General features: G+C 33.2%; 5 protein-coding genes and 1 pseudogene across 5 annotated transcripts; 2 read left to right on the top strand and 4 right to left on the bottom strand.

Annotated features, from left to right (window-relative positions):
- The first annotated feature begins 462 nt into the window (after nt 1-462).
- Nucleotides 463-4,345, top strand: LOC125499441 (uncharacterized; annotated as a pseudogene).
- A 1,523-nt stretch (nt 4,346-5,868) lies between these two features.
- On the bottom strand, nt 5,869-6,711 carry LOC125499440 (NAC domain-containing protein 76-like). Its single transcript, XM_048648258.2, has one exon. It carries the CDS (start codon nt 6,709-6,711, stop codon nt 5,869-5,871), a length of 843 nt encoding a protein of 280 aa, XP_048504215.2.
- A 743-nt stretch (nt 6,712-7,454) lies between these two features.
- LOC104901801 (uncharacterized) lies at nt 7,455-23,396 on the top strand. The gene is given in 9 exon segments (XM_057390886.1): nt 7,455-7,460; nt 20,355-20,493; nt 20,591-20,673; nt 20,675-20,794; nt 21,437-21,517; nt 22,035-22,265; nt 22,686-22,718; nt 22,721-22,771; nt 22,860-23,396. Coding segments are annotated over 9 exon segments (975 nt in total). The 3' UTR covers nt 23,091-23,396.
- Nucleotides 23,397-24,164: 768 nt separating this feature from the next.
- Nucleotides 24,165-25,271, bottom strand: LOC125499439 (uncharacterized). The gene has a single exon (XM_048648257.1). The coding sequence runs from the start codon at nt 25,269-25,271 to the stop codon at nt 24,165-24,167; it is 1,107 nt and encodes a 368-aa protein (XP_048504214.1).
- A 12,702-nt stretch (nt 25,272-37,973) lies between these two features.
- On the bottom strand, nt 37,974-50,670 carry LOC104899929 (clathrin heavy chain 1). Its single transcript, XM_010687220.4, has 30 exons — nt 50,397-50,670; nt 49,559-49,763; nt 48,962-49,050; nt 48,777-48,855; nt 48,530-48,657; nt 47,866-47,964; nt 47,630-47,738; nt 47,193-47,272; nt 46,878-47,105; nt 46,732-46,797; nt 45,762-45,878; nt 45,429-45,626; nt 45,191-45,307; nt 44,089-44,148; nt 43,913-43,999; nt 43,659-43,742; nt 43,426-43,560; nt 43,280-43,342; nt 43,098-43,202; nt 42,915-43,027; nt 42,104-42,356; nt 41,865-42,001; nt 41,504-41,782; nt 40,388-41,390; nt 39,788-40,273; nt 39,533-39,703; nt 39,257-39,442; nt 38,982-39,104; nt 38,771-38,881; nt 37,974-38,632 (listed from the first exon to the last, which is right to left on the bottom strand). The coding sequence occupies exons 1-30, from the start codon at nt 50,439-50,441 to the stop codon at nt 38,471-38,473; spliced, it is 5,118 nt and encodes a 1,705-aa protein (XP_010685522.2). The 5' UTR covers nt 50,442-50,670; the 3' UTR covers nt 37,974-38,470.
- Nucleotides 50,671-68,773: 18,103 nt separating this feature from the next.
- LOC104900433 (mitogen-activated protein kinase kinase kinase 18) lies at nt 68,774-70,529 on the bottom strand. Its single transcript, XM_019250655.3, has one exon. The coding sequence runs from the start codon at nt 70,394-70,396 to the stop codon at nt 68,789-68,791; it is 1,608 nt and encodes a 535-aa protein (XP_019106200.3). The 5' UTR covers nt 70,397-70,529; the 3' UTR covers nt 68,774-68,788.
- Nucleotides 70,530-72,089: the final 1,560 nt, after the last annotated feature.

Genomic DNA, 72,089 nt, shown 5'->3' on the forward strand with positions numbered 1-72,089 from the left:
ATCAAAAACACCTTGACTATCAAAGGTACCTTCAAGGTCAACACGTGCCTGTTCATGGTACAATGTAAAATAGCGGGATCTATTTCTCTTCATAGAAGCCCACAACATAGCAAGTCTTTGTAGTTAATAGTGCATTTCATGCAGAATACCCTAACTGTGTGTAATACCCCGAATTTTCAAACGATTATTTTATTATTTATTAAAGTTTAATATTATTTCCACTTATAATTTATTTTATAATAATGCGATTTTATTTGATAACTATGTTTATTAAAATAATATTTATTTATTTTGATTTATTTAACAAGTTTCAATTAAATCATTTTTATTCATTTATTATTTCTAATTTATCAAATTTCATAAATTGGTTTATGGATACTTTTGTCCATGTTGTCCATCCATTAGTAACCCAAACCCAAATATTAGCCCAAGTCCATGTGTCTTTTACCAAAAAGAAAAGCTAAAACAAAACAAATAAAAAAGAGAAAAAGAAAAAGAAAAAGAAAGAAGTAAGATGAAACGTTTCTCATCTTCTTCCCTCCTCTCTTCCTCCTTCGTCTGAATTACAGCTCAAAAGGAGCAATTTTTTTTGTCAACAATTCAACCTTGTCAGAAGGAAACTTGATATCAGTCCACAAAATCAGATATTGAGTAAATATTTTCAAAGTTCTAACTCTCTCTCCTCACTTCCTCCATTAATGGAGTATTGACCAAGCTCCACAAGTTCAGAAATTTTCCCCTATAAATACTGATTCATTCACATCAAAATTCCACAAAGGTTGCTTCAATTCCCCTCTTCTCTTCCTTGAATTTCTGAATTTAATTTTGAAAATTAAAATAAAATTTCAATACAAAATTTCTCTGTTTTTCTTATATCGCCGGAAACCACCTTTAACACCAACCCAGAACCGCCTTCACCACCACTCGAAAACCAACCGACCACCCAAAAACCGCAAACAACCACCGCGACAACCTGCAGCCTGTCGCAGCACCCTTCGCACCTCCGTCGACTTTCCTTCCCTCCCTCTTCGCAAAAATTAAAAGGTATATATTTTGTTTAAATTACATTTTTACCCTTACTTTAAGCTGTAATAACGAGTTTACCCCGGTTATGGGCAACTGATGCCCAATACCGGTTATGCAAGGATACTTCCTCTTGCTAGCAATACATAGGTATTTGGCGCCAAGAGAAACTTTAATAATTAGGGAAACAAAGAAAACGCCCTAAAATTAGGGCTTTTTTCCATCACATTTCACTTTCCCTTCACTCCATTTCACTCCTTGTCGCAAATTAGGGTTCAGGTAGCTTCGAATTCGCCTGAAAATGCCGGAATTGAACTGGAAATCCCACACTCTAATTCAGTCTCTACTTTCTCGCGGACCTCTTAAATCAGATGAATTTCACAAAATCTTCGAGGGCGTAACTGGAACTGGAAGAAAGCCAGGTTTTTTTTCTTCTTCTTTCCGTCAATTTTTGCAGTTGTAGTAAATTGCGAACACTAATTTCTCTGTAATTATTAGTAATTTCTTACAATTTTACAGGTGCTAACGATAAGTTGTTTAATGATTATCTATTGAAGATAAACAAAGAACTTTCCTTTGTTCAATTTGAGTTGCGAGCTTGTAGAAACTAGAAACCAGTACGATGGTGTTGTTTATTATGGTGTTGTTAACAATGTTGAGGATGAACAATCGAAACTCGCTCTAAATACTCTGTTCCTCAAATTGCCTTTTACAAGGGAATTGTAAGCTTCATTTCTTCATTTAATTTAGTTCTTTATGCTATTTTATGTATATGAGACTAGTTTAAATTTTGAATTTATATGTTTAACGGTTTTTATTTGGGGGGAGAATAGTTTTGAGGTGGAATTTCGGTGTTGAATTTCTTTCAAGGTAATGCTCAAGTTTTGAGAAAATGTTAGTTATGACATTGCATTGGCAATTTGGATGGAAAGATTGTAACACATTTTATCTTAAGTGAAATTATGGAATGACCTAAGTTAGTTGAGTGGTCACATCAATGGAGAGAATTGTGGAAGTAGGATCTCAAAAGAAATTTGGTGGTGAGTTTTTATGAATTTCATCAAAGTTATGTATCGAAAGCGTGGGGTGCCTTATATTTGGAAAAGAAGGGGTAGTGGGTATGTGTGAATTTTATGTTATAACGTGATTTTTTTTGATCGGTTTTCTTCTCGTTAAATGTGAAATGTATGCTTTTGAGCTAAAAGTTGTTTATTCCACAACATTATGTCGATGGTTTGGTTGGGAATTGGTTGTTAGGTGCCAGAGATGATTTGGGTTGCTTGGTTGTTTTGACTTGTGAGATTTATAATGGAAACTGAGAAATTACTCCAAATCATACGTTCATCGCTGGATATTTTTCTTTCAATGTCAAATGACAGATAGAAGCAATTGTACAAGATGCTGCTGGCCAGGGTTTCATCACTAATATTGATGCCCTCCATACAAGATTGGACAGTCAGGTTCCTCAACTACTCTGGAATGACTCTGGAATTTCGGAAAATTTAACTACTGATAACTATTAAAGCATCTTGTCATTAATCTTATTACATTTATTTTGTTTTTGTTGATGATTTACTATTGCTTTCTAGTCATTTGGTCCCACAATATTCTTTCTCTTTTCTTGGGAGGGAAAAGGTGTCTTAGGGCCTTACGGGGATGAAACTATGAAAGAGATAGAGACAGGTCAAAAGGGTACTGAGATGTTATCTATGGACATGTTATCAAGAGCATAATGTGATTGCAGAATGCAGAGGCTTAATTGCAAACTATGTTAGATACTTATGATAGCCTTGCAGTAATCATGCTCATGGGTCAAATCGTTATCTAGTGACTTTTATTTCTCCTTTTGCTTGATCAAATAGATAGGTTTTACAGTGGCTTCTTTCTTATGCTAGTCCACATTCTTAGGCACTTATTCTGGTGGTTGATAGTTGTTATGGCGAAAAAACAGGTTCCAAGTGGTTCACAATCAGAATCACAGTTCCAGGATGTGCCTGCTGCACTGAGGAATTTCTCAATGTCTCAGAAAGAAAAAGCTCTTGAGGAGCTTGTTCGTGATGGATGGTTCTCCAATCTAGATGGTAATATTGGATTTGGTATTAGATCGTTCCTTGATCTTCGAAGTTGGTTCCGCCTTAATGAGATCCCTTCATGTGATGTTTGCAATGAGGCTGGTGTGAAGGTGAGTTGATCTTTTTACTAAAGTTTATTTCATCTCCTCAATCTTCCCCTTTTTCTCTCTAGTTGGAGTAAATTTTCTCCCTTTTAAATTTCTTCTTATAGAACTGACTATATGTTCATGAGAAGCTGTATTAGAAAAATGGATAGTTTGCAATTCTGTATTGTGTCTTCTCGCCTTTGTGACTATACTTTTTTTTAACAGGTGAACTATTATATAGATCAATGGAAATGCAAATGAGTTTCTGCTTTCTCTTAATTTGGTGCTCTAGATTTCATTTGATATTACTGTCGCAATATAATTAAGCTATCATTGCGATTGACTATTTCTTTATGTCAGAACTGAAGAGCTTGCATTTCTTCTACTTCTAGTGGACTGTTTCCCCCTTCAATCTAACATACCTGGCTGCTTTGTTGCTAACAGGCAGATTCATGCCCGAATGAAGGTTGTTCCATCCGAAATTCCGAATTCACAAGTACCGTCTCATCAAGAAGTTTTCTCAAAGAAAGGTAACACATTAGACTTCACGAGGCCTTATTTTCCAGGCAGAGGCTATTTTTTTTGTTTAATAAGCTGTTCAAATGTATCATTTTCAGGTCGAAAAAGTTTGTCCTGGTTGTCACAAACCTTGGCCATATACCGTTGCCAAAGAAGAATTGGTCGATAACGAGGATGAGTTGACCGAGCAAACAGAGAGCCAACCTTCTAATAGATCTTCTCTGAGGAAGAGAACAAGGAACTGTCAGTCCCAGACTCAGGATCCAGATAATGTAGGATCTGGTTCCTCTCAGAGAACTAGGTTGAGGAGATCTGCCGGTATTGGCTGACGTGTTAATGTTAACTGTAAGGAGCTTTTGGATTTGATGTTTTTATGCATTGGTTTATGTTGTAAATATCTAGCTGTGACTTCCGAAGACATTGTCATTGTAAAAACTGAAATGGTGCTGCAAGGTAGCAAACTTAGCTGAAGGTTCTACTATGGGGAATTGATGGCTTCATCTTGGCAAGAATTTCTAGGATAGTAGTGTATTGTAGTTACTACTTCCATCTATCCAAGATTTTTATCCTTTTGTACAAATCACTCATTGTTGCGTTTCATGACTTGAAAAGATGTCATGCTTTATCATATTTATTTGCTGGGTATGTCTTCAATTCTTTTCTAAGCTACATCTTTACTTTTACTCTTTTTTCTTTGCTTTTATATACTTCCTCTGTTTTTTAGTTGCAACAAATAACTTTTTGGTGAGTGCATTAAAATAATCAAATGTTGCAACTAAGAGTGACTTTTCTAGCTTATAACGTATTTCAAACTAATAGTTCGAAGTTACTATTGCAAACTTGTACCAACTTATACAGAAATCATGCATGGTGGATGTGGAAAAAGAGGCCGGAGTAAAGCTACAAAGAGTTGAGAAAGATTAGGGCCGGGGAGAGTTTAAAGCTAAGAGTATGTTTCATCATATGTAATTACATGTAATGGTGCATCAGGCTAATTCATGGGAAAATTGCACTTGACTTAAAAATAATTACTGCTAATTAAACCAGCCATACATTTTGATATCACTATCATATTCTCTCATTATGTACATATACATCAAACACGATACCACTTCTTACGGGTGCTCTATTTTTGTACACGCACTCTACTTTATAATCTATATTAAGCTTGCATAATTGCACCTTCAAAATGCTTTAAAATGCTAATAATCTATCTACTTTTTCCAATATCTCGATCTTTTTGCAATAGATTAATAATTGAGAATGAATTGTATATTTTATTTTTAAAAACAACTAATTAACTTTTGATCATTTTAAAAACCAGCTGAACAAGACATAACATTTGTGGCTATCAAAGTCATTATAAAGTTGCTTACTGAAAACATACTAGGCACGAAACATAACACAAATACAGAATGTTATTGCTTTTAAAAATTTTGAATCAAAAAAAACATAAAAAATCTAACGTGCTAAATCAAAAGAATTACGTGAAACTATCAAAATGATATCATACCAAAATTCCCCTAAAAAAAAAATCACTACCAAATTTCATTCCCCTGCGTGCTGAGTTTGTTGGTATTCTCTGATCAAATCATCTTGCTCTTCCTCAGTGATCAATAATGAATGTACAAATATATCTCCTTCTTTACGTACTTTACGGCATTGAACTTCATAATTAAATAGTTGGTCTATCCTCACGTTACTACCTGACATCTTCCAAGTTTGTTAAGAATAATAATCTGATCACTTTGACTTTGTTGTTGGTTCTTCCATGATACTTCTTCATCCTCTTGTTCAGCAATAACAACATAATCCGTCATCATATTCAAGTTACAACCATTCACATTGCTGCTACCAACAATAGTACTATCATCCGTGTTATTAATAATAATCTGATCACTTGGTTGTTGTTTATTCCATGATGGTTCTTCATCTTGTTGATCAATAAAGACATAATCCATCATCATATTCATGTCACTACCATTGACGACATTATCTTCCAAGTTGTTAAGAAATAATCTCATCACTTCCTTGTTGGCTCATCCACGAAGACGACCGTGATGGTAGTTCCTCTTGTTCACCAGAATAACAATGACTAATCCGTCATCATTTCATGTCACTACCATTGACGACATTGCTAACCAACAATAGTATTATCTTCCAAGTTATTAACAATTATGATCACTTGATTGTTGGTTCTTCCACGATAGTTCTTCCTCTTGTTGATCAATAAAGACATAATTCGTCATCATATTCATGTCACTACCATTATTGACGACATTGCTACCAACAATAGTACTATCTTCCGAGTGATTAACAATAATCTGATCACTTGGTTGTTGTTGTTGTTGTTGTTGTTGTTGTTGTTGTTGTTCCGCATAATTCGCTATCATAATCACGTCATTATTATTATTACTACTACCATGACAAGAACAAGGTTGTGCTTGTGCACATCTCAAAAGAATCAACACTCTATTTCTGTTTTTGACTATGCGATTAGCCTTCACTATCTTGACAATCTTACATACCACTAAATTCTTCTTCTTTTCATCAATATACTCTGGTATAAGCTCTTGTTTTAAAGAATACTCATGCATATTCCATTCCTCCGTCTTGTTATCATCTTTTGTTTCTGATACAAACTTGAAATATTTATCATACCCTATAACTTCACCATGATCATCAAGAATTGTCTTGGTATACTCACCATGCCACTTTCCAATTTTTTCAATATTTCTTACGTAGTTTCTTCCATTCTTACTATCATTGTCACTAACTTTCTTCAATGTAGTGTAAAAATAACGTTCGATTTTATATTCGTCATCGTTGTGTTGCAAGTCTTGATATAACTCAGATGGATGACAACTATAGATATCAGCTTCACGTATATTATTATTGCTTGCAAGTAGATTTTCTAAATCACCAAAAACTATAGGTTTAAGATGTGTGATAAGAATTATTTGACTTGTGGGTCGGAACTTGTAGCCGGGCGGAACAGTAAAAGTGTTCATCGTTATGTTGTCGGCGCGATGCGGTCGTGGTTAGATTAGTGGTGGTAGTCTTGGTGGTGGTGTTAATGGTGCGTGGTTCTTGAGGTTGTGTGTAGGCGGTGATGCTAGATGAAAGAGAGAGATTAGAGAGTCAAAAACTTTTGGACAATAAGCTAATAAAATGTTTAAGGTGTAGCTGGTACTTTATATAGTGCAACAAAATTAATCCTACAACAAATCCGAATAGGAATACTCCCAGTTGGGAATAACGGCCAATAGGATTAGATATGTTAAAAGATATTAACATTTAACATGATAATTCCATAATTTTGTCTAAATAGCAAGTCTGAATCTTCTAGAGTTATAAGAGAATTCTACCTGTAGAGTTAGGGCCTATTCTCTTCGACATAAAACAGCTGAACTGAATTGAATTGAATTGAATTGAATTGAATTGAATTGAATTAAACTGAATTGAATTAAATTGAATGAAATCAATATATAAATAATATTTAAATAATAATAATATGAATATTAAATAATAATTACTCCATCCGTTTCCTAAAGATCTTCCCTCTTTCCGTTTAAGGGTGTTTCCAAAAGATCTTCCCTATTTTGCTTTATTCCTTATTTGGCAAAACAAATTTCCCTATTTACCCTCTCATGTCACTATCATATGGTCCACCATTACATTATTAATTCAATTTTACTCTTTCTCTTTTCCCTATAACTCTAGAGAATCCGGACTTCCTGCTGCTGGTGGAATAATGGAGGTACTTGTTTCATCCGAGTTGACAAGTATTGTCTCATTAAGAAGTTGTCTCAAAGAATGGTACTCCCTCTGTTTTTTTTTTTTTTTATCATTCTCACTTTCTTTTGCAGATCTTCCAATGCACGTATTAAAACTTAAATATCTTTCATTATATATTAGTAAAAATTATAACGATTGAATATTAATAAAGTACTAATTGAGACGAATCAAACAAGACCCACATGACTATGTTTTTTCTTATAAATTGAGAACATTTGAGAAGATTCTCTCTATACATGAATAGTGTCAAGATTCTAAGTGAGAAAGATAAAATAAAAAACAGAGGGAGTAACACATTAGACTTCACGAGGCTTTATTTCCCAAGCAGAGGCTTGTATTTCTTTTGTTCAATAAGCAGTTCATATGTATCTTCTATACACTAATTAATTTGCTACTCCTCCTTTTCATTTTAATTGTTACACTTTGATATTTTACAGTATTGACAAATTTCACTTTGACCATCATTTGTGATTTTATACGCGGATGAAAATATAGTCATGTGAGATCTTGTTAGATTCATCATAATATGTATTTTATTAATATGTATTTTTTATAATTTTTACAAATACAAAAATAAAGATATATGTTCTTAAAGTTTTGTATTGACATGCATGAAAATGTAAGTGTGTAGATTAAAATGAAATGAAGAGAGTACTTCTTAACGGAAAATGCATAGTTTTTTTTTTTTTTTTTCTAATGAACAATGATAGAAAATTGTACATTTGAAACTTGGAGTCTTTAAACAAGACTCAAAACGACATTAATTTGTCTTTGTCTTTGCGTACATGGTATAAATTTAAAACTAGTTATTATGCCCCGGATAAGAAAAAAAATCATTTATTAATATAATACTTTATGATAATAACAATAAATATAACTTAGCCTAGTGGTTAAGACTGTAGTAGATGTAGCGGTCAACACTGCTCTTCAAATGGTATCATGCATACATAATTACTAGTGAACATGCAAATTTATTTATTTTTAAGGATGTAAGGGATATGTTTAATAACATTAACTAATTACAACACATATTTTTAATTTTGTGGAAACATGGATCATTAAGAAATGTTAGATGAGATGGTGATTCTTTGAAAACCCTTACGTAAGGTCAGAGGTTCGAGCCCAGGCTTCAGCATATTTATTTTTAAATAATGACCACTTGACTTTGTTGGTTAACAGGCACATGGCAAAATTCTAGTAGCAGGAGGAGAGTGCAACGTGGCGCATCGACGTTGTTACGCACGCCTTTTAATATATATAGATAGATACGGCTGAGAATTTTTTTATACAAAATGTAACTGATTGGATCATATATTATCATCTATTTGCAACAACTTAAGAGATATTGTTGTATAAGAAGCAACAATGCTACCCTAAAGCCCTGCCTTGAATTCTACTATCATTTTAGCATGAAATCACACTCACTATTCATGGCAACGATTAGGGGTGGGAATGAGCCAAGCCTGCTCGCAAACTATTCGAGTTCCACTCGGTCAAAACTCGACTCGAGCGGGCTCGACTCGAGTTCGGGATCGGCTCAGTATATAAACGAGCCAAACCCAAGCCGTCTATGGCTCGACTTGGAAGCTCGTGAGGATGCTCGAAAACTTCTTACTTACGTAATATTTATGCAAATTATTAAGTGCCCTACATCATTTCAAAGACAAACAACACCCTTATTTTCCCTTACTTATTGTTTGACATGTCTAACTTTTCTTGATGAAGGTTATTTATACTTTGAAAATATTGACAATTTATAGGTTGCACAAATCTTATAATTCTAACATATAACTTAAATACTATCTAATTATTAGTAATAAAAACTATTACGATCCACTAAGGTAGCTGAAAAGTTTGTTTTGGAATGGGTGGTGGGAATATTTTACAAACTGAAGTAGTTCAAATCATCTATGCCAAGGCTTGTAGCTGGATGATTTTGCTTTTTAACTTTCATATGTCCCACATCGAGGGAATAAAAAGTGTGTTGGGAATTCAACACTATAAATATGAGTGTACCTACATATGTTTAGATAGTTTTAGATGTTGGATCTAGCTTAGTTGTTGGGATTGACTCTTCAACATCTAAATCTTTAATGAATAAAATATTTGAGTTGACAAGATTAAGTTGGGCTGTAAAATTTCAAAGCCTGATTTTCTAAGTTCAACCAAGTCAGTTTCGAGTCGACCCTTAAACAAGCTCAAGCCAAACCTCACATTCAAAGACACGAGCTCGAGCCGAGCTTCGTTTTTGAGGCTCGACGAGCCACGAGCTTGAGTTGAGCCTTGTTTTCGAAGCTCGAGCTCAATTCAAGCCTAACATTATTCGGGCTCGGCTCATTAAAAGGTTTATATCAAGTGATGATATTACTAACATAACATCATATTTTGTATTTTACTAGGGAGATAAACCGATATAACCAATAATATATTTAATTGGTTATGCTATATGCACTTTATGAGTTGCATATATAATGTAAATACACTACCTTAAATGGAAATAAATGAAGAATTTATGAAAATATTATGCATGCACCGGTGCAATAAATTAAATGATCAATTAATACATATTTTTTTTCCATTTTAAGTATCTTATATACCGTCCTTAAGATTACATTTTTTTTTTACAGGATGATACAACCAATAATTACAGCATATTACTAACATCTGCCTTTCTTTTCCTTCATTTGCACTCACATTAATGACACCTAAAGTTAGCCAAAAAAAAAAAATTGCTCGAGAATCTCCTACTTGTCTTTTTTTTTTTTTTTTTTTACATGTGAATGTTTGTGTCATAAACTCGGAAACTGTAAGGCAAAATTCCCCTCATAGGAATTTTTTTTGACATGTTGATGAGGTTGTATGTGTAATTCTCTTATCTTTTCTTCTTTTTTGAAAGATGTAATTCCCTTATCGTGTGTTAGAGCATGGCCAATGGATGATCCCAAATTTGGGATCATCAATTACTTTATTAATTTCTCACTCTTCCACCTCATTTATGATCCACAATTGATTTTAATGATCTCTTCACCCCTAATGGATGATCTATAATTTTAGATCTTCACCTTCTCTTTCCTACTTTTTACTATACTCCACCATATATTCTCTCTCCTCAATCTCCTTTCCATCCCATCTGCTTTTTTATTTATTATGGATTATTTAAGAATCAATTAATGATTATTGAATTTAAATAATTTTTATGTTTGTGATTAAAAACTATTAGTAAAAATTAATTTCGTTAATATTGTACATAATTAGATACGGTAATTAACTCAATCAGAAAAATATGATAATAATAAAATATTGCATTAAACAATAGAAATAACACATACATATAGAATTACATAACATATAATAATAATAAAAACGTAGCAGCTTAATTAACCCCTATGTTGCCCGAATTTTAGCCAAATATTTTCTAGGAGATAATTTATTTTTGTGGGGTAGATAAATAAAAAAAGGAAACAAATATGACTTCTAATAACAAAATAAGCTCAAAAATAAGATGTGTAAAAATAGTTCAATATTGGTCTCTATTTATAGACCAACAAAAAAAAGTTGTTTAAACTGACAATATGTCCGTTGCAAAAATTTGCAACGTTAACAATTACAAATAATCCTAGCCATTAGATTGGAGAAATGAGGGGCGTTGGATGTCTGCCATGCAGCAGCAGTGGGGCCCGCTACATTTTTTTCTTCCTCTCCCCTGCACCATGTGGCGATGAACTCTTGTTTGCCAAGATCGTTCCAACGATCTGACCATGGCTCTCTTTCCTCCTTTTTTTTTTCTCTCTCCTATCTATTTATTCCTCTTTAATGCCTCTCTCCTCATGATCCAAATTTGGGATCAACCATTGACTCTCCTCCTAATGTATATGACGATGTATTCTCCTATCTAAATTTTAATAATTTTGAATTGTTGGAAATTTTTGAAATTATCGCTCATCTTTTTAGCTTTAAGTCAATTTATTAATTGATCTCTTCAACTCTTATATAAACTTATTTATCTTTATCAACCCTAATTGAAACTTATTTTTTCTGAAGTGAATGAAAATGGACCGGGTTGAGAATCAGGCCCGGCCCTGGGGGTTGTTTTGAGGGGCAACCGCCCAGGGCCCATCAATATAGGGTCCCAATTTTGATTTAAAGCTTGTAATAAAGGAAAGAAACAACAATTATAATAAACAAAATGAAGTTTGGCTTGGTGGTTTGCTTTACACTTGCTAGTGTAGAAGACATGGGTTCAATCCCATAAGGATAGAAAGTTTGTTTTTCTATTTTTTTGGCAATGGTTTGCTTTTCTATATTCAACTTCGTTTGATATATTTTTTATCTACAATTTTTTCTTTTATACCCTCTATCACACAATACTTTCTACACTTTTTCATTTTTATTAGTCGTACTTACCCTTTGCAATTTTATTTTTTGGATACAACCCATAGTTATTTTAATCTTTTCTTTTTTGCTCAACAAACATGAACCACCACTCTCTCTCCTCCAAGTAAAATAACCACTTTGCTACCTCGTGTTATATCTATTTTTTTTTTAATAAAATAACAATTGATACTAATCCTTTAAAGTTATGTATATTAATAGGTGGAAGAAGTGATTTTAGACGAAGGAAGTAATTCATTTTAAAAGTTCCCATTATTCATTTAAACATATTTTCAGTTTGACTTTAATGCTATTTAGATATATACATGACCTTCACTATTATTTTGATGTGTGTTTAAGAAAAACATAGTGTACTTATTTTGCTATCAAATGAAGTACTAATGAGTGGTGAAAATTTTGTTTTGCCACCATATATAAAGGCCCCTGAGATTTAGTTTCGTCCTGGGCCTATAAAATGTCAGGACGGTCCTGTTGAGAATAACATGGCCTAGTCTATATGATAATCATACAATGATACAAATATAACAACTAATGGCGCTTTAATATTATAAGATCACCTCATAAATTAGCAGTAACCTAACAAATTCATCCTAGAGTATGGTTATAAAAGATTGATTCTTATTTCTCAAGTACTTCTAAGTTCTAACACTAAAATATCTAATTGATTCCTCAACCAGATAAATGTTCCTAAATGACAATTATATAACATGAGAATTCTTGCTTACCATGCTTTATATTAACTAGCTTTATTTTCCTTGGAAATTTAGAAGAAATAGACTATGATTAACCAAGAAGCAAGAAACATAAGTAATTAATTAACTTTAATGATCCATGTGTGATTCCAATATTTTTGTTTATGGATAGCAGTAGCATGTGGATGTAGACTTGCACGTGCCATGGTTCAAGTGATAAGCTCGCACACAATAGTCGATGCACGTGTTTTCGTCGCACGTTACAAGATCAATTACACATGTAAATTTGCTCATCACTTGAGTGGGCTTGATAGTGAGGTTGTTCATTGGAGGAATCCAATTATCTTGCTAGTGTACCTGTTTTTGTATAGGATTATATATGAGAAATTGTAAATGTTAAAAATAGAAGGATTACACAGTATAATCGTTTATACATTCGTTGGATCGATATAATTGACGTATATCCTTATTTATATTGTGTTTTTTATAGAATGAAGTAATTTTGATCATAAACATAAAATTAGCGAGATATTAAGTAAAAAATAAGTTTCCTGTCAAAGAAAAGAAAGTAAACCATAAGAATTTTTATAAAGCTATAATTGATAAACAAAAAATCATTAATAATTTTCCTTTAAAGTAATTGTTACTCCCTTCGTTTCACAATATAAGGCACGACCAATATTCGAGGTCGAACTTTGACCGTTAATTACTCTCTATTTATGTTGATAGAAATTTTTTTAAAATAATATTATTATATTATTTTTCAAGACGAATCCAACGGTATAATTTTTATTTATCGTATTTGAGAGATATATTTGTGGTCAAAGCAAATTTTCGTAGAGCGTGAATGCCTAATATTTTGAAACAGGGGGAGTAATAGTCAATGTTGGTTTGGTTGAACATGGAAGTTATAACAAATGCCTTATATATTATGATTTTTATGTAAGGAAAAATATTGTCATGTGGGGTCTTGTTAGATTCATCTCGATATATATTTTGAGAATATCAATTTTGTATAATTTTACTAAAAAGTAATTAAAGATATTAATAGTTAAAATAGTGCATTGGCAAACGTGAAAACTCAATTGTTGCAGTAAAAAAGAACGGAGGTTGTATAACATAGTCATAAGCAAAGCCAACAACACCTTAAGAGGAACTTTGGAATTCCATATTTTCTCCACACTTTCGATACAATTAAACCGCTAATAACTTATGTATGGGAATTCTTTGAAAAATTAATAAAGTGATGACATGATTTAATATAATATACCAATTTTGGTGTAGCCCCACAAAGCCATCATCTAAGGGTTGAGATGACAAAGGTAAATTAATGATCTCAACTGCTTCAAAAAGGTCTTTATCCCAGTAACCATTAGGGGTCAATTGTCTTAGAAACCTCTCCACATTACAATCTTCATTTTTTACTCGAAATGGCCTTAAAGTGTTAGACTTCCCATGTTCTTTCTCATAAATTAGTACTATTAGGCAATTTTTACCATATGGGTACATAAAATTAGCCATGACTAAGAAGTGGTCTCGGGAGATACAAACTACCATGTGATAGGGATTCCTTGACTTTCAACACATGGCCGAAAAAACTGTCTTTTCTGCAACATCATAAGAAATTTTGTTCCAACTGACGGAATAAGTACCATATGGGGTATAAATACCTTATTCCCTATTGCTACCTGAAATTACCACAATTTCGATGATATATTGTATCATACCTTATTCCTCGTTCCATCTGACGTAATGAGTATCATACGGGGTTTTCCACTTTACTTTTTTGCCTAAATACCTTATTCCCCTGCTACTTGAAATAATCCTTATCTTGAAAACAATTTTATAATATATTAAGCCACACAATTTAATATTAAGAATAATTTAATAAATGATAATTTTGTATAGTAAACAAATATAAATACACAGTACTTGTATAATATATGTGTGTTTTATAAGTTCTCCATATGATTTACATTTCAATATTATCTTTTACATCAAAGAAAAAAGAATCTGTCAAAACAAAGTGCATAGGCAAATTAACAACTTTTCTAATTCGATAACTTTTGATCTTTCAACAACAGTTTTACTCTCTTATAGACCAACTAAAATTGAATACTTATAAATCCCTCTTTTGATATATAAGCTTGATATATAATTAACTCATTTTGTTGATTCACCTTCTCAATTAGTTCTCGAAACTCATTAAAGAAAGCTATATTTTATAATTTAAGCACATGGGCCATGTTTCACTCTCTTGCTAATCTTTATTTTAGAATTTTATATAGAATGGGCCAAATTCAAAGTGTACATTTTCTTTAAAATTATATTAATATCAAGCGTAAGTTCTAAGTGGATGTGTTTATATTTTTGTTTCATTTTAATGTAAGAGTGTGGGAAATTTTTGAATGATCCTAAGGTTAACCCTCTTAGACACAATTAAATAATAATATTAATATATATATACAATAAATTGGAGAGAGAACAATCATAAAATTAATGTCTGAATGTACTATTGGTCAAGGAAATTTCAATAATTAGAGGGTTGACAACCCGTTGGATCACCTAATCATCTAAATTTTTTCGAACTTATATCGTCATAGTTTTGTCAAAATAAGTTGAAGTGAACCGACCCTTATATGTTGGTTTTCACTTTTTTTACCTTATTTATTTCTTGTTTCATATATTGTCTCTTGTCTTACTTCTCTCACTTTAAGACTGTTCCCCAACTTATTTTCAGTTCAGTTCAATTCTTAAATTATTATCATTATTATTAGTTATAAATTAATTTAGTTTATTGTTTTATGCTAAAGAGAACAGTCCTAACTCTGTTTTTTTTTAAAAAAAATTAGTATGTATTGGTCGTGGATATGATTTGTTATGATGATTCATATTAGCGCCTTAGACCACTTTGGGACTAAAGATTGAGTTGTTATTGTTTTTATTGTTTTTGTTATATGTAACCTCTGATAATAGTCATGGTGTGACATTTTTTTTTTTGAACAAAACATCTGTTTATTTCTTATTTGGTAATAAAATAAATTTGCATGACTATTATTATGGCATTTGCATTTCCTCTGAACGGGCTAGCATCTCATTATATTCCATTACCAAAAGTGAATTAAGAAAAAGAAAATTAATTAGCTGGCTAACATATTATCAGATATCATATACTACTTCACATTTGCAATTTTTTCATTCAACCATCAGCCATCACCCATGAGTTGTTTTATACTTCTTTCTAAAGTATGATATATAATAGGATGATTATGTCATATATGAACACTGCAAAAAGGTAAAAGAGTAAACAAAGAAGGAATGTGTGTATATTCTTTGCACGAATTTATAATACAGTCATTAAATTGTGTGTAACTAAATTTCCTTAAACAATTTCAGTATCAAATCTAAAACCATCCTGCAAATATTTTTCAACATCAAAAAGAGTAGCTGAATGGAATATTTGACTGGAAAGTAAAAACCTTGGAAGATTTGCTTAAGTGGAGATTTCCTTCCAGTGAGGAATCTTTCTTTTACGGCCCAAAATCATGGATATATCTTCAACTTAACGGAATTGGACGTTTTACTAAAGCATTTAATGATTGATTTTTAGAATTTTTGGAAACTAATAATATCATAATCAAACAAAATCATTTTAATGGGATGTGACATGTGGAATCTGTTTCATTGCTCTACGAATGCGGGGTGAATTGTGAGAGCAGAATTTGTATGAGGCTGCCACGTAGGCTAATTTTTTCTTGCTTTAATATCATATATATGATGATTATGACTTAAGTATGAATTTATGTTTATTGGCTTGAACTTGCAGTAAAATCAGAAAAAAAAAAAACAGTTGTTAATCTACCTGAAAATGTTTTTCTTTTTGATGAAAAATTTTCATAATGAAAATAACAAACCGAACTGGGCCGTAGTGTTTATTTTAGTAGGTTGGGCCTTGTTCCCTTGTACAAAAATCTTTTAACTTTTTCCACCACAAATTTGTTTTTCCCTAACACAAACTTTAACAAGCTGAAAATTACAAAGAATCTAGTGCTAAATAATCAATCAATCAGTATACAGATAATTAGGGAGTGATTTCATGGTGGAAATAATATTTGACTGTTTGGTAAAAGAGAATTTTAGAGAGAGTTTTAGAATGAAAACTCTCAAAATGATTAGGAGTTTTTTCTTTAGAGGATTATGTAGAAATATGTTTAATGACTTTTTTGCCCCTAATAATAATAGTATACATATGTATTCAGATGTCTATAAATGTCATTCTACACAAACAAATGGCAATAAGCTTTTAGTAATTAGTTAATTATGACCAAACACATTTATATAAAAAGTTGTCAAATCAGTAGTCAAATTTGCAGAACAAAAAGTTAAAACTCTAACAACAAACCCTAAACTCTAACAGCTAAACTCTACTAGTCTTTTGTGCACGCGATGCGTGCGATGATATTTATAGGCCTAATACTAAGTAGTAAACAAACTGAAAATGCAAGTTAGTATTTAAGTTCATCTCCATTTAGTGAATAAGATTCTTTCATGTTCTTTTTATGTTGTTATTCATTTTTGTGATTTTGAATAGTTTTTTGTTTCTCAAGTCTTATATGCGCATGTTCTTTTATAATCAGTATGATGTTCTTTACTAATATCGTCATGTTCTTTTTTTGGTTTTATTCATTTTTGTAATTTATAATAGTTTTTGATATGGATTTCAGTAATTTCTCTATGATCCCAAAATTGTAACCGAAAAGTATAAGACAATTTCATTTTTTTTTCCTTGTCTAACTTCTGAATTTTGATTTCACAAATTAATATTTGAAAATTTTTATCATTTTAATTTTTCTCCTTTTCTAAATGTTCACACTTTGAGTTTCAATTATATTTGAAATGAAATTTTAAATTTTTCATACACAATCTGATTTTGCACGAAATTGTCATTTTAATTTTTCTCCTTTTCTAAATTTCAACACTTTGAGTTTCAATTATATTTAAAAGGAAATTTTAAGTTTTTCATACACAATTTGATTTCGCATGAAATGGTCATTTTTTTAAAATGAAATTTTAAGTTTTTCATACACAATTTGATTTCGCATGAAATGGTCATTTTTTAGTTTTCTCCTTTTCTAAATTTTAACACTTTGAGTTTCAATTATAGGTGAAACAAAATTTAAAATTTTTCATACACAATCTGATTTCGCAAAATAATGTAATTTTTTTTTTTCTAAAAATGGATTTTTGCAAAACTTGTTCGCAAAAAGGTTTGATATTGTTTTGTTTTTCAAAATTTATTTCTGAACATGGATATTTTTCAAAAGTTTTGGGCAAAAATTTATATTGGAATTTTTTAAAAAAACTAAATTTGTAACTTTTCATCAGTGTCATAAATGAATCAAATTTCATACACATCTTGTTTTCAGATTTTATATGAAAATGAATTAAATTTAAGTTTAATCATATAAAATCCCTTTTCAACTAATTCTTATTATCTCCATTTTGTCAACTACATAATAGTCGACTAATGTGAAATAACTTTGAAGATTAAAAGGATTATGTACCTGTTTGAAAGTTCGCAAATCGCCGATGGACGAATGTGTGATATCAATGTCAAAATCTTATGTTTTTCTCAGATTTGTGTTTATAGGTAGTTTTTGTGAGTATGTAATTGTGAATGATTATTGAAAATAATGATTTGTAAGTGAATTTTGTGAATGTCTTTGTTTGTATTGACATCCTAATATATTAGTTTTAGTTTGTAAGTTAATTTTTAGTTTTTGTAAAGTTTCTTGATCATTTGAGTGATTTGCGTGATTTTTACAACGTGATTTTCTCAATTCTTTGAGTGATTTTTAAAGTTTCCTCATATAAGTGATTTTTGAAATTAATTTCATGTGTGTTTGACCTCCATTTTGGTATTGAGATTTCTTTTGTAATTTAGAAAGGAAAGGGGGGCAAAATAGTCAGTTCAAAAGAGGACACCGTTGATCCCCTCTTCCCTTATGTAATAGAGATTTGTCAAACAGGGTCAATTAACTATTAGGCTTTTGATATTTAAAGACAAATTAGTACTAGTAAGTGTTAATACTACAACATGTAACACTTATTTAATGTTATTGTGCTGTTGGGTTGTTCATCGTGTCCAGACTACTCTCTAGGATGGAAAAATATTGCACGACATGACATAACATGACATGACATGACACGAATTATAAATTGCTAAACACAAAAGCATGATAAAATCACGAGTTTCAAACTTAAGAGTGAGCACGAGACAACCCAACACGATGAGCCTGTGAGTCGTGTCATACCTGAGCTTTAATTTAGATACCAACTAGCATTTTTTGCACGCGATGCGTGCTTGAATTCTTTTCCAGACAGAAACTCGATGCGTGCACCAGATTGTGCTTGAAGGGTGATTGTTTCAATTTTAGTTTAAGTAGAAGAGGAATTTAATTGTGGATTGGTGGTACAAAGTATCACATAGATATGAGAGAGAGAGCGCGCGCACACCGAAAAATGAAAAATTAGGGTGGGAAAAATTAAAAAAAGGGTTTGAAGAGGTCAAGTGATATAAAGTGACATTAAAAAACCGAAAAAAAACAAAAGTCAACGTCGGAAACTGGCATAAGGTAGTTGTCAACAATAAAATGGTAAAAGTAAGGTAGTTTGGGACAACAATTTTTTTATAAAGTAGTTTCTCGCAAAAAACATGAAAGTTAAAGGTAGTTTGGGACAAAAAATCCAATTAAGTACACTACTTCATATATTCTATTAGATACTCCATTCGTATTTTATTTATGATTAAACTTAAATGTGAAAAATTCAACAGTTAGATGAATTTAGATATATTAATTCGCTAATGTAAAAAAATAGAAAGGTTGTGAGTGATTGTTAACATTAATTTTTTGTGAATGAATATTGAACAAAGAGAACAAAATTAATGAGTTGGTTTAACTGAATTAAAGAGTATCAAAGGTAGTGAATGTTAAGACTTTTCATGTGCACGTTATGTATGCCAATTTTTTTATAAGGTATAAATATTTTGTCCATTTAATTTTTGAGTGAAGTATTTGATGCATATACCATTTTAATCTTGTTTTAAATGGCAAGTTGGAATGAGAATTTTTAAATGATTTGCTTTTGTAATTTTTTTCATTCCATTAGTTAGATCATTAAGGGTATTTTAGTCACTTCAAAAGAGGACACCACACCTCCTCCCTTGGCTTATATAATTGAGATTTAAAATGGCAATTTAGGCCTTGTTTGGTTGTATATGGGAAGTCATACTTCCTAAGAAGTTATTTTTCCCATGTATTTGCAATTCTTAGGAAGTGTAAAATTGTGTTTGGTTGACAATGGGAAGTAGAACTTCCTATGGGAAGCTCTACTTACCTAGGGGGACCTAGGTAAGTAACTTCCTCCATTTTGGAGGAAGTAGAACTTCCTAGGAAGTGCAAATTCCCATAATTTTGTCAACCAAACAACTTCATATACTTCTACTTCCTAGGAATTTGCACTTCCCATGATTTGTTTTGTCAATCAAACAAGGCCTTACTCTTTATTTGTCTTCACACGCATTCCATGCATAGGGACAAAACAAAAACCTTTTAAAACGGAAGCATTGCATTTGCTAGCAATACATAGGTATTTGGCGCCAAAAGAAGCTTTAAGAATTAGGGGAAACAAAGAAAAGGCCCTAAAATTAGGGATTTTTCCACCACATTTCAGTTTCCCTTCACTCCATTTCACTCCTTGTCGCAAATTAGGGTTCAGGTAGCTTCAAATTCGCCCTAAAATTAGGGAAATCCCACACTTTAATTCAGTCTCTACTTTCTCGCGGACCTCTTAAATCAGATGAATTTCACAAAACCTTCGAGGGCGTAACTGGAACTGGAAGAAAGCCAGGTTTTTTTTCTTCTTCTTTCCGTCAATTTTTGCAGTTGTAGTAAATTGCGAGCACTAATTTCTCTGTAATTATTAGTAATTTCTAACAATTATACAGGTGTTAACGGTAAGTTGTTTAATGATTATCTATTGAAGATAAACAAAGAACTTTCCTTTGTTCAATTTGAGTTGCGAGCTTGTAGAAACTAGAAACCAGTACGATGGTGTTGTTTATTATGGTGTTGTTAACAATGTTGAGGATGAACAATCGAAACTCGGCTCTAAATACTCTGTTCCTCAAATTGTCTTTTACAAGGGAATTGTAAGCTTCATTTCTTCATTTAATTTAGTTCTTTATGCTATTTTATGTATATGAGACTAGTTTAAATTTTGAATTGTTTGAATTTATATGTTTTTATTTGGAGGGAGAATAGTTTTGAGGTGGAATTTTTTTCAAGGTAATGCTCAAGTTTTCAGAAAATGTTAGTTATGACATTGCATTGGCAATTTGGATGGAAAGATTGTAACACATTTTATCTTAAGTGAAATTTGGAATGACCTAAGTTAGTTGAGTGGTCGCATGAATGGAGAGAATTGTGGAAGTAGGACCTCAAAAGAAATTTGTGGTGAGTTTTTATGAATTTCATCAAAGATATGTATCGAAATCGTGGGGTGCCTTATATTTGGAAAAGAAGGGGTAGTGGGTATGTGTGAATTTTAGGTTATAACGTGAATTTTTTTGATCGGTTTTCTTCTCGTTGAATGTGAAATGTATGCTTTTGAGCTAAAAGTTGTTGATTCCACAACATTATGTCGATGGTTTGGTTGGGAATTGGTTGTTAGGTGCCAGAGATGATTTGGGTTGCTTGGTTGTTTTGACTTGTGAGATTTATGATGGAAACTGAGAAATTACTCCAAATCATAGTTCATTGCTGGATATTTTACTTTCAATGTCAAATGACAGATAGACGCAATTGTACAAGATGCTGCTGGCCAGGGTTTCATCACTAATATTGATGCCTTCCATACAAGATTGGACAGTCAGGTTCGTCAATTACTCTGGAATGACTTTGGAATTTAGGAAAATTTAACTACTGATAACTATTAAAGCATCTTGTCATTAATCTTATTACATTTATTTTGTTTTTGTTGATGATTTACTATTGCTTTCCAGTCATTTGGTCCCACAATATTCTTTCTCTTTTCTTGGGAGGGAAAAGGTGTCTTAGGGCCTTTCGGGGATGAAACTATGAAAGAGATAGAGACAGGTCAAAAGGGCAATGAGAACTGTTCATGGGTCAATTTGTTATCTATGGACTTGTTATCAAGACTCAAGAGCATAATGTGATTGCAGAATGCAGAGGCTTAATTGCAAACTATGTTAGATACTTGTGATAGCCTTGCAGTAATCTTGCTCATGGGTGAAATTGATATCTAGTGACTTGTATTTCTCCTTTTGCTTGATCAAATATATAGGTTTTACAGTGGCTTCTTTCTTATGCTAGTCCACATTCTTAGGCACTTATTCTGGTGGTTGATAGTTATTATGGCGAAAAAAACAGGTTCCAAGTGTTTCACAATCAGAATCACAGTTCCAGGATGTGCCTGCTGCATTGAGGAATTTCTCAATGTCTCAGAAGGAAAAAGCTCTTGAGGATCTTGTTCGTGATTGATGGCTCTCCAATCTAGATGGTAATATTGGATTTGGTATTAGATCATTCCTTTATCTTCGAAGTTGGTTCCGCCTTAATGAGATCCCTTCATGTGATGTTTGCAATGAGGCTGGTGTGAAGGTGAGTTGATCTTTTTACTAAAGTTTATTTCATCTCCTTAATCCTCTCCTTTTTCTCTCTAGTTGGAGTAAATTTTCTCCCTTTTAAATTTCTTCTTATAGAACTGACTATATGTTCATGAGAAGCTGTATTATAAAAATGGATAGTTTGCAATTCTGTATTGTGTCTTCTCGCCTTTGTGACTATACTTTTTTTTTTAACAGGTGAACTATTATATAGTTCAATGGAAATGCAAATGATTTCTGCTTTCTCTTAATTTGGTGCTCTAGATTTCACTTGATATTACTATCCCAATATAATTAAGCTATCATTCTGATTGACTATTTCTTTATGTCAGAACTGAAGAGCTTGCATTTCTTCTACTTCTAGTGGACTGTTTCCCCTTCAATCTAACATACCTGGCTGCTTTGTTGCTAACAGGCAGATTCATGCCCGAATGAAGGTTGTTCCATCCGAAATTCCGAATTCACAAGTACCGTCTCATCAAGAAGTTTTCTCAAAGAACGGTAACACATTAGACTTTACGAGGCCTTATTTTCCAGGCAGAGGCTTTTTTGTTTTGTTTAATAAGCTGTTCAAATGTATCATTTTTAGGTCGAAAAAGTTTGTCCTGGTTGTCACAAACCTTGGCCATATACGGTTACCAAAGAAGAATTGTTCGATAACGAGGATGAGTTAAACGAGCAAACAGAGAGCCAACCTTCTAATAGATCTTCTCAGAGGAAGAGAACAAGGAACTGTCAGTCTCAGACTCAGGATCCAGATAATGTAGGATCTGGTTCCTCTCAGAGAACTAGATTGAGGAGATCTGCCCGTATTGGCTGACGTGTTAATGTTAACTGTAAGCAGCTTTTGGATTTGATGTTTTTATGCATAGGTTTATGTCGTAAATATCTAGCTGTGACTTCCGAAGACATTGTCATTGTAAAAACTGAAATGGTGCTGCAAGGTAGCAAACTTAGCTGAAGCTTCTACTATGGGGAATCGGTGGCTTCATCTTGGCAAGAATTTCTAGGATAGTAGTGTATTGTAGTTACTACTTCCATCTATCCAAGCATTTCTATCCTTTTGTACAAATCACTCATTGTTGCATTTCATGACTTGAAAGAGTGTCATGCTTTATCATATTTATCTGCTGCGCTGGTTATGTCTTCAATTCTTTTTTAAGCTACATCTTTATTTTTACTCTTGCAAACTTGTACCAACTTATACAGAAATCATGGTGGATGTGGAAAAATGAGGCCGGAGTAAAGCTACAAAGAGTTGAGAAAGATTATGGGAGAGTTTAAAGCTAAGAGTATGATTCATCATATGTAATTACATGTAATGGTGCATCAGGCTAATTCATGGGAAAATTGCACTTGACTCAAAAATAATTACCGCTAATTAAACCAACCATACATTTTGATATCACTATCATTATTCTCTCATTATGTACATACATCAAACACGATACCACTTCTTACGGGTGCTCTATTTTTGTACACGCACTCTACTCTATAATCTATATTAAGCTTGCATAATTGCACCTTTAAAATGCTTTAAAATGCTAATAATCTATCTACTTTTTCAATCTCTCTTTTTGCAATAGATTAAGGATAATTGAGAATGAATTTTGTTTATATTAATACAACTAATTAACTGTTGCATACATTTTAAAACCAGCTGAACAAGACATAAGATTTGTGGCTATCAAAGTCATATATTATAAAGTTGCTTACTTGAAAACATATCTAGGCACGAAACATAACACAAATACAGAATGTTATTGCTTCTTAAAAATTTTGAATCAAACAGAAAACATAAAAAATCTAACGTGCTAAATCAAAAGAATTACGTGAAACTATCAAAATGATATCACTACCAAAATTCCCCTAAAAAAAAAATCACTACCAAATTTCATTCTCCTGCGTGCTGAGTTTGTTGGTATTCTCTGATCAAATCATCTTGCTCTTCCTCAGTGATCAATAATGAATGTACAAATATATCTCCATTGACATTATTGCTACCAACAATAGTACTATCATCCATGTTATTAATAATAATCTGATCACTTGGTTGTTGTTTATTCCATGATGGTTCTTCATCTTGTTGATCAATAAAGACATAATCCATCATCATATTCATGTCACTACCATTGACGACATTATCTTCCAAGTTGTTAAGAATAATCTCATCACTTCCTTGTTGGCTCATCCACGAAGACGACCGTGATGGTAGTTCCTCTTGTTCACCAGTAACAATGACATAATCCGTCATCATATTCATGTCACTACCATTGACGACATTGCTACCAACAATAGTACTATCTTCCGAGTGATGATTAACAATAATCTGATCACTTGGTTGTTGTTGTTGTTGTTGTTGTTGTTCCGCATAATTCGCTATCATAATCACGTCATTATTATTATTACTACCATGACAAGAACAAGGTTGTGCTTGTGCACATCTCAAACGAATCAACACTCTATTTTTGTTTTTGACTATGCGATTAGCCTTCACTATCTTGACAATCTTACATACCACTAAATTCTTCTTCTTTTCATCAATATACTCCGGTATAAGCTCTTGTTTTAAAGAATACTCATGCATATTCCATTCCTCCGTCTTATTATCATCTTTTGAATCTGATACAAACTTGAAATATTTATCATACCCTATAACTTCACCATGATCATCAAGAATTGTCTTGGTATACTCACCATGCCACTTTCCAATTTTTTCAATATTTCTTACGTAGTTTCTTCCATTCTTACTATCTTTGTCACCAACTTTCTTCAATGTAGTGTAAAAATAACGTTCGATTTTATATTCGTCATCGTTGTGTTGCAAGTCTTGAAATAACTCAGATGGATGACAACTATAGATATCAGCTTCACGTATATCATTATTGCTTGTAAGTAGATTTTCTAAATCACCAAAAACTATAGGTTTAAGATGTGTGATAAGAATTATTTGACTTGTGGGTCGGAACTTGTAGCCGGGCGGAACAGTAAAAGTGTTCATCGTTATGTTGTCGGCGCGATGCGGTCGTGGTTAGACTAGTGGTGGTAGTCTTGGTGGTGGTGTAATGGTGCGTGGTTCTTGAGGTTGTGTGTAGGCGGTGATGCTAGATGAAAGTGAGAGATTAGAGAGTCAAAAACTTTTGGACAATAAGCTAATAAAATGTTTAAGGTGTAGCTGGTGCTTTATATAGTGCAACAAAATTAATCCTACAACAAATCTGAATAGGAATACTCCCAGTTGGGCGTAACGGCCAATAGGATTAGATATGTTAAAAGATATTAACATTTAACATGATAATTCCATAATTTTGTCTAAATAGCAAGTCTGAATCTTCTAGAGTTATAAGAGAATTCTACCTGTAGAGTTAGGGCCTATTCTCTTCGGCATAAAACAGCTGAACTGAATTGAATTGAATTGAATTAAACTGAATTGAATTAAATTGAATAAATAAATATATAATAATATTGAAACAATAATAATATGAATATTAAATAATAATTATAATGATAAGTAATAATAAGGAATAACTAATAATTTAATATTACTATTTCAACAATAATTAGATTTAATAAATATAATAATATTTAGTAATAAAAATAATGATTGGGTCTGGCCGCGCAAAATTGCATCATAAAATATTTTGACGCGATTTGATTGGTTTATGAGCTAAAAATGTGGGTTTATTTGTGTTTTTGACCTAAATCATATTTCTCCTAACAATAATAGTAATAATAATGAGCAAAGCTATAATAAATATAGAAATAATAATAATAATAATAATAATAATAATAATAATAATAATAATAATAATACTTAGTAATAATGATATAAAAATAAATAATAATAACAATAATAATAAGAGTAATTAGTAAAATAAATTAGACCAACATAATAATAATATTTAACAAAATGGTTATAAAAGAATGGAACTGAACTGAACTGAAAATAAGCTGAAAATAAGCTGGGGAAAACAGGCCCTTAGCTCAATCTCAACCATCCTTTTAGAGTTCTCGTAAAACTTTAGAAGATCCAGATTCCTGACTTTTAAATATGGAAGGTACATGATCAATCTCATTTACATATAAATTTCCTAAAAAGTCACTCTCGCGGCCCAGAATAGAAAAAAGAAGAGTTTGTAATGTTAAATAATTTATACCCATAAATATTTTACATAACATAGATAATGAATAAATATTCCAATTGCCATTCCAAAAGTAATTAGTATTTTTTGACTTATTTTTAATGTCGAAGAGCTTGCATTTACCTCAATGAAGCTCCTTGTTCCATCCAAATTGACAAGTATTGTCTCATTAAGAAAGTTGTCCCAAAAAATGGTAACACATAAGACTTCACGAGGCTTTATTTTCCAGGCAGAGGCTTGTATTTTTTTTTTGTTCAATAAGCAGTTTATATGTATCTTGTATACACTAGTTTGCTAGTACTTCGTAACGGAAAATGCATAGTTTTGCTTTTTTTTTTTTTCTTCCTAATGAACAAGAATGATGGTAAAATTGTATATTTAAAACTTGGAGTCTTTAAAGAAAGACTCAAAACGACATTAATTTGTCTTTGTCTTTGTCTTTGTCTACATGGTATAAATCTAAAGAGTTCGTATTGTGTCGGACGAGTTCGACACAATATTCTCGTCGGACCACTTCACTTGAGTTTCAGGTAGTCTTCATTTTTTTTCAGGTAGTCTTCATTTTTTTTCAGGTAGTCTTCATTTTTTTTTCAGTTAGTCTTCATTCTTTTTCAGTTAGTCTTAGTTCGTTTTCAGTTAGTCTTCATTTTTTTCAGTTAGTCTAAATGAAAGTAAGGTAACTCTAAATGAAAGTAACTTAGGTCTAAATGAAAGTAACTTAGGTCTAACTGAAAGTAACTTAGGTCTAAATGAAAGTAAGTTACCTTTGAATGAAAGTAACTTAGGTCTAAATGAAAGTAACTTAGGTTTAACTGAAAATAACTTAAGTCTAACTGAAAGAAAAAAAAGAACTAACTGAAAGAATAAAAAACACCAACTGAAAGGAAAAAAAAAACTAACAGAAAGAATAAAAAACACCAACTGAAAGAAAAAAAGAACTAAAAACACCAACTGAAAGAAAAAAAAAACTAACTGAAAGAATAAAAAACACCAACTGAAAGAAAAAAAGAACTAACTGAAAAAATAAAAAACACTAACTGAAAGAAAAAAAGAACTAACTGAAAGAATAAAAAATATCAAGTGAAAGAATAAATGGGAAGAAGATGCCAATGAAACCAAACAACAGCAGCGGGTTATTTCTCTTTTAGGTGGACATGGGTTTGTCTCTGCAATTATGATTAATGTTATTGTTTGTTATAATTGAGTAATTTTGAAATAGTTGATCACATCACACCACTCAAGAACTGCAAAGCCGATGAACTTTGTGTTTGTACGTGGAGTTGTTCTTACCATTAACAAAGCCGATGAACTTTGTGTTTGGGGAGTTGTTATTATTGCCATTAACGTGCGCTTTCGTTAAGACAAATTCGCCTGCTCCGAGTTTGCTACCTTTTTCGGTGAAAGTAGTTGCAGAATTTTTGAAGATGGTGAAGATGAATAGAGAGAGAAAGAGGGCAATAACCTGTGAAGTTCAGGACGGAGGAAGTGAAAGTGGAGATTTTTGGGTTTTAAATTTGTTTCAACAAATTCAAAGTACTGGGCTCAGCCCGTCTAACAATATGCATTGGGTCAGACGGTCTGACCCAATACTTTCACAAATCTAAAATGTGTCTGAGATTTTTTTTATATAAAATGTAATAACTGATTGGATCATATATAATCATCGATTTGCAACAACCTATTCATGGCAAAGATATTAAAAGGTTTATATCAAGTGATGATATTACTAAACATAACATCATATTTTGTATTTTATCAATCCGACTTGTGTGGACCCGGTTCACACTAAAAATAGTGTGGACCAGGCCCAGGCACGTGATCCTATATCACTTTAACATACACTATATCACTTTAACATACACTATATCATTGTAACATACACTATACCATTTTAACACACATTAAATCACTTTAACATACACTATATCACTTTAACATACACTATATCATTGTAACATACACTATATCATTGTAACACACACTATATCACTTTAACATACACTATATCACTTTACACTATATCATTTTAACATACACTATATCACTTTAATATACACTATATCATTGTAACAAACACTATATCATTTTAACATACACTATATCATTTTACCATACACTATATCATTTTAACATATACACTATATCATTTTAATATACACTATATCATTTTAACATACACTATATCATATCAATATACACTATCATAAACTCACGTGATATGGATCGGGTGCACACTAATTAGTGTGCACCGGATTCATATTAGTTTTTTTATCATATAAGACGTAATTACACTATCTTAAATGGAAATAAGTTAAGAATTTATGGAAAAATTATGCATCAACCGATACAATAAATGATCAATTAATACATTTTTTTTTTCCATTTTTAGCTTCTTATATAAACCCTTAAAATTGCATATACTTTTTTTTTACACGATGATATTGTTAAACGTCGCCCCAAAAGTACTTAAAATCACCCAAAATTCATTTTTATAGACTATTTTACCCTTCCTTTTTTCCACACCACCCCTGCAACCACCCGCCATCACCTACCTCCCACTACCACCCGCCACCTCCTCCACCACCCACCTGAAAGCAGTGAAAAATTTTTAGTGCGATGGGCGAACGTCTGGGCAAGAAAGTTCGCTCCATGGAGCGAACTTCCTGGCCAGACGTTCGCCCATCACCCTAAAAAAATTTGCTAATGGTGGTGGAGGTGGTGGTGGTTTAGGGAAAAAGAAGGAAAACGTTAGAGATGTAATTTCAACTTTTTTTTGGGAGATTTTAAATAATTTTAGGGCAATGAATAGAAGTTCAGCCAATAATTACAGCATATTACTAACATCTCCCTTTCTTTTCCTTCATTTGCACTCACATTTATGACACCTAAAGTTAGCAAAAAAAAATTATTGCTCGAGAATCTCCTACTTGTCTTTTTTTTTTTACATGTCAAAGTTTGTGTCACAAAGTCAGGAAACTGTAAGGCAAAATGGCCCTTATAGGATTTTTTTATTGACATGTTAATGAGATTGTATGTGTAATTCCCTTTTTTTTTTTGAAAGATGTAATTGTTCCCTTATTTTGTGTTAATGTATATGAGGATGTATTCTCCTATCTAAATTTTAATAATTTTGAATTGTTGGAATTTTTTGAAATTATCGCTCATCTTTTAGCTTTAACTCAATTTATTAACTGATCTCTTCAACTCTTATTTAAACTTATTCATCTTTATTAACCCTAATTGAAATTTATTTTTTCTGAAGTAAATGAAAATGGATCGGGTTGAGAATAATGTAGCCTAGTCTATATGATAATGATACAATGATACAAATATAACAACTAATGGCGCTTTAATATTATAAGATACCACCTCATAAAATAACCATAACCTACCAAATTCACTTTAGAATATGACTAATAAAGATTGATTCTCATTTCTCAAGTACCTCTAACATTAAAATATCTAATTGATTCCTCAATCCGAGAAATATTCCTAAATGACAATTATATAACATGAGAATTCTTGCTTACCACACTTTTTCTTGAATAGCTTTATTTTCCTTGGAAATTTAGAAGAAATAGACTATGATTAACCATAAAATCAAGAAGCATAGGTAATAAATTAACTTTAATGATCCACGTGTGATTCCAATCTTTTTGTTTATGGATAGCAGCAGCATGTGAAAGTAGACTTGCACGTGCCATGGTCCAAGTGATAAGCTCGAACACAATAGTCACTGCACGTGTCTTGGTCACACGTGACAGGATCAGTTACACAGATAATAAATTGCTCATCAGTTGAGTAGGCTTGATAGTGAGGTTGTTCATTGGAGGAATCCAATTGTATTGCTAGTGTACCTGTTTTTGTATAGGATTATATATGAGAAATTGTAAATGCTAAAGATAGTTGGGTTGATCTACAATGAAATTTCTTACATTTACAAAGAAAAACTTAAAACATTAAGGATTAAATAGTATAATCATTTATACATTCGTTGAATCGATATAGTTGACTTATATCCTTATTTATATTGTGTTTTTATAAAATGAAGTAATTTTGATCATAAACATAAAATTAGGAAGATGTTAAGTAAAAAACAAGTTTCCCGTCAAAGAAAAGAAAGTAAAATATAAGAATTTTTATACCGCTATAATTGATAAACAAAAAAAATCATTAATAATTTTCCTGTAAAAGTAATTGTTGATAATCAATGTTGGTGTGGTTGAACATGGAAGTTATAACAAATGGTAACTCTCATTTTCTAAGAAGTATGAAAAGTTATTTGATGGTATTGTGCAACTTACCTAAATACTAGAAGGATGATGTATATTTTTGTCAATTGATACTTTTATAATTTTTCAAGTTTCTTTTCTTACTACTTTTTATTCTTATTTTTAAACCAATAAGGTCAATCAAACAAAAACCAGTATTATTTTCTTTGTTAAAAGTATTTTCATTGTAAGAGGGTGCATGATGAAAGACGTAATAATTATAATAGTAGAATTTATATTTATAAAACTATTCCTTGCACGCACAATTACTAATATGACCAAACTATGATTTTAAAAAGAAATGAATTGAAATGATGAGTAAATTTTACCTGAAGAACTCACAAGAATGACTAGAATCGATATAAGAGTGACATATTCTAATGATTTCATCGTAGGACAGTAGGACTAGATTTATGAATGTATAGAATATGGTAGATGTATTGTTAATTTGTTTCTACTGAAGTTTTCAATTTCTTTTTCATGAAATTGCTGTAAAAATACTCAAACATAACGGCCACCTGTGCTCCTTTTATACTTGTTATGCCTAAGATTCTTGACATCAACTACCTTCACCAAAAATCAATTTGATATGCAGGATCATAGAATGACATTAAATTTGCATTCATTGCCTTAATTATGTTGCAGTTATCAATCCATTTTCGTCTTCTACAAATGTTAGATGAATAAATATTTGGGTAATGTTATATGTAGCCCTTAGGGCTACATATAAGCATTAAATACATTTCTTTAAATGGAAACAGTTTAAAAATTCAAGATACATTTTCACATTAATTGAGGTAATAAATGCTTGATTTAATATTTTATTTCCATTTTAAGCACCTTATACATAGCCCTAAGGGCTATGTATATCATTTTCCTAAATATTTTGATATATATTTTCCTTGAAAAACCACTGTTTTAATTAGGGGAAAAGTGATGCATAATAATCTAAAGGAGACACTATTGTTTTGAATTACGTTTGATTTTTCTTTTAATATGAATCATACATTTAGCTGTGTCATATAAAAGGTTGACTCCAGCCGTTTTTAGTATCATATTTTAACACATTTTAGTACATTATAGAATATTTTAATATGAACAATGTTAGATGTTCAAAAAAATAACCGCATTCAATTATTTATATTAGTAACACATTCGTTCATAAGATCTAGTAAATTGATTAGTATATTCTTTTGTTATATAACCCCTTTAATTGTTAAGAGTAACCTTATCCACCTAGGTAACCAGATTTATTCATACGAGTAACACATTCAACTATATGACAACATCGACCCCGATCAATAATACGAGTAATCCCAATAGTTAACAAAAGTAACCTCATTCATTCGTACTAGTAGCCTTGACCATTCGTAATAAGAGTAAACTAGTTTTTTTTTTTTTTTTGAATAGTAAAATTAATTCATTAATAAAAAGTCATACGACATTCGTTATAAAATTAAAGTAGCCGCTTTTTATTTATAAGAGTAACGCCTTTTTTTATTGTTAAGAGTAACCTTATTCGTCAGTGCAACGATATTTAATCCTACGAGGATCTCCATTTGTTCATAAAAGTTACCCCTTTTATTCATTAGTATATTAGCTATCTTTTAAAACGCATTGATCTAATTATATATATATATATATATATATATATATATATATAATATATATATATATATATATATAATATAATATATATATATATATATATATATACACTTCTTCTGTTTCAAAATCAATACTTGACATCGTATATGCTTTTTCCAATATTTACCCACTCTCTTATGATGATGCTTTGTGATTTTCACGTTAAGAAACATATAGTCATGTGAAATTTTGTTAAATTTGCCTCGACATATACTTTTGAAATATCAAATTTTTAAAACTTTTACTTACAGAAAATTAGGATTATTATTGGTTAAAAAAATACATTGAGAATTGTGTTAAAAGAAATATGTCAAGTATTTAAAATAAATAAAGTATTATTAAGGTTTGTAAGGGCCTGTTCTCCCCAGCTTATTTTCAGTTCAGTTCAGTTCAGCTCCAATCAGTTCAGTTCAGTTCAATTCAGCTAATATAAGCTCCATTCTTTTATAACCATTTTGTTAAATATTATTATTATGTTGGTATAATTTATTTTACTAATTACTCTTATTATTCTTATCCTTATTATTATTATTATTATTATTATTATTATTATTATTATTATTATTATTATTATTATTATTATTATTATTATTATTATTATTATTATCATTATTTATTATTATTATTATTATTATTATTATTTATTATTATTATTATTTTTATTATCATCATCATCATCATTATTATTATTATTATTATTATTATTTAAATATATATCATTAATATTAAGTATTATTATTATTGTTGTTGTTTCTATATATTATTTTGTTTATTATAGCTTTACTCATTATTATTACTATTATTATTAGGAGGAACATGGTTTAGGTCAAAGCACAAATAAACCCACTTTTTTTAGCCCATAAACCAATCAAATCGCGCCAAGACGGTTTATGATGTAATTTTCGCGGTCCAACCCAATCATTATTTTGTTACTAAATATTTTTATATTATTAAATCTAATTATTAAAATAGTAATATTAATTTACTTCTTAGATATTATTGTTATTATATATCATCATCAATTATTAATATATTAATAAAAATAATATAAAATAATTATTATTAATTATCATTATTATCATTAAGTATTATTATTATTATTATTAATTTATGATTATTAATATTATTTATTTATAACTATCATTTAAAAATATCCAAAATACTATTATTATTATTATTCATTATTATTATTACATATCATTATAATTATTATTTAATAATCATATGATTATTGTTTAAAATATTATTTATATATTCATTACATTCAATTTAATTTAATTCAATTCAATTCAATTCAATTCAATTCAATTCAGTTCAGCTCCAATAAGTTCAGTTCAGTTCAGCTCCAATAAGTTCAGTTCAGTTCAGCTGTTTTATGTCGAAGAGAACAGGCCCTAAGTGCACCAGCCTCTCGTCCTCGTTATTGGTTTGCCCAGACCCTTGCATTTTTTTGTTCTATCAAATTTGACAATAAGATAAAGCTAAATCAAAATTGGTTGAACTAAACACACCTTAAAGTATACACATATTTTCTGCAATAATGAGCATAATCAGAAAATTGATACTCCCTCTGTATTTTTTTATCTTTCCTATTTTGACTTTGTACATTTGTCAATGCACTTATTTTACATTAAATACATTCATTACATATTAGTAAAAATTATAATAATTAACTATTAATAAAGTACTCGTTGAGACGAATCAAACAAGACCCCCATATGACTATATTTTTTCTTATATATTGAGAAAAAACTTAAAGATTCTTTCTAATTGAGAATAGTGTCGAGATTCTAAGTGAGAAAAAAAAAATACAAAGGGAGTACTAAATAGCATCATAGAATCGTATAAATTGATCATGATATCAAATTCTCTAAATAATCATGGACCATGGTTATAGAGAAAGGCATGGAAGCCATAAATTTTTTGGTGCAAAATAAGCCAATACAATAATGTTTAGATATTAAAGATTTCATCCGTTATATTTTATCAATTAATACATTTCTTTCTCGCTTGTATAAATCATAAAAATATGAAATAATATGTTGAGCCAATATTTTGAGATTATTTCTTGGTTTATGAATGAGAATAATGGCTTCACCAACACGAGGTAGTCTCACGGTTCTTGCAGGACCTTGTGCCCGGTAAAGTATTTTTTTTTTAATCCATATGAGCCATGAAGGCAGTACAAAGTATAAAGAAGGAGAGGGGAATTCGAACCTGTGACCTATTGTTCACAACACCTCAATCTTAACCACTAGACCTAGGGGTGATAATGAGCCTGACAAGCTCGCGAGCAGCTCGGGCTCGGCTCGGTCAAAGCTCGGCTCATTGAAGCTCGGGCTCGGGTCGAGACTTAAACGAATCGAGCCGAGATAGGCAAAGCTCGGCTCGTAAAGCTCGTGAATAGCTCGATTATTATTTTTTTATACTAAAAAAAAATTATATTAAAAAATATTTTATATTAAATTGTTTTTATATATTATAAATTATATTAACTATTTCTTTTAAGATATTAACTAAGGTATATAATAGAAGAAAGATAAAAAGAAAAGGTAAAATCAATTAAAAAGAAAAAGAGTAACCCTCAATGGCTCAAAACGCCTAAACGAGCTTACGAGCCGAGCATGAGCTTAATCGAGCTCACGAGCCGAGCCTAAACGAGCTCACGAGCCGAACTCGAGCCACGAATTCTAATCACAAGCTCAAGCCGAGCTCGGCGAGCTCACGAGCCAAGTCGAGCGCATGAAAAGTCAAACCAGCTCGAGCCGAGCCCAGTGCTATTCGGGCTCGGCTCGCTCGATAATCACCCCTAACTAGGCCAACACATCCTTGGTATATTTGTTGTATTAGTAACAAAAAACAACAGAACAATGTTTTACCTTCAAAAAAAGCTACACCAAAAATGTTGCTACTTCCAAAAGTTGAATTTATAATGTTTGCAAAACACTATCCTCAATCGCCGGATAACTATTTTTCACCTTTACTAGAGTTTTGACTAAACGTTACTTAAAAACTTATTTCCCAACACGTCGTATAATATAGAGCATTAAACAAGTATTATTATTATTATTATTATTATTATTATTATTATTATTATTATTATTATTATTATTATTATTATTATTAATAATAATAATAATAATAATAATAATAATAATAATAATAAATAATAATAATAATAATAATAATAATAATAATAATAATAATAATAATGTTTAGATATTATTTTAGATATAGAGAAAGGCATGGAAGCCATAAATCTTTTGGTGCAAAATAAGCCAATACAATAATGTTTAGATATTAAGGATTTCATCCGTTATATTTATCAATTTATACATTTCTTTCTCGCTTGTATAAATCATAAAAATATGAAATAATATGTTGAGCCAATATTTTGAGATTATTTCTTGGTTTATCAACACGAGGTAGTCTCATGGTTCTTGCAGGACCTTGTGCCCGGTAAAGAATTTGTTGTATTAGTAAAAGAAAAAAAAAAAACTGAACAATCTTTTACGTTCACAAAAAGCTACACCAAAAATGTTGCTACTTCAAAAGTTGAATTTTAATGTTTCCAAAACACTAGTCCTCAATCGCCAAATAACTATTTTTCGCCTTTAACAGAGTTTTGACTAAACGTTACTTAAAAACTTATTTCCCGAGTCATAAAATATAGAGTATTAAACAAAGATTAATAATAATAACAACAACAATACCTATCATGTTTATTCCGATTTGGATAGATTAGAAAGCAATTAGCGAACAATTAGCTGAAACATGATATGCATGGAATCATAGAGGTGTTTAGCACGAATCATGTGTCCAAGAACTGCTGATGGAATAGTAAGGTTATTATCTGCAATAAAAACTTTGGCGCACCCAAAAAATGATCTTCTTGCAGCTTTGGCTGTATTCCATGCTTGCACATAATTCCTACTCTCAATTGACAGCATTGCATCAACCGCAAGATTTGCAGCATGAAACAATACAGAAGAACATTGAGAAAGTGACATTTTTAAGCTTGGAATTGTTGCATTCTGAGACAGTAAATCAGCATTAACATGAGCATAAGTGGTTTCTGAATACAGGCAGAACAAAAGAGAGTGTATTAGTGCAGGAGTATCATAAAATTCTCTACTTCGGTCTGAAGTTATGCACTGGTAACACTCATATGGCTCTAATGTTTCCCTGCAAATCTCTTCGATTCGTCGTGCTTCGTCGTTGGAAAGAGAGGCTACTGGTCCTAGGAGGCTGAAGTTATTTAGAGGGAGGATTAAGGCCATGGCTAAAAGAAGGGTTATATTAGAGAGGAAAATTTGAGCCATTTTGCCTTTTGTCTCTGGTTGAGATGAATGTGTTTAATGGTTAATTAGTCTAAAATTTATCATATACTTTGATAGGAAAAGTTGTATTCTTTTAAATGTCCTAAAAGGAATATAATCATGCTTTGATTTTTTTACTAATTGATGCTGTTGAGCTTTTATTATCTTCATGCATATAGTGAGCAACAATGGTGGGATAGGGGTTGGTTTGTTTTTGGTAACAAATGAACTTTTTGACCCTTACAAAGAAAAATCTTAAAGAATTATCAAAAATGTGGACGGTCTTCTCATAGAAATATCAAAAACGAAAGATGTTTTCTAATTAAGATCTAAAATTACTATTTTATTAGGTCAGAGATAAAGACATGTCAAAACACTACTTGATCGAGCAAGGGAAAGAGAATGAAATAAAAGGTAAAATGGATTAAGATAAAAAAAAAATTACAATGGCGAATTATGTAAACAAATTTCGACTCACTTTTGCTCATTTCAAGAAATTACCACCCATGGAAGTAATTATTTGGATTAGTCGATAGTTAAAATTTTATGAAATAGATGTGTAAAATTTCTACTCAATTGATGCCCACGAGAAGGCAAAAACCAACGTTGTTTTATCATCTTCTGGCCCCTTATTCCTCACTAGACATAATTTGCTAGGACAATGGTTCATTAACCATCAAGTGTAGCAACTCTCACATGTTGCCACTGTTACATTAAGATTATTTTGTTAACCATTTTTCTTACACTCTCTGAGCAAGGATAGTCATTTTGACTTGATTGGTAAGCGGTAATATTTTCATTGCCAAAATATGTATAATCTTGAAAGCAAAGTTTCATTTATATTTTATAGAAGGGTTTCTCCAATTCTAATTATGTATTCTTCATAAATTTCACAATACATGAAGCTGCAAAAAATACATACTTCCTCCGTTTCGTTTTAAATGCAACAAATGAATATTTTAATCTCACAAATAATACTCATTTGTTGCCTTTAAAACAAAACATGGCAACAAAACGGAGGAAGTGCAAATTTTTTAACATCAACACTGTTTACTACTACTCGCTTTGACTTGTTTGGTCTACGAAATGAACTTGAGTCACCTCCTCAAGTAGGCTGATCACTGGTGAGGGCACCAAATACGAAAATATTGAATACATGAATATAAAAGCATACTCTTCAAAACATATGATTAAGCCAATGTAAAAACCCAAGTAGAAATAACATACTCTACAAAACAAAGGTTAACAGCTCAAAACCAATTAATCCTCCGCAAAGCATATGATTAAGCCGCGTTATCAAGATTTAAACTATGTATACATCAGCTTGCACACAAAATGGTTCATCAATAATTGCTGAAAGAAACTAAAGTTGCATGTTTTTACAAAATGAGATCCAAAGATGAGTATATTTCAGCATACAAATGGATACTATCAAAATCTCCCAACATATTTATAAAACATACTGTTCGATAGTAAATTCCATGACCTATATCCTATACACAGTGGCAAATCCACCACTTGCACTTCAAAATCCACAAGATACGACAAATTTCAACAAACCAGCACTATAAAACATACAACGAGGTAATCTAAGGACCAACCCTGACTACCCAAAGAGAACTGAAATTTTTTTGACTCAGCTAATTAAAGAATAATTGAAGGCATTATGAACAACTCCTACAACTAATTAGTGCATACACAGATATCCAAAATGCAAGACGCCTGAAACTTCACCTCAATAACCCAGCTACTAGAAAAATTGATTTTGCCGCGAGTTGCTAGCACCTACAGCCTCATATTACTTGGAAGAATCAAACTTTTTTAGTATGAGCCCATTGGTGGCATGCCATAAGCAGGCATTGGAGGCATGCCCATCGCGCCCATAGGTGGAGGAGGACCATAGCCACCACCCATTGCACCTCCTCCCATTCCAGGCATCGGTGGAGCTGGTAAAGCAAGAGGCAGCAACTGTGCATACATATTCTGCACAAAATTTTTATAATGAGAAAACAAAAACATCAATGATATGTATCAAGCAAGCACAAATAAACAAATAAACAAAATTGTGCAAACTTGAAACCATGAAGTTTTTAAAACATCAAGACATCTAATGAAACATACCTGTTGTGCAACCATATCTTTCTCCTCTGCTTCTTTTGCTTTAACCTCCTTCTGAGCTTCAAGTTTTGCTTTAATCAGCTCATCGACCTTGCCCGTGTATTCTCGAATAAACTGTAGATGAGAAATAGGAAAATGAACAAAAAGCTTAAAGAGTGAAATTAAAATAGTAGCTAATAAGTAGAAAGGAAAAAGAGAGGGGGTCCTTATCGACCTGTAAGAGATACGGGAAGGCAAAGTCAACCATATTGTTCAACCATGCCAGCTCCAATGCAACATCAGCTCTGATTAAATCGTAACACACAAAAAGACATGATGCAAAGCACTCTTTCTTTCCCTGCAAAGGCATTTGGCACCATAAACACGTCAAAAGAGAATATATACTCCATAGAAAAGCCACTTCAGAGTTCTTCCCAGTACCAGTTGGAAAAAGAAAAAAAAAAAAACTCCTCCAGGAAAACAAAAAGAAAAACAGCAGTTGATCTATACCTGCTCAATGAAATACACAAGCAACTCCTCTGCAAGTTCACGATCACCAGATTGAGAAGCAGTCTCCATTGCATCCTTGTAAAGACTGTCTTTCTTTGACAATGCGATGGACTGCTTCCATCTGCCGGCCTTCTTGTATATGTAAGCTGCAATACGTCTCATTTCTAGCAACTCATGTTTCTCCACCTGTTTTAACCGTATGTCAGAATAACAATTAAAGCAATATCTCAAAGATAAAGATATTACATGAAGCAAAAAAGACGGTGCATATCCTACCTTCTGGGCAAGACCTATCTGGTCAAAGTTGTCATGTAAGTCTATGGACTCACGAAGCCTATCATAGTCTTCTTCCTCGAGATAGATCTCATTCAAAGCTTCATTAACAGCAGATACATTGTTGCTTTGGACAGCTACCATATATGGCTTCACAAGAGGAAGTTGACCGGCCTGAAATATAAGAGTGAATGACATCTGTTAATAAAGTCAAAAGAAAAACTTAAATAGAAATACAAAAGAAGAACAAGCGGGCACCTTTCTCATGATGTCAACAACACGTGAGTGATCCACACGAAGTGCAAGAACATTGAGCATGTCATTAATAAGATCAGGATGTTCTTGCAAGTAGAAGTGTACAGCCTTATAGTAAAGCTCCACACTTGCAACCTTAACAATAATGTCTTTGAACTGCATGTGATCCCATGCTTCTGGAGAATGATTCATTACAGTGGTGGCAGCATTGTCATACTCGTCATATTGTATATACAAATAAGTAAGTTCCTTCCAATGTTGTTGCTCATCGCAAGCTCTAATCAGCTTCGGTATGTTAAGACGGGTTGAAAACAATTTAATATGCTCCATGAGCTTCTCAGGGCGGTATCTAGCATAGAGAACTCCCAACTCAGTGAAGATACCCATATGTGCACGTTCCAATCCCAATCCACTTTCCATAAGAGAAATGAGCTCGTTAAAGCATCCCCTGTTTTGATAGAATTCACTGACCTCTTCCAGATCATCAACCTACAACAAGGATTCACAGTTGAGAACATATAAAATGTACAGATCCAATGGAAAAGCAGGGAACAAAAAGGAATTATTTACCACAAGCTAATGATACAAGAACAGCAAAACTACCTGTATGATGACATTAAGACCACATATCTGAGCCAATCGGAACTCTTCAGCATCCACACAAGCGAAACAAACTTCCTTCCAAGTCTTTGCGCTGTTAGCCTTACGAGCTGCATCAACAGCACCTTGGAACTGCTTTAATTTCACAAGAGTAACAGCCAGCTTAGCCCAGTTAGAAATGAATGCGTATATGATCTTTGCTGCCTCATATAAAGCTTCATCATATAGACGATCTCCAACGGTTTGAAGATTGGCAACATTGGGCATAAGTATGAACTCTTCAATTTCACTAAGTCTATCAATTTTCGCGTATGCGTATATAAGTTCACTGTCAACCCTGGGCTCCTTGACCTTCTCCCTAACCATCAGAAGGTATTTCACCATGTCATGGTAAACATCTGCATCCTCAGCTGCTTTAATAACTTCCAAGAAATGGGTGGCATCCTCAGCCCGGATAAATGACTCAATTGCATCACTCACTAGACCTTCCTTGAGTTGGGCCTTGGCAACCTGACTCCATACAGCATCCTCTTCAACACGAAATGCAAACTCCACAGCCCGGTCGATATTGCGGATATTGTCCAGCAGCACGTTCACAGCCTGGACATTTAAGTTAAATTTCTTAAAGATCGCAAATGCTTCCTCATACAACTGTGCTTCCACTGCCACTTCTCCAACTGCAGGTCCATCAAAGTTGTCCAGCCTATTGATGTAATCCATAACTCTTGAAGAATCTGCCTTGATAGCAGTAAGTATAAGTAGATTTTGCAAATTGAAGTTTCCACTGAAAGCAGAGTTTTGAAGCACAATCTTTTCAAGAAGCTCAATCAGCTCATGAGGAAGATCAGCTGTCATAAAGGCTTTAACAGCAGCAGAAACCTGCTCAGGGCTCTTGCTTTCAGGCAAAGCAGTTGAAACAACTTGATCTATTAATTGCCGCCTGTACTCATTGTCTGGAGTGAGGACCAAATCCCAGAGGTCACCATCCATTCTCTCCACGACATATCTGAAAATGACAATAAATTACAGGTCAGCAAACAAGCAGTAGCAATAGTAATAATAATTATTCTCCATTAGGGTATGAGTAACAATTCCTGCAAGGTTCAAGTTGAAACCAACCTGGCCTGTAGCTTGAATAATGAATTCTTATTTGTGACATTAATAAGCTCCTCATCACACTGTCCTCGCCTATATGCAACAACAGCGAGAGTAGGATCCCTTTTCTCACAATATTTACCCACAACACGGGAATCATAGTAAGGATTAGTAGTGAGAAAATGCTCGGGGTTGTTATTGCTGTCAATGATGATCTTGCCCAGAGCATTGTGAACATGTACATCAGTGCTCCCCTCACTAACAAGGTGCTCCAGGAACTGGGTGAGCAAGCGCAGGCGATTCCTGTTTGGGAAAGTAAGATTAGCATACTTAGAAAATCAAATTTTATTAATGAAAATTACAGTGTCTCAATAGAAAAGCACACCTTTTTTCACACTCCTCCACAAGTGGCTCTACGGGAAGAAGAGATCTCACGGAGAGTATGAGGCCTTTGATAAAATCTTCAGGACACTCATCATCTAACAGCTGCCCTACAACTAGTGGAGCATTGGCAGGATTGACCTATTGAACAGAAAAGTCATTATGAAAGTAGGCTAAAGAAAACAGCAAAATTTTAAGAGTAGGTGTTTCTAACTTCCAACTTTGACAATCTAAAGAGTTTACCTTTTGCACATAGCCTTCAATGTATCGGAGCATATTGTTCTTGTAGAGGTAGTGGGTAAGGTCAGGTACAAACCCAAAACGATCACAAACATTTATTAGAGGCCTTGCATCTGGAAGCTTTGCTTCCATTAAGAAATTCTTTGTTTTCTCAGCATCATAAAAGTTCGATTCTCGAGTTACACGTTCCACTTCCTTAATTTGCCCAGTCTTAGCTGCTGCTTCAATGTACTTAAAATGGATTTCTGGGTCCTCACTGCCAAAACAAATTATCATATTAAAAAAACAACGTATAGATAATTAAAAAAAAAGTTCATAAGAATATTTTGAACTATGGTAGTAAACTAGTCATCTCATAATAATCCCAACTATGGGAGGTGCATTCTTAAAATTATCTAGTGACATAAAATAACTAATGTATAAGGATAAAGATGAGTGAAAGCTCTATTTTGGAGTTAGGTGCACTGTTACCTAATTCCTTGATTCCCCCGCGAATCGCGAATTGAGAAAAGCGAATTATGGTCAGTTTTGGTTTATTTTTGGCTCATTTTGGGCGAATTGGCGAATTCAAAAGGCGAATTAGATAGCGAATTAGGTAACACTGGTTAGGTGAGTGGAGGGGGCGGGTAATTCAGGGGAAAATTATATAAACAAAATCCATGAAAACACCTCTTATAGTTGGTATTATTCTAGAATAATCAATAGTTAAGATTATTATGGAAAGACCAACCGTAATTGTTGAAACAATACTTGTAAAAAATTTATCTAATTAATAAAATATGCATCAATTTGAATTATTAAGGCTAGACAATACCTAGAGCTTAAAAATGAGCCCAAGAAGAAATACAGTCCTTCATAAGATTTGAACTGCTCGAAGAGCTTCATGCAACCATCGACGCCTAATTGCTCACAATATTCTTTGGCAACCTGCCCATCAACATGTCAGAACCCATGAAAGCCATTAAGGCAAGGCAGGAACACAAGGGAGGATGTTTACCTGCACAATTATCTGGAGATTGCCTCTGAGATTAACCAGTAAAAGATCTTTCATGCACTCCAGGGCCCACTCCTTAGAAAGAGTTCCAAAGAACTCCACAAGTGCCTGAATCAAAAACACATAATTAAAAGTAATGTCACATGCATCCAGAAACCAACTTATTCATAAACCAGGTACCAAACCTGTGGCTCAATAGCATGTGTATTGACTATGACACGCTTAACATCCGGTAACTCAGTGTAATGCTGCAGGTAAGAGAAGACATTTAGTGCAATAATACTCAAAAACATAAACAAGAAATGCTGTCAGTAAAAAGAACAAATATTACCTTGAGAGCCTGCAAATACAGGCCACCCTTTTCACAAAGCTGTGCAATTCGTGGGCGGTCATAATGGCTGAACATGCCATTAGCTAATATTGCATCTGCTACATTCGGAAACGTGACTAGATTTATTTCCAAAACCTGCGAATTTTAGTTTGTGTTAGCACAGAGATAGATGCAAAAAACAAATCAGATAGCTTAATAATGTACAGATATGATGGCAAAAGTTGAGTTCTTACTTTAGTTTGGAGATAACCATGTTCTGGTAAATTGGGCTTGAGCACATCCAATAAAAATGCAGTTGCCTCACGAATCAAGTTTCTCTGATAAAATAAAGTAATGCTCATCAACCATTTGACACTAAAATCAATCAGATAGCAGATAGCAAAGTCAACCATTACACACAGCCAAATATTGGATAACCGTGCAATCATTCTTAATATTCAGAATCAAACCCCAATATGCTTCAAAAAAAACGAAATAAATGCAGCACCTGAAGGAACAGATCTGTGATAGTATTGTAGTCAAGAGGGCAGCCTCCCTCCATTTGAGACATCATTAAAGCAAAATTAACAGCTCCCTGTCATATAAGCCAATAACAAATATTAGATCAGACATTTATCTTAATCTCTCACTCCCTGAACAATCAACTCCCAAATGGTATAGTACCTGAGGGTCAGTCCGTAAGATTGTTTGCAAGAGGAACAAATAATCAGGTGTGTACCCAACCTGCAGCAATGGCATTGATATTAAGCATACAAACCAAATACTCATTACGAGTGTAGATCCCATGGCAGTCAAATATACATGGAAAACTTGACACGGAAACAAAACCCACTTGTATTTTACTCTGGTGAAACAGACTACTAGTAAACGTCAACTGATCAACATCTAACACCATTAACTCACAACTCACAAGGGTGCATATGTCGATGCACAGCACAGAAGTACTTGTCACTTAGTTTGGCTAATGTATCTGCAGTCCCAGGCATGGTCCAGGGCCCTTCCATCCCAAATTATTTGCTCTATTTCCTTTTTACAGGAGTTGAAGTTCACCAATATTGACTGTAAATTCCCACTAGTATATAAGAAAAGGAAGTATCAAGTGGGATCTTGTAAGATCCATTCCACGTAGCATTCTTAAAATATGAACTTTTTACAATTTTACTAATAAGTAATTTAAGATATTATTAAACATGTATCTTGGGGATTGCCAAAAAAAATGAAGCAAACAATTGTAACTGGAAGGAGTATTCTGTTAAAAACCAGCTTTAATCAGTAATATTCGATTTTTCTTTTCTCTGAAAACAGTCATATTCAGTAACTTCATAAAAAAAAATACACAGGTGAATTTGTGAGTATTAGTTTTGATCAGTAACAATCAGTATTAATAAGTAAAAAATCAGTTTCAATCAGTAGAAATCAGCTTAATCAGTCAAATTATCTTAATTTGGTAAATTCAGGTAAAAAGAACAGGTCGCAAGTCTGATAAAACCCTCTGCAAAGTTCTACGCATCTACCCTCTGGATTCCATGATCCATCCTGTTAACTAATCATGACCTTCAAGAGGGCATAAGAACTTAGAAGTAAGAGATTGTAAAGTTCTGATTGAAAGTCTGATTCTGATAATCATCTCGCTATGTAAAGTTCCTGTTAACTGATCATGCCCAGAAGGCATAAGAGCTTAAAGATTAGATTAGAGTATTAGAAAGGATCTGACGCTCACGATATATGTTTTCAGCACGACATTTACAAAAGAAAATCCACTGACCTGCTTTGAATATATCAAAATCTTATCAAACTCCCTCCTCTCAGCAAACGCTGCAACAACCTTTGGAGTTGCCCTAGCTTTGATGTATATTTTCAGAGCAAGGTCAGTATCCACTGTCTGCATATAAAAGAAAATAGGAAATCAGAAAGGCCCAAGAAACCTGCCTCAAAGACAATAGAAATAAACAGACACCAATGACTAACTAAAGAAATATAAAAGTATCTAAGTTCAAACCAACCTTCACAAGATCTCCAAGCTCCTCACTACATTCAAGCTTGTCCTCTGCCAACCAATTTTCCAACAGATTCTTCTTGTTCTGATTAACAACTAGTCTAGACAATTCCAGTGATTCAAAAGCATTGAGTTTTCCCCTGGTTAACAATGTTCCAAAGTACTGCAGCAATGGTGGTGTTTGCCCAGCTTGTACAGGAACACTCTGCAAATAATAATAAAATAATCATGAGGAAAAAAGTTCACGACCAGAAAGAAATGAGTGAAAGTTTAAGCACAATACAGTTTGCAAAGCATGAACCAAAGGAAAAAACTACAAGTAAGAACAACTTTTAAGTACCTGGAACTTGGCAACGGTATCAGGAGTGCGCAAAATGCCCTGCGGAGATTCTGCAGCAAGCTCAGCTGCCTCCTTGTACTTTGTCTGAGCAAACAGTTCCTGGAATCGCTGGACAACCTAATAAAAGGAAAGAAATTGGTAAATTTATAGCACATTAATGGATTAAAAGTTTTTACAATAAAGTGAATCACTGAATCTTTCAGCCTGAGTAATTTTTGTGTGCTGTAAAGATGATTATTTGGATATTCTGCCACAGACAATAATAGTATTTCCCACAGCAAGCACAACAACAACACTAATAATAAATCATCACTTCATGGCTGAAATTTACGCATTGACTGCTCACAAGAAAAAGAAGGTCAAAGTCATTGCAATTCATGTCGTCAAGAGGAAAACATGTAAAGATTATTAGCATTTGCTCGTCCATCAAATTCTATCACCAAAAGAACAAAAAGACTTGCTAGATGTTTAAGGCAGATAATAAATACCATATTTTCCTAATATCTTCCAAAGCATAAATTGCAGTAATTAATTCCTTCCTACTACTATTGCCCATTCAGGATCTGCATATAGTTGGCTATAATCTGTGTGATATAAAGAACACCTTATAAACCTCAAACCAAGTTCACTTCCAAGAAAAATTCATTCAAAATATCTAAACCATCAGAATACAACACACGATAACGCATACTTTCCAAACAAAAGGTAACACGTCTGATTGCAGAGTTATCAATTTCATCAAGCCAGATAATCAATTATAAAGCATAGATGGATACTTCAGAGCTACTTCCTCCGTCTAATATTTTACCCATTTGGTATGGCACAAAGTTTAAGGAGTGAGTTTAGAATAGACCAATATACAATTTACATTCATTTTCTTATTTAGGAGAGTTTGGTGTGGCCCACTAAGTAGCTACTAATATCTTATCACAAGATAAAAAATATTGAAGACGAAGGGCGTACTACTTACCAAGTTTTCTGCACCAGGAAGGTTTCCTCGCTTTGCAAGATTAACTGCAAGCTCCAGGTTATTAAGCTGTAATGTTCAAATTTACATCAATGGGACAATTCTGCGCTTAGCTCATTACATAGATAAAGCTCACTCCAAAATCCTACCTGACCGCTAACAAATGGCACAATTGATGCTTCATTTACAGTGGCTAACAACACCTGACCTCGTCTGTTGACAGCATAAAATCCACCAGCGGAGGATGCTTCAGACGTCAAAAAGATTGGATCAGGACTGATCCTGTTTCTGTAAACCGCACTAGCCGTCTCCAGATCATATACAAACAGAAGACCTAGCTTTGTGATTACATATATCAATCCATACTTCTGAGATATCTGCAGGACACAAAAACAGTTGGTCAGTAAAGTTAACCAACCAACTTCCTAGGTTGCAGCATATGAATGAAATACCACCGAAGATACCTGCATAGCCACAGGAAAGTCATCTGCAAAATCTGGAGGGAAGAAGAGATCTGCTTGTTTCTTACTAAATCCGGGTTTCCCTGTAAAGAATTTTCCAATATATCATACAGTAAAATAAATATAGATAATGCCAAATCTAAAAATAAGAATCCAAGCCATTTTCATTGACTGACAACTCTAAGAACTGTTATGTCAGAAAGCTGCCAACTAAGAACAGCAATCTCCCTGCAGAGGAATTGATCTTATGTCCCAATAAATAAGCAAAACTCAATAATTTGTCTGATTTCTGTTATTGACTATACTATTTTAACAATACCTAAAGCATACGAACCATTGGGACAAAACAATCATCTCGATGTACAGCTCTCAAGAAGTACTGACTGTCAGCATAAGAAAGGAAGGTGACAAAGTGACGCAAAGCTGCAAAGGAAGCTTACCAGGCTGGGCACCAAGTTCAATGACATGCAACTTTGAAGTAACCTGTCCAGCATTAGATGTCTTGCTGGCAAAGGAAATAAGAGTTGAAGGATTTTCGTTTCCAGGAACCTATACCAAAAATACGAAACACTGGTGAGTATCAATGAATGGTGACAGAATACTTATAATAACCTACTTAGACTATGAATACAGATATTTCTAGAGAAAAACAGAGGCATTCAAGGATGAGGAGAACCTTGAATTGAGCAAATGAAGCTGCATGAGCTTCAAGAGCTTGACTACGCTGCTGATCCACTGAAAACAGCTGCATGTTTCCTTTAACCAATTGTGGCTTCTGCAGTATGGCAAAGTACGTCCTAAGTTATATAATGCGGAGGGGAAAAAAAGGGATAGCCGACACCATCTTTGTCTCGAAACAAAACATTGCGAGTATTGGATTACATATGGATTATTTATATATATAAATAAAAATTGAATAGAATGTAATGACTATTTGCAGCTAGGATGTAGCTTGCATCAAGGGACACATTCAATTAAGCTGTAATATCCTTCTAGTTGTACACAGAAAACTCCCAGCACAAGAGTTGGTGACACAAGATCTTACGTATTCAAAAAATTAAAAGACACAATCAGATGTTAGATGAATATTGAAGAAAGAACAATGTTCCACCATATTCATTATGTAAAGTGACCAGTGTTACCTAATTCGCTATCTAATTCGCCTTTTGAATTCGCCAATTCGCCGAAAATGAGCCGAAAATGAACCAAAACAGACCATAATTCGCTTTTCTCAATTCGCGATTCGCGGGGGAATTAGGGAATTAGGTAACACTAATGTAAACTCTCATATGCCATCATCAACAATTGCAAAAAACTACGGAAATTAGGCAAAATCATACCTCAGGAGATCCAGGAGCAATTCCGATCAGAACCAACCATTTCTCCGAGGGATCACATCGGTAATTAATAATTTGATTGTTTGCTAGATTTGCAGTCCGCTCGAACACTTTCACAGGTTCAGAATCACCTAAACACAACATGCATGGATAATTTTCAAAGAAAGGAAATAAAAACGAAAAACTGCAATCACAGGAAAACGAACTAAAGTGCAAAAATCGCATCTTCTTGTCCAGCAAAGAGACTTGCCTTCAATTGACCAATGGTAAACTGATGTCTGCGTGACCAGGCCTAACATCTTAGGCGTAATCCATTTCCAGAAGACAACCTAAAGAAAGGGATATTAAACTATTATAGCATCCCCATATCAAGAAAGTTAACAACCAACAACATGACTCAAATATGCCCAATAAAAAAACAAAAACGTCACATACCATCTCAGGCATTTGATAGGACTTTATCTTTGCTTTTGCTTCAATATTAAATATCTGAAGATGATCCTGAGTAGTCCCGGGAAGTTGAGCTTCATATTAAAGATCACAAATCAGCAAGCGTTCAAAACTCCCCCCCCCCCTCCCCACACACACCCTCACAATGCACCAATACAATTATTATAATACTTGGTGCTAATTGTAAAAAGACCATATCAGGATAACATGGAAATTCAAGAACAAAATCGTTCGATCAATCATAAGAATTACAAGAGCTTGAGTTCATATGAATTACATAAATATATATATGAATAAAGTATATTAAGCAAGGGAAACATTGCAAAGCAATAACATTAAAGCCTAAAAGGTTTTTAGGAGACAAAACATGCAAGGTGGCATCGAGAGCAGCAGCAGCTACCATCATAATCTCATCAATATCAATTGGCCACTGAGAGAGGTCAGGTTAAATTCAAATAAAAAGTATCCAATTCATAAGATCAACTAATCAATCATGCACCTAAATATGTGAGTAGATTTTAAGTCGAATTGAAATATACTACCTGTAAAAGCAGAATTAGCTGAAGAAAGAGGTTCAAATACCTTTAAGAGCGAGAATTCTTGAATTAGGGTTCATCAAAGCAGAATCAGCCGTGATGGGACGTCTCAAAGGCTGACTTGGCATGCTCATGTCGATAATCACAACACTATTTTGAGGAGAAGTCTCTCTCACACAAATATACTTGTCCGATTCCATGGTTACATGAGTGAAAGTTATGAACTGAGGATTTATCCCTACGCTTGGCAGCTGAAGATAGAACAAACCAATTAAACAACATCTCAGCTTCAATCCAACCTTAAAAGAAGCTGCTAATTAAGTTGATTTTACAAAATTACAGATCAAAGCTTCAGAACGCGTAAATCTATCCACCTCAAAGCTGCAAATTCCAATTAACTCAAAAAGAGGTTAAAACCTCCTAATTTGACTCATTCACAGATCAAAATCGTGAAACAAGTGAATCAAGCTACTTCGAAATTGCAAATTCGAATACATTACATCGACTCGAATTCAGTCGAACCTTAAACTAGAGCTAAAATTCTTCATAATCTTTCACAATTACACCAACGAATCAACCAAACTCAACTTCAAACCAAAAACGCTAAAATGCGTCTAAATTCCACTGAATTACGGATCAATTCTACGACTAACTAAATCAAACTAACTAAAAATTAACATAATCACCTACTCACAAAAAAACAGTTCAAATCAAAGCAAAACCTCAATCTCGACTAAGATCTGAGCAGATCCAACACCAAATAAAGCTTAACAACAACGACAAAATTCCTAGGGTTTCAAGTAAATACCTCAAGTAATCAAACAAAACAGTACTAAAAATGAAAAAAAATCAAGAAAAATATGAAGAATGAAGAAGAAATTAACCGTTAAAGCTTCTTTCATAACAATAGGAGCATTAGCGGCAGCCATTGTTGAGTAGATCTTTGAAGAAGACGAATGAAAAGAATTTGGATTTTGAGTTCGTCTTAATCAGCGAACCCTCCCTTATGAAAAAGCGAGGGTTCTTATACGATAAAAGACCAGGAGAGAGAAAGAGAAAGATCTGTGCTAGAACGAGAGTTTGAAGAGAGGGGAGAGAAAATGAAAATGAGGAGATCTGCGAGAGACAGAGAGACTGGAGAAAATATAGTAGTAGTAGCGATTAGTGAGTAATAAAACTAATACTGTATTAATTCATTTTCCTTCCTTTGTCTTCTTTCTTTTTCTCTCTCGATAACAGATAAAAAATAGATTTAGAATGAGAATTAGTTATTGTCCACGACGATACGCTTGGATGATTTACCAACGTGCATTTTAAATCTTCGAAAATAGAAATATCATATAGTATTTAAATGATTTTTTCCCTCGCAAAATCCAACATGAGTATCGTCCAATAGTTGGTTAGTGCATTAGCATATCCAATGAGATGTGATGCATTCGAGTCTTGAAACACATACATGCGGCAAAGCAACACTAACTTTGACTAGTGGTTGAAACTCTTCATAAATGGTTGGTTTGGGTGAAGCGAATGACACTGGAACTAACTTTTTTTGCCGGTGGTGGAGAATCTGTGTTATTTTTTGCCCCCGTTTTTCACTTTTTCTTTCATTTATCATATATTTTCATTGATTAGAAGCCTAAGTAACGTGAAAATGTGTCAAGAAAAGTTAGGTTCGGCGTCATTTATGACACTCATTGCCATCAACCCAGTAGTTTGTGGTGTTTTGGCTACTAGTCAAAGTTGATGGCGTTGGGTGCATATGTGCCATAGTTTGTAGAATTGAGGCCAATTTTGCCAAATTTTAATATAGGGACCCAAATATTTAGAACTTTTTGAAAAAGTTCTTGTAAGAATAGTGACTTGAATGGTGCCTTGAAGGTGTTTGGTATAATGCGTGAAGAAGGAATGACATAAGGCTGACTTGTTATGCACATATCTCTCAATCTATAAATGGTTTTGATGTGATTCAAGTTGGAGGTGATAGCTTGTTCCAAGAGCTTTCCAACAATAGTTCATATGCCCAATTCCGCTGAGGAACGAGAAAGTTATGATCGTTTTACGAAGAGCTGACCGCGACTCGCGGTTTTGTGGATAGATTGCGACTCGTGTTTTCATTAATTGTTATTAGACGGGTTAAATCTCCGATTTACCCTTAGGTCGTTTATGCGACTAAAATAGTCTATACATAACATCTGTAACTCTGTATTCCTTAGGTCATCATCATCATTAATATAATATTCTCTCTCTCTGCCGTGGATGTAGCCAAATTGGTGAACCGCGTAAATTTGTTGTCTGTTTTTATTGTTTTTGCATTCATAATTTGTTTCTCTCTCACGTCCGTTATAACAGTTTTTATAATAGCATGTTTGTTGTGAATATAAGAATGAAGTGATTCTTTGATCACAAAAATCAATGATTAAGGTGAATATATAATTTGTAATACTATGCAAAACCTCATATATCATAACGTTATGGGTTTCATGAATTAAATCTCTCAGTGATTTTCTACTCTCGTTGATTAAAAATACGTGTTCTTTTTAATGATCTAATGGATATTTGCGATAAATTTTAGTTAGACAAAACTAAAATAAAGCAAGTATAATCAAGGTATTATTTAGAAACGAATCAAGCAATTAATTACACTAAACTAACGAAGGCTATTGAGAAATTTCCCGCTCTTAGCACTAAGGTAACGTTCATGGAATAAATAAGATCGTATTTAAAACATGATTAACCAAAATGTGAATAAGCCAAAACAATAAAGTTTCATATTTGATTATCCTCGTTTAATTAGGAAACAAACAACAAGTTATGAGAGTAAATAAATATATGTATGTAGATACCCTAAAAAAGGTAAATGTATATAATTAACCATGACCTGTAGCATGTTAAAGATTATTACATTAAATATTGTTATAATAAAATAATTATTAACATTGTTGTCCCACGCATTTGGATTTGCATTTTTGTGTTCACATATCAAATCCGGATTCTTTAAAGTTTTAGGAGAACTCCTCATGTAGAATTGGTGTAATCTCAGCCATTCATCTATATTGTTTCATCTTAACGATTAAGATTCAACTGAACAAAAAAAAATGGAAACACTTTTACTCTTTTCGCTACTTTGCTAGTACTCTTTCTCCCTCCTTCACACTTCTCCCTTGAAACTTACAATCTCTATTATATAAGGCAACACATGGGGGACACTGAAAAATAGAAAAAGAAATAAAAGAAAAAATATAGAGGAAAACTAATTGTATCATTTGAATGAAAAAAAGGGGGAAAATAAGACATTTAAACTAAACATGCGTTTTTTGAGAAAACAAAACGTAAAGACAGTTTTTCTACCCACTTAATTTAATTCTACTTCATTTGTTATCAAACGTCGTCGCATGCATTTAAGCACTGTTTTGTTCAATTCGTCTCCTGCGACACGAGCAAAATGAGCACTAGAACTACAAATGCAACATTGGTGGAATTTCTAAAGTTAAACAATCACCACCATTCATGCCCATATCTCACTACCCAAAACGTTACTTCAACCCCACTTTTGTCGATCGGCGTCGCTCCTTCCAAAAAAACATTGTTATTCAAACCCCAACATTCTCTCTCCTCTGTCAAAACCAACCCACAAACGTCGGAAAAGTTAACATCGAGGTTATTTCTCACACCGCTTCACAAATTATCGACGCGTTGGTTGATAACTATGAAGCGGACACTCAATAGTTTGGTGCTCGAATTGAATTTTCCCAGGTTTCAATTGTCAATTATTTACTCAATTTCATATGAAGAAGAAGAATAAATTTGTAAATATGTATTATGGTTCTAGATGATGTGGTGAAGTTTGGCCGCAAAACAATGAATTGGATATGCATTTCTGATCAATTTCACTTTCGTATATTTTTTTGTTTCTTTAAACAAAAATTAGTATTTTTTTTAAAAGGACTAATAACCATGTATAAAGATGGATGGCTGAGATTACACCAACTCTACATGTAGAGTTCATCTATAATTCTAGAGGATCCGGACTCTCACATACCTTGTTATGTTGCAAGTTCATTTTGGTCATAAATGTCCGTTGAATATTGTTATGGGAAGAGGAATACTATAATCTTATATGTATCGTGATGGCATATTGGATATTTGTTCCATTGCTTGTCTAATACTAGTAAAATAAAATGGAGAACTCAACATGTGAGTGTTTTAAACTCAAGAAGTTGTGGATTTCATATTTTACTAAGGGATCCTCACTTAACTAAACAAAGTTAACGCCATCAAATGAGGGTGGCGATAGGTAGACGGTTAAGCAGATGTAGGTGTTATTCTATACCTATACTTTTTATTACTTTATTTGTTTCACAATACTGGCGACCGTTTGACTTTTATCCTCGTTAATACATATATTTGATCGTTAGTATATCTAATTATCAATATTTAAGCTGATAGTTGAAAAATACATATATTGAGTGTTGAGACTAATTCAACAACATCCTAGTTTATAATGTTATATGTTATACGTCCTTTATTTTCATTTAGAACTATCATTTGCCATTCAGGGTACTTACTTTTGGATGCACCAGTAACATTTTTTTGGTAAAGCTTTCGGGATAACTCAATTTGACCTATTTGCCCTCACTTGTACCTATCCCTTGAATATAATAACATGGACAATTTACTAAAAGTTTCTTATCTCTCCTCCAAATGAGTCCACATTTCAAAAGCAATGGAGTCAAGATTTATTTGAAGGAGATCCGGAGAAATTGTACCACAAATCTATTGTTTGATAATGATGTAAAGTTGTGTTCATGATTGATCAGGTTTTAGGATCCATGTGATCAAGAACATTATAAGCACAAGCATGAACTTCGCATAATTCCACTCAATTAGCATACGAAGGGCTTATTCTATTCGGCGTAAAACAACTGAACCGAACTGAACTAAAGTATAACTAATAGTAATGATAGTAAATAAATTTGAAATTGAATATAACTGAACTGTAAATAAGGTAGGTGAAAACAAGCCCAGAGTCTTTTTCATATCAAGAATAACAGTAGTGTGACATAATTACAAATAATAGTATCTTTTTCATATCAAGAATAACAGTAGTAGGACATAATTACAAATAATAGTATCCTTTTCATATCAAGAATAACAGTAGTAGGACATGATTACAAATAATAGTAACCGATAAAGCAGGGTGAAAAGTAGTTGTGGAATTACTTCGGAGTAATGGTGGATCACCTGACTTGGCCATAGTATGCAAATAGGAGGAAAAAATTAATCAGATGAAGAGGAAAGAAGGAGGGTTGCCACGAGAACACAAGGAGAATATACACCAACAAGCGGGAGGAAAAGAAATTGGAGAAACCCTAACCTAGATGTGATACCATCCATGTTAGATAATGAGAATCTCCTTAATCAGAGAGAGACTTTTTTCTGTGTGCAAATAACTAGAGATATACTCATTAAACAATATATATATGGTTACACAAGGTCGTTCCTAACCGTATTTTAGAAAACTTGACACAAAGAAATATTAATTTATATAAGATGTATCCTAATCCTAACAAGAGAATATATACATATATTCTCTATCATATGCATCTAAAATAAGAACAGAGGAAGAATATTGTAGAAAAGTTATAGTCAAAGTTAATAGATGAAAAATGCAAAAATCAAACAGTTGCAAGTATTGATTAAAAATTTGTTTTTTTCGAGGAGATGGTTATGAGACTATTTTTTTAAGGAGATGATTATAAGACTTGTCAAAAAAAAAAAAAAAGACTTGATTTCTCGTAATAAATCATTTTCATATTGAGACGACGAGTCGACGACCACAATCACATGGAACATGGTAATTCATACATTAAATTAAATATGGGCTTATCTTGCAGTAACAAAAATGAGCCGCCGTTTCGGCCCATTATGCTGGCCCATAATTTTGAGACGAATTTTTCTAGATCCAAAGAAGTTGGGCCACGCCATTTTAAGTTGAGTTAGAAAGATTGCTCCCGAATATCTTATCTCATAGACTCATAGTCATAGATTGGACTGGACCATGTTTGATTAGCTGATAACCATGCACATAAGAAACTTTATTCTACTAAGTCACGACACACCATAAAATCATGAATGAGCTACTACTTACATATTAGACAAGATTATAAAGTTTGATATTCTTAAAGGTTGTTTGGTTTAATATATGGAATAGAAAGAGAATGGACACAAATAGAAGAGGGAAATTATAACATAAATGGTTATCTTTATTAAGTGTTTGGTTCAAGTCAAGGAATGGAAATGAATGAGAACCATCCACGAAGTATGGATCTTTTTACTTGAGGGGTAGGGGAAAGTAAGAAATTGAGAGACTCTATCACCATCAAGTTATGGTAATAGACTGATGAGGGGTTGAACCAAATAAGAAGAAAGGGAATTGACGATTGATTTTGTTTCTTGAAGCCGAAACATAATGAACCAAATTACCCATCAATGTATTCATTGAAACGAATGAAATCGGACCCCATATGACTATGTCTTTTCGCAACTTTATAATGCCAATATGTTAAATAGGAAGAACAGAAAAAATAAGGATAGAATAAATAAATTCAATGAGAAACTTGTATCATCCCTTCAAAATGGGGCACAAAGTAGATGAGTCTGGATTCTCTAGAGTTTTAGTGAAACTCTACAAGGTAGCGTTATATCTGAGCCATACATTTTAAAATCAAAGGTTTATATTGGTGGAGTGGAAAGATTTAGGGGTGGGTTTTGATGAGATAAAATAGGGGAATTTTGGAAAAAAAAAATATGAGCCATTGATTTTTTATTCAATGGTTGATATTGCTCAAACTCTACCTTGTAGAGTTATTTTACAACTATAGAGGATCCAAACACAAAGTAGCTCATATGAACTAAAATTGATCTACTTTTGTACAGTTTAACAAGTTTGCTACCCATGAATTCGGAAACTGTTGGCCAAATATTCTATGTATTTTTTTTGTTTGTCAGCATCATATGAAATTCCAATTAAGCACAAAAAAATTAATGGGTTTTGTAGAGATAAATCATGCCCCGACCCAACACATAATATGCTATATAAAAAATGATCATGAGTCGACACTCGGGATGGCCCATGGGCGGTATGTGCTCATTCAATCCGACATAACACAAGCCTGAGGTGAGCCCAACACGATAAGAGGCATGTTGAGCGGATCGTGAGTGATATGCAGACACGATATTTTCATATGTCCTATAGTTTGCACGAGCCCGCAGGCGACCCAAGAATTTGCCTGCAAACTGGCCCTTAGAAATGGCTTCTTAGACACCCATATGACTTGCCTTTTCTATCGGCAATAACATGCAAATTTGCAGTATTACTATATGCTTTGTATGATACTTTACTCACTAAACATGTAATATTACTCATGATTGCTTTAAAAGGATACAGATTACTCATCATAACAAGATGCATATTTCTTTTAGGGAGCTCATTTTCTTAGCTACTTCAGTTAAGCGTGTTTGGCTAATTAAGAATAGTCCTAGGATGGGTAACCTCATGGGAAGCTTCTCGGAGTGCGCATGAGAGAAAACAAAATACACCGCTAGAACTTTGTGTTGGTTATTGAAGACAATTGTTGATCTTGGATGCGCATTGATGACGATAGATTCGACTCCGTATACGTCGGGTGTTACAAAACCACTTCCAAGCATATTAACTTTAAAATCATTACTTTGTTAGTACTTTATTATACTTTTTTTTGAAGTTCCTGCCATGTAGGATTAGAAATCTACCCTCCTTTTGTCAGAAGGTTATTTCGACTCTTATATATCCTTGGATTTTTTCGGCCTTTGCTTTCCCCCAAATTATTCTCTCTTCTAATAATTTAAAGACTGTTGTGAGAAATAGAGAGAGAAGTTATGCAAATATATCAGAGAGTATTGTATATTGCATTGATGTGTAAAACTGATTTCTTACACTGGTATATATAGGCAAAGTTTCTACTGTGCACAATTGCAAAATTTTCAACACGGAGAAATTTACCTGACATGCATTAAATGCACGCAGGAAAAATAGACTTCGCACAATATGTGAACAGTGGACTTCACACATGTGAACAGTGGAATTGCTCATTCCACTGTTTCTCAACACTCCCCCTTGAATGTCCACTTATAAGTCATAATAGACGTTGTCTCATTAAGAATCTTTGTTAGGAAAAATCCCGTGGGAAAAATCCATAACTAGGGAAAGAGTACAACTATTATGTATCCTTATATGCTTAAAATCAACTGCCTCATTAAAAACCTTGTCAGGAAAAACCCAGTGGGATAAAAACCTGATCGAAGGGAAAAAGAGTGCAGCGCATATAATACTCCCCCTGAATCTAGCATATATCATGAAGATGACGCATTCCAATTTTTCGGACTAATTCTTCAAATTTCTTCGCCGGAAGGGATTTGGTGAATAAATCTGCAAGATTCTCACATGATTGGATTTGTCGAATGTTGATCGTCCCTTCCTTTTGGAGGTCATGAGTGAAGAAGAGCTTTGGTGATAAATGTTTAGTTCTGTCTCCTTTGATGTACCCTTCGCTTACTTGGGTGATGCATGCAGTATTGTCTTCGTAGATGATAGTTGGATTTGTTGTTATTGTTTCCATCCCGCATTCTTCTTGGATATTCTTGATCATTGACCTTAGCCATACACATTCCCTTCCAGCTTCATAAAGAGCAATTAATTCGCATGATTTGATGATGTGGCCGTCAAAGTCTGCTTCTGGATTTCCAAGATATTGCAGTACCTCCATAAGTGAATACATATCCGGATTGAGACTTAGCCTTTTGTGGGTCTGAGAGGTAGCCAGCATCTGCATATCCAATGAGTGACGCATTGGGTCTTGACTGATAGAATAATCCGAGATCTTGTGTTCCTCGAAGATAACGTAATAAGTGTCTGACTCCATTCCAATGTCTCTTGGTTGGTGCATTGCTGTATCTAGCTAACAAGTTTACTGAAAAAGCTATGTCAGGTCGAGTATTGTTAGCCAAGTACATTAAAGCCCCAATTGCACTTAGATATGGTACTTCAGGACCAAGAATCTCCTCGTTCTCTTCTCGTGGTCTGAATGGATCATCTTTCTCATTCAGGGAACGCACTACCATTGGAGAACTTATTGGGTGGGCTTTGTCCATGAAAAAACGTTTCAGGATTTTTTCTGTATAGTTTGATTGATGGACAAAAATCCCATTTCTTAGATGTTCCATTTGCAGGCCAAGGCAAAATTTTGTCTTCCCGAGATCTTTCATCTCAAATTCTTTCATCAAGTATTTTGCAGTGCTTCAAGTTCTCTAGGAGTTCCGATAATGTTCAAATCATCGACATATACAGCAATGATCGCGAATCCTGATTTAGATCGCTTAATGAAAACACAGGGACTGATTTGATTATTTTTGAATCCTTCTTTCAATAGGTATTCACTAAGACGATTATACCACATTCTTCCAGATTGTTTTAACCCATAGAGTGATTTTCTCAATTTTATTGAGAACATCTCTTTGGGCATGCAATTTTCTGGTAGTTTTAGTCCTTCAGGAACTTTCATATAAATATCTGTGTCAAGTGAGCCATACAAATATGCGGTCACTACATCCATCAATCTCATTTGCAATCCTTTCGAAACTGATAAACTTACCAGAAATCTTAGTGTAGTTGCATCGACTACTGGAGAATATGTCTCATCATAATCAATCCCTGGCATTTGCGAGAAGCCTTGGGCTACTAATCTTGCCTTATATCTAGTAACCTCATTTTTCTCATTTCGTTTTCTCACGAATACCCATTTGTACCCAACTGGTTTTACACCTTTTGGTATTTGGGTTATTTGACCGAATACTTCACGTTTTTCAAGTGATCTCAATTCTGCTTGAATTGCCTCTTTCCATTTTGGCCAATCTTTTCTACGGCGACATTCATCAACTGTATTTGGCTCTACATCATTTTCATCGTATGTCATTTCAACCGCTATCGAGTAAGCAAAAATTTCATTCAAGACAACATCTTTTCGATTCCATTGTCTCTTTGTAGAAACATAATTAATTGAAGTTTCATTGTTGTCTACGCTTTCATGTTCCTTTTCTTCTGGAACACGTTTCTCTTCATTTTTGTTTTCATCATGCTCTGTTGGGAGATTTATATTAATTTCGTTCGTTGTCTCCCCTTGCCTTTTCATTTTTCTCGGTTTTAAATCTTTAGAACCGGGTGGTCTGCCACGTTTTCGACGTGCTATTGACTCATTTTCAATTGCCTTATTGTCATTAGGAATTTCAATCCGTTCCGGAGCATTCGCAGCAGGTACATGTGACTTTGTCACTTTCTTAGAATCTGTGAATGCATCTGGCAATTGGTTTGCAATACTTTGCAGATGAACAATTTTCTTGACTTCTTGTTCACATGAATTTGTTCTCGGGTCCAGAAACGACATTTGCGATGCGTTCCATGTAATTTCCGATTTTATATTTTGTGGGTCCACTTTCTCTCCCCCTAAGGATGGGAATACCGACTCATTAAAATGACAGTCGGCAAATCGAGCCGTAAATAGATCACCAGTTGTTGGCTCTAAATATTTGATAATTGATGGAGATTCAAATCCAACATATATTCCCATCCTTCTTTGTGGACCCATTTTAGTACGTTGGGGAGGAGCAATAGGTACATGTACAGCGCACCCAAAAATTCTCAAATGTGAGATATTCGGTTCTCGACCAGATACTAATTGTAATGGTGAGAATTTGTGATAGGCTGTCGGCCTTAATCTTATCAATGTTGCCGCATGTAATATAGCATGACCCCAAGTAGTAGATGGCAATTTTGACCTCATTATTAATGGTCTTGCAATTAATTGTAGTCTTTTGATTAATGATTCAGCAAGACCATTTTGTGTATGTACATGAGGTACAGGGTGCTCAACAATAATCCCAATAGACATGCAATAGTCATTAAATGTTTGGGATGTAAATTCCCCAGCATTGTCTAATCTTATTTTCTTTATTGTATGATCTGGGAATTGAGTTCTTAATCGAATTATTTGAGCCAAAAGTTTTGCAAATGCAACATTTCTGCTTGACAGAAGGCTCACATGTGACCATCGAGTAGAGGCATCAATTAATACCATGAAATAACGAAATGGTCCACATGCAGGATGAATAGGCCCACAAATATCTCCTTGAATTCTTTCTAAAAACATTGGAGATTCAGTGGCAATCTTATTTATAGATGGCTGATTATCAATTTGCCAAGTGAGCATGCAGAGCATGTTAATTCATTTGACCGAGGAATTTTGACATTCTTTATAGAGTGTCCATTTGAGTTTTCAATGATTCTATGCATCATTCCTGTGCCAGGATGGCCTAATCGGTCATGCCATAGAGTAAATGATTTTCTATTATCTAACTTCTGGTTAGATATCATATTAATTTCAATCGGACGTATATCTATGCGATATAGTCCCGAGGAAATTGCTGGCAATTTTTCATAGATGTATTTCTTGCCTTTTTCTCTGCCGTTAGGCATATGAATTCCTCTTTGTTCACTGTCATTGTTTCCAAATGGTAACCATTCTGACGTACATCTTTGAAACTTATGAGGTTCCTTCGAGATTTACTCGAATATAATGCGTCATTAATTATCAATTTTGTCCCATTTGGAAATATAATGCAAGCTTTTCCAGAGCCTTCAATTAGCTTGGCTGTCCCAGAAATTGTACTAACATTTGCTTGGAATATTGTAAGTTTTGAAAAATACTCTTTATTTTTCAATATGGTGTGTGTTGTCCCACTGTCCAGGAGACATTGTTCTTTAGTTCCAACTTCTGATGAATTCATATCTTCATAAATAATAAATACGATGATTAGTATAAGAAAAATACGTATTTTTATTAATAATAAAGGAACAAATACATGAAAGTGGATATTGAAGCAGTTTAAATAAACTAAGCACATTAATCGATTGTGATCTAAACAAACTTATTTTCAACTTCAGCATCATCCATAAAAAAATCTGAAACATCAAGGCTGGGCATGGATGTAGTGGCTTCATTAACAAAGTTTGCTTCAGCATTTTTTCCTTTGTTTTTTATTGAAGCTTGATATAGATCTACCAAATGTTTGGCAGTACGACATGTGCGGCCCCAGTGCCCGGTCATGCCACATCTATGGCAAGTATCATTTCCTTTATAGGACGTCTGCCTTGATTTCCAGATGATTGTCCCCAATTTTTATCAGAATGTTTAAAATTATTATTTCTTGGGGAAAATCGGCCTCTTCCACGTCCACGCCCTCGGCCACGGTAATTACCACGTCCTCTCCCACGACCGTTGTAATTACCGCGTCCACCACTATGTATAGCATTTGCTTCTGGTGGATTAGAGCTTTCTATAGCATTTATCTCATGAGTGGCTGAAGACCCCGTAGGTCTAAGATTATGATTTTTCAGCAAAAGATCATTATTTTGTTCAGCCACAAGTAGTACTGAGATTAGCTCAGAGTACTTTTTGAAAGCTCTGAACCTGTATTGTTCTGCCAATATGATATTAGAGGCGTGGAAAGTGGAGAGCGTTTTGTTTATCATTTGCTCTTCTGTGATGGGATGATCACAATATCTTAACAATGATACAATTCTAAACAATGTTGAATTGTAATCACTGACCGTTTTAAAATCCTGGAACCTCAGATTGGTCCAGTCATAATGTGCCTTTGGGAGAAGCACATTTTTGTGATGCCCATATCTTTCATTTAGGCTATCCCATAGTTCTTTTGGATCATCCACAAGTAGATATTCACTTTTTAAACTTTCATGTAAATGATGTCTTAGGAGGACTAAGGCTTTTGCCTTTTCTTGTACAGTCGCAATTTTAACTGATGCGCTGTTGTAGTTGCATCCCCTTGTGGGTTGTCACATCTTTAATTGTATGTTCCAGTCCTTGGGCCTTTAAATTCATTTGGGCGTCCACCGTCCATTCTAAAAACTTTTGCCCAGATAGATCTAGTATGTTAAATTGTCTTTTCACTAGATCTCCCATTCTTTTGACTACAAATAGGTAAATATTTGAAATTAGTAATGATGATAAATCACATATATATATTATCTCCCCCTGATTTATATCATTATTATTATAGATAAATAATACAAACAAAAAAAACTAAAAATAGCGTACAACAATAATGAAGCTAAGCAAAAAAAAAGCAAGAAAATACCAAAAATAGAAACAAAATACAACAAGTGAATAAAAAAAACTTCCTAAAATGCACTTAAAGACAAAAAAAATTGATATTCATGTGCATTTTTCGCCATTCTTCCGGGGGAATTTTTTTTTTTTGTCTCCTATTTATGTATTAGGAGATATATCATTAATGCCATGAGGAGGAAAAAGAAACCGGCTATAAGAAATAAGTAGAGTTTTATTTTCCTAAAATCCTCTTCAAAAGAGGAAGATGAGGGTGGAGGACGGTTGTCGTCGGCGTTAAACATGGTGGCCGGAAGGTTGAGGAAGAAGGAAAAAAATTTGTGGGTTTAGAGAAAGAAAAAATCGGAAGAAGATAAGGGATATGTGGTGAAAATGGGGATGGTAATCCGCTTTTATAGAGGGTTATCCCTAACTGTGCAGTTCATATACAGTTAAAAAATATACAACGCAATAAAATTCTAATATTGACAAATATATATTAGAGCATGCTAGTAAATTGGTAATATAATATATGTAACTATAAATGCAAAAAAGTAGAAGATTAGAGACAATAATATATAATAATGTTCTGAATGCTTGTTCCCTGCATACATACACATTATTGCACATATAAGACATAATAATGCTATCATTTCACTAGGCCGTCCATATAGGGGCAATAAAAAAAATTAACCTGTCCATATAGGCGGTTTAAGAGCAGATAAAATAAAATAACGTAAATAAAATGTCCTTGCCCTCCATGAAGGTGGCGTTAAAATTATTTGTTTTCTGCGTTAGTAGTATGGTGACGTTTACTACTAGTTTCTTCCTGTTCATCTCTATCTCTTTTATTACTGGGCGGAGGTTGATTTTCAGCTGGTTGTATAGGAGGGTTATTATTGGTGTTGGGAACAGGGGTTTGTGGGTTTTCTCTGGTATGAGTATTTGTACCGTTGTTACGGTTACTGGGTCGGGGCTGTATTACAGTTCCCCTCGCTGGGTTGGTAGTGAATGGCACATTGTTTCGCTCTATCCAAAAATAAATACCCGAGACAGAGACATTGTGTAAAACAATGTTAATCCCGTTACTTTGTTGGTCCATATTCGGGTAGTAAAAAGGTTGGGCTTGGAAAAAATTTAAACTTAAAAACAAAATGGATGTAAAAATTTTAAAGATACCTTAAAAAAAATTTCCGGTAGAACACTCGTGCTGATAACGTGTTGTGAGAAATAGAGAGAGAAGTTATGCAAATATATCAGAGAGTATTGTATATTGCATTGATGTGTAAAACTGATTTCTTACACTGGTATATATAGGCAAAGTTTCTACTGTGCACAATTGCAAAATTTTCAACACCGAGAGAAATTTACCTGACATGCATTAAATGCACGCAGGAAAAATAGACTTCGCACAATATGTGAACAGTGGACTTCACACATGTGAACAGTGGAATTGCTCATTCCACTGTTTCTCAACAAAGACAAACTTTTAACATATACTCTCATCTTCATTTTTTTAAACTTCTTATGTACTGTATTGTTACACAACTGCAGCTGAAAAGGCTGGCCCACGAAACAGCCCACGACATTATCCCCAAAACAGCACGAGCAAGCTCACAAATGGCACGAGCTCGGCCCACTAGACACATGGACCCATGCATGTCTTGACGGATTTTTTGAAAATTTTGGCTCTACTTGGTCTAATGCAAATCAGCGAGACAAGCCTACAATAGCTGGGCCTTATGGCCCATCTTGTGAATAAATTTGGTTCGGGTCGTGCATACCTGTAGGATATATTATAGCCTAAGGCCCTAATGCATTAATGAAGTACTCTATCTGTCTCAAAAATTTTGCTACATTTTGACCGTTGGCACTATTTACTTTGTAATTTTGACTGTCTTTTAGTTGATATACATAAGAAAAAACATACTCCCTCCGTTTCATATTAATCTACACACTTTGACATTTTACACTATTCACAAATTGCACTTTGACCCTCGTTTGTGATTTATACGTGAATAAAAATATAGTCATGTCTCATGTGGGATCTTGTTAGATTCGTATTAGTATGTATTTTATTAATATGTACTTTTTATAATTTTTACAAATACAAAACTAAAGATATATGTTCTCAAAGTTTTACATTGGCATGCGTGAAAAGTGTAAGTGTGTAGATTAAAATGAAACGGAGGGAGTAGTAATGTTGGGTCTTATTTGTATCATCCCAAGTTGCATTTTCCAAATATATAATTTTTATATTTTTTTCATATATGTAAATCAAAATATTGATGTTTGAAGTTGTATCTCGTAAATTGGAAAAAAATAAATGTAGCAACATTTTGGTATAGAAGGAGTAGTTAACTAGTTGTCAATGGAAAAAACTTTGTCTACCAACCAGATAGACTACCCACCATTGATAAAGACTTGTTGATGATTGTGGTAATGGAATCCAAATCAACATAATTAATATTTTTTAATCCTCTATTAATAGTGGGTTGTTTATCCGGTGGGTATATGCAGCAATGTCCGTAGTCAATTGAATTGATCTAGATCTAGAACTTCTCAAATTCAAGGAGATCAACAAAGATGGTATATTCTCATGTAGATACGGATTTATTGTTTTGGACAACATGTCGTAAAATTGTCATCATGTTTTACCATCCAAGTGATGCACTTTTCTCAACAGTTAGCATTCATTTTCTCACTATAAGATATAAAGTATTCAAACCTATGCTACTATAGGAGTAACCACTTTCCCCATCTACCCATTTTCTCTTGCCATAGGCTTATAGGAGTATATCCAACAGATCAACCACCATATGTGAACAAAGATTAATTCATTGATGAAAAATAACTTGTACAAAGATCCGTTTGATCCGGCTAAAACTTATAGCTACTTGATGCACTAATTAATTCATGTTGCAATTTGACAAAGTGTTTGTTTTAATTGGAATATAGTACAAACATATGTAATTATGTATGCTGCAATTTGTACAGGTAATTAAGGTTTGTATAAAGAGGATTGGATCAAGATATGGGATAAGATAAGAATATGTATCATGTATGTATATGCTTTGGAAACCAAATGGAACAAGTGACCAACCAAGTGTTCCTTTGTTTCTTTGCACCAGCAAGAAAAGCAACCATCCAAATCAAGCAATCATCTTATGCAGGGAAATAGGGTATTCCATTTGGTAAATGTTATCTACGAGATGGATGCACGACATGACTACATGAAGTCTCGGTGGGTAATAGATAATTGCTCTTTTTTCAATCGGCTTGTAATGTAAAATCAAGTAAAGCCAATTGAGTGATTGAATTTTCCTGTAACCCGACCTCGCTAATAGACCTGGTTATTAAGCGGGTCGGGTCAGAGTCAATGCGGGTCATAAGTGGGTCGGGTCATAAAAGGGTCATCTAATAAACGGTCGGTAGCAGGTCGGGCCAAATGGGTAGTGAGCCGATAGCGGGTCGATAATAGACGGGCTGGCCAACGAGCAAGAAAAACAAGGAACAAAGAGAGCCAAAAGTGAGTTTAAATGAATGTGAATCCGAATATGTAATCGTTTTTACAAAACCTATTTTATTTTTCAAAATTATTGAGTTTCTTTATTGGTCCTATAATGGCATGGACCTGTCCAATAATGACTCTATCCAATAAAACTCTGTCTAATAAAAACCCTTTAAATTTGACTCTAACCCTTTAGCCATCGAGCTACACTATCCAATAATCATGTCTACTAGCTAAGTGCATTGGTTAAGATTGCTTGGTTCAAGATCGGATCTAACCTTTAGGATCGGGCTGATGAGTCCACATTATTATATTTGTACATTTTAAATGTTGAGTTGTCCTACAATATATTTTAGTAGGAATAGAAAAAAATGTATATCAAGTTCGAAAACGCAATTTCAACTCGCGGCAACGTCCGAGCCCAAATACTGATTGTGTTACAAAAAGAGTATGAGTTATAACAAACCGAAAACCCAACGTTAAGAAAACGAGTGGGTTTGACAAAAGATGCAAAAATAGATGACATGAAACAAAAGCAATGCATGTGAGATAAGAATTAAACTTAGGGAACCGAAGACATGTGACAGTGAAACAAAGCAAAAGAACGGCAATCACTATTTAAGTGGCTAGCTGTTTATGAACCAGAATTTCCTGTAAGCCAACCGAGTAAACCTATCTTCAATATTTCTCCACGTGATTTGATCATCCAAAATTCAAGTGAAAAGAGATAAAATTCCAACTCATTTCAATTTCTTGTGGTTCATTTTTGAACTTGTCTCTTACTCATACTTGCCTACTTGTTGTGTTAATGGCCGGGCCTTTTCAATATTCCCAACAGTTACTACTTTTTGCCATAACTCTTACTTGCCCCTACTTGTACTATAAATTTATAATAAAAAATTATTAAAATGATGGTGCTATTTGTTAAATGTGTATAAATATACATCGTCTAATTTATTAGACGATATAGAGAATCAAGATTGGCCTAGTGGTCGTAAAGCTCTCATTCTACTCCTGTGACAGGGGTTCGATTCTCACTCCTTGTAAGAAGGATCTCCAATTTCCTTCGAGAATTCTCTTTACCTTTTAAAAATAATTATAAGATGATATATATGAGAATGACTGGATACTTAAATATAAAATTTGTGCATGGTTTTATAAGGATATTTTTGGTAATGGCCCATCATAAATAGATATGTAGCTATTCTCAAGTACAATAAAAGCTAATAAAATAAGATAGTACACACGTTATGAAATATAGCAAATTATCTTTGTTTTACTACCTGTGTTTCTTATTTAATCTACATAGTTTGCTATCATACTTGGATAATGCATAACTTTGACCATTTATATCTTTAATTATGAACAAGTACACATTACAAAAAGTTGATATTTAAAAAAAATTATGTTGAAAAGAAATTTAATAAAGTTCCATATGACTATAAATCACAAATGATAATCAAAGTAAAATATATAAATAGTGTCAAAGTAAAAATAAGTGGATTAACCAAGTAAGTGTTGGCCCAATGGTGATGGGGACTGGCTTTGGTAGGACGGACCCGTGTTCGAATCCTCGCAACACCCTTGAGAGAGGAATGAAACCTAACCACCCCGAACTTGACCTCGATCCGAATATAGCTCGAAGGGTGAACCGAATGCAAACACCAAACAAATAAGTGGATTAACACGAAACAAAGGCGGTAGTACTTTATAGGCATAAAAAGCTTAATTTACCATATAATCACTTTGTCTTAAAACTTCGCATAAGCAAAATAGTACAGAACTTTTCTTAAAACTTATCTTATTTGGTCATTAGTGGCTGCTCTTTGCTTTCTCTTTCACCTCAAATACTCCTAACCTAGTATATTTAATTTGATTACTTCATACATGCAAATTGGACAACTGGGGGAAATATCTTACTCGGTCAAGTTCATTGTTGATTAATATTGCTTTAGGTAGGTTCGTTGTACCCTTCATAAACCCATTTAGTGTGTTTTTCTTGATAAAATATGACTTGACAAATATGTACTATTTCTCTTTGTTTTGGAGTTGTAGCACACCTAATATTTATACTTGTAGCAACCCACATCATTCATGCACACCAAACTAATGGCAAATCAATCAAATAACTACTAGCTAGTAGACTACACTTAACCTCATTAATAGGAATTAAACTAAATTTGAAGTTATTTTGATTAATCAGTCTTGTCGTGATTATCGAGTTGATCCTCTCAAATAATTTCGACTCTTTTCACAAACAAAATATGTTTACACATCTGTCCACCTACTTGGATTTTTTTACTGTATCGTGAAAAAACAAGATATATAATACTCCTTTGACACATATATATACTAGTCAACGTTCTTTTTTTGAGAATATACAAACGAGCTTAATATTTGTCAACAGATCACTATATAACTTTATCGACCAATTTCATTCCGGTCAACATCACAAATATAATAATTTTAACTAATAAAACTAAAGTCATTTAAACTTTTAAATCTTGATCACATTATAGCTAGAAACTAGAATATTATCCCAAATCAGTTAGCACACCAATGTGCTAGACTTTGACTTAGTATTGACTTTTGAATATTTTTTAACCCCCAAAACTTGAGTTTTCGAAGTAAACCATATGAGACTTGGTAAATTAAACCAACTTGCTACAACAACATTCCAACTTTGAAACAGAGACCAGAAAAGTATATCAAATAATAATAATAATAATAATAATAATAATAATAATAATAATAATAATAATAATAATAATAATACAATGTAACAATAATATTCATATTTACAGAGTAAATCTTTATTTCTTGTAAAAGAATACAATACAAATAATGATAATAATAATGAAAGATCATTAATAGTAAAAGATGACTGTAAAAATTTTGTTACATCAGTTTCATTTTCTCCACCACATAAATCACCATAACCGCACCGAACACCACCGTCAACACCGCTAATAATTCTGTCATCATTATTTTCAGTGCTTGAATTTATCCACGTGGGATAATCATTATCTTGAATTTCCGAAATTACCCTTATAGAATTTCCAATTTCACCCTCTATCAATTCAGAATATTCCCAACTTGTCCCCGCCGAAACCTCTTCTATTTCCTTCCTTACACTCCTAACCTCCACCCAACCGTCACTTTCCCAATTTACCCCTCTCGTTGTTGCCAATTCACCAATCCTACCCCTCACGGAAACCTCATCTGATCGATTCTCGTAATCATTGTATTCACCACCACCATCGTCGTTATTCTTGTCGTCTTCGTCATCCGAAAACTCGAGGTTCTGCCAATCAAGGATACTTCTAGGAGTAATATCATCATCAATTTGTACTACAGGGAGTAAAAACGGGTGTTGTAATAGCTGATCACAGCTCCATCTTTCATCAGGATTACGAGTCAAACACTTATTCAAGAAATCATTAGCAAGTTCGGGCAGAGAGGTAGGATATTGAGGTAACTCATTAGAGTACCCAATTTTCATCAGTGTATGATGAACACCACAATCTTGCCAAGCTGGCATTCCAGTAAACATTTCAATCACTGTACATCCAAGTGACCATATATCAGACTCAAACCCTTGTGATTCTCCACGAACAACTTCTGGAGCCATCCACAATGGACTCCCTCGTGGTACAATCTTCGCTATCTGATCATGACTTGAATCACGAACTTTGACTTTTACTGCAGACCCGAAATCAGAAAGCTTAACAACACCATAATAACTTGACCCCACCAAAACGTTACTCCCTTTAACGTCACAATGAACAACACCTTTTGAATGAACTTCCTTCAACGCCATAACTAAACACCACGTGTACGATCTGATTAAGTCCACGTCGGTAATACCACCGGATTTTGCCACGTCACCTTTAGGTAAATACTCCATGTGAAGATTCCTATGCGACGTCGTTTCATCATCGCCGTAATACTCAACGATAAACGGTGATGATGATGATGATGATGAAGAGAGAGAACGAAGTATGTTGATTTCGTTCTCTAAAGCTTCTACAGAGGAGAGAGAATTCTTATCAGCTGATTTTACGGCGAAAGTACGTCCGTCGGATTCTCGAATTCCAATGCAAACTGAACCATAAGATCCCTTTCCGATAAATTTACCACGATTCCACTTTTCCATAGCTTATATGTTAAGCTTTAATTTTCTTGTGTTTAATTTAGTTTTCCTCTGTTTTTTTTGTGTGTTCTGTTTTTTGTTTGGAGAGTTTTTTTTTGAAGTTGTGGTTTTTTGACATGGACCAAAAGAGAAGAAAGGCGTGTGGTATATATATAGAGGTGTGAAAACTTGCGATAAAAGGAAAATATAAGAAAAGATTTAATGATTTGTAAGAGATGACGTAAGGAAATTTCCCACCAAAGTTGGTTAAGAACTTCCGTTGACGTAGAAGGAAAATCAAATTTTTTTCTTATTTCTATTAGAATTACTATTACTGTGTAATAGTTTTATTTTTGTTAGTAGTTCATTAATTAGTTGCATCTGCCTACTTGTCAAAGATCAGTTATAGTACAACTACTACTATAGTCTATATGATCACATTATGCCGTCTAATTAGGTTGGGGGAGGATTGATGATTTCGTGCCATGTTATCGTGTTGTGTTCATATTTAAAATTTTAGATCCTAGTCTGACCTATTTAATAAATGGATCGTATTTAATTAGTCTGTTATTTTTTTTTAGACAATTTTTTTCTTTTCTTTGTTTGGTTTGGATTTAGTGATTGGTTAATTATACCGATTTGCTTATGAAATAGAAGCCTCTTGTAATTTGTATAAATAATTACAATTTATACTAATGTATTAAAAGACATTCCTTAAAAAAAGTGTCACGTGGGCTGTAGAGCTCTCACTTAGAGTGTTTTACTTCATTTAATTCATATAATAAAAAAAAATGAATGCATTGCATACAATCTGATATATCTTCAAATTTATGTACTGAAAAACCAAGTTATTGAAATATATAAGTAACCGAGACATAGTCCGTCAAAAACAACTCAAATACTCAATAAAAAGTCAAAATGAACCCTTATTATAAAATTATAATCTGTAAATAATTACTCATAGTATCTTTCATTATACACCAGTTTCACACCATTCACACCCTAAAAACTCTTAAAAATTGGTGAATTTTAGAAAGTAAATAGAACAAATGAATCTATAATATTTCTTCATCTTTTAAAAGTGCAATTGTTACACCCTATCAATATTATAAGTAACAGTTAAACTAAATATTTTGGATCAATAGCTGTTTATTTATATATTTATTTTGATATTGTTTCTAGAGTAAGGATTTTTACCAGAAATATTTGGAAAGAGGAAGGTCAATATTGGTTGGTTGGTACTTTGGTAGCTTTGGTTTACGTTTCTTTGAATTAAAATTGAAACACGTGGACTAAACCAAGATGTTTCTAGGAAAGTAGATATTAGGTTCTCGAACAACAACCAAGCAAGATCTAATCGGATTTTTATAAGATATTAAATATTTCTATATATATAAGTTAGCAAAAAAAAACAAATTTTTGGGGGTTGTATGAAATATATTTCGTGACATACAAAATCTTTCCCCTATATATCATCACTGTCCAATCAAGATTTAATATTATTTTTTATGATATGATTATTATTACATATCCTATTACTACTAGGTCAAGAAGTCTTATATATTCTTAGATGCATGCAATTGATAAAAAATGCAATTATATATGATCGTGAATTTGATTATTGTTGAGGAACAACAAGAATATATATGATCTTAAGGGGTGTAATATAAAGATATACTTTGAGTACGAAAGACATCGAATGAGAGAGATTTTTATG

Source organism: Beta vulgaris, chromosome 7 (assembly GCF_026745355.1).
Source record: "Beta vulgaris subsp. vulgaris cultivar EL10 chromosome 7, EL10.2, whole genome shotgun sequence".
In the NCBI taxonomy this organism is placed as follows: domain Eukaryota; kingdom Viridiplantae; phylum Streptophyta; class Magnoliopsida; order Caryophyllales; family Amaranthaceae; genus Beta; species Beta vulgaris.

Excerpts from the sequence above, each read along its gene's own strand:
- LOC104900433 (XM_019250655.3), bottom strand. The coding sequence starts at position 70,396 with ATGGAAAAGTGGAATCGTGGTAAATTTATCGGAAAGGGATCTTATGGT.
- LOC125499439 (XM_048648257.1), bottom strand. The coding sequence starts at position 25,271 with ATGAACACTTTTACTGTTCCGCCCGGCTACAAGTTCCGACCCACAAGT.
- LOC104899929 (XM_010687220.4), bottom strand. The coding sequence starts at position 50,441 with ATGGCTGCCGCTAATGCTCCTATTGTTATGAAAGAAGCTTTAACG. Across the intron at positions 43,203-43,279 it reads CACATGCTATTGAGCCACAG|GCACTTGTGGAGTTCTTTGG; the intron begins GTTTGGTACCTG and ends TTTTTGATTCAG. Across the intron at positions 39,443-39,532 it reads AGATAGGTCTTGCCCAGAAG|GTGGAGAAACATGAGTTGCT; the intron begins GTAGGATATGCA and ends CGGTTAAAACAG.
- LOC125499440 (XM_048648258.2), bottom strand. The coding sequence starts at position 6,711 with ATGAACACTTTTACTGTTCCGCCCGGCTACAAGTTCCGACCCACAAGT.